The 71,529-nt window shown below is 41.7% G+C and overlaps 4 protein-coding genes across 4 annotated transcripts; 2 read left to right on the top strand and 2 right to left on the bottom strand.

Moving 5' to 3' along the window:
* The first annotated feature begins 7,153 nt into the window (after window positions 1-7,153).
* Window positions 7,154-11,959, top strand: LOC146573551 (uncharacterized). The gene is made up of 2 exons (XM_085275483.1): window positions 7,154-8,105; window positions 11,929-11,959. The coding sequence occupies exons 1-2, from the start codon at window positions 7,204-7,206 to the stop codon at window positions 11,957-11,959; spliced, it is 933 nt and encodes a 310-aa protein (XP_085131609.1). The 5' UTR covers window positions 7,154-7,203.
* An 8,264-nt stretch (window positions 11,960-20,223) lies between these two features.
* On the top strand, window positions 20,224-28,358 carry LOC146573550 (uncharacterized). Its single transcript, XM_085275448.1, has 4 exons — window positions 20,224-20,277; window positions 26,596-26,703; window positions 26,781-26,954; window positions 27,561-28,358. Exons 1-4 carry the CDS (start codon window positions 20,224-20,226, stop codon window positions 28,191-28,193), a joined length of 969 nt encoding a protein of 322 aa, XP_085131574.1. The 3' UTR covers window positions 28,194-28,358.
* Window positions 28,359-41,950: 13,592 nt separating this feature from the next.
* On the bottom strand, window positions 41,951-56,714 carry LOC146573549 (stonustoxin subunit beta-like). The gene is made up of 4 exons (XM_085272778.1): window positions 56,602-56,714; window positions 51,099-51,272; window positions 43,785-43,831; window positions 41,951-43,636 (listed from the first exon to the last, which is right to left on the bottom strand). Exons 2-4 carry the CDS (start codon window positions 51,152-51,154, stop codon window positions 43,098-43,100), a joined length of 642 nt encoding a protein of 213 aa, XP_085128904.1. The 5' UTR covers window positions 51,155-51,272; window positions 56,602-56,714; the 3' UTR covers window positions 41,951-43,097.
* LOC146573548 (protein NLRC3-like) lies at window positions 52,868-66,468 on the bottom strand. Its single transcript, XM_085275447.1, has 8 exons — window positions 66,399-66,468; window positions 65,335-65,451; window positions 65,149-65,250; window positions 62,844-62,922; window positions 60,656-60,857; window positions 58,707-60,504; window positions 57,339-57,512; window positions 52,868-52,907 (listed from the first exon to the last, which is right to left on the bottom strand). The coding sequence occupies exons 2-8, from the start codon at window positions 65,421-65,423 to the stop codon at window positions 52,868-52,870; spliced, it is 2,484 nt and encodes an 827-aa protein (XP_085131573.1). The 5' UTR covers window positions 65,424-65,451; window positions 66,399-66,468.
* Window positions 66,469-71,529: the final 5,061 nt, after the last annotated feature.

Genomic DNA, 71,529 nt, shown 5'->3' with positions numbered 1-71,529 from the left:
ATGAGTCATGAGAGCACCTCCTTCACCAAAATCAAAATCTTCAAAAAAAAAAAACATTTTTGAAAGCAGACAATGACAGAAATAAAAACCCAAAACACACAGTCTGACAAAAAGACATACACCATACAGCAGGTATACCATTGCGCTGACGTCCTCCACGTGACTTTCAGCTGTGGGTGCCACAATGACCCCACACACGTCAGTTGTTACTAGATTGTAATGGAAAATGTCTGAAACAGAACTGAGTCCAGTCGAGCTCGTGTTGGTAGGTACCAGTGAAGCTGTAAGTGATGGTGGTCTTTTAGGCCTGACGTCTACCAAATTTTTACTTTCTGAACCAGCCTCTCTTTGACTTTTTGGAATAGTATCATTTAGAGTAAAGATCACTTTAGATTTTTGTGCTTCAGTTTTCACGAGTGATTTTTTATTATTAGTCTGTTAGGTGATGCATGCAGTATATGGAAGGAACTTGGCAGTTATGGTCATTGTAGGGTCTAAAAGAGATGATACTGGACACAGTTTCAAAGATGAAACTTCCTGAAACCAGTGGGTGACATCATGGTGACGTCCATATATTCCACTAATTTACAACAGTCATCTCAAGATGCTTTATGTTGTAAGGTTAAACCCTGCAACATGAGTAAGAAACTCAAGCAATCACACGGCACCTTGTGAGAAAGCACTTGGTTATAGGAGAATCTCCAAAAGCTGACTGTGTTCATCTGGATGTTTTCAGTGGGAGAAACGTTTCATCATCATCAGGTGACGTCTTCAGTCTCAGCTGACTGCAGGTTTCAATCCTATAAACAGGACATTTGCATAATGACTGAAACCAGGAACAATGGGCTGGGAGGTCAGTTCAACTTTTGGAGATTTACTTACCTGGATGATTGAGCATGCATCAAGATGTGATAGGAGAATATTCCCTTTTAACGGGAAGAAACCTCCAGCAGATCCAGACTCACGGAGGGGCAGCCAGCAGGTGCCAGCGGGGGGTGAGGAGAAGAGACCAAGGGCAAACTATGGGAGAGAGTCACAGACGTTAACAGTTACAGTAGTGACACATATAAACACAAACTGAACAAAGATGAGTGTTGGGTCGGCGCTTCCACAGGCCCCGCTGGTTTAGAGACTTATTCCCGTTAACGAAGCAAGACGAACAGCTCAACCGGATTTTCACATGCTAGCAAGGGGAACCGGACGGCAGCAGTCAGTGTCAAGCAAGTCCAAAGAACCAGCTTTCCCCACAGCCTTTTATTTCTGTGACACACAGGTTACACAAACACGGGGCGATCGTGGCTCAAGAGTTGGGAGTTTGTCTTGTAATCGGAAGGTTGCCGGTTCGAGCCCCGGCTTGGGCAGTCTCGGTCGTTGTGTCCTTGGGCGAGACACTTCACCCGCTGCCTACTGGTGGTGGTCAGAGGGCCCGGTGGCCCCAGTGTCCGGCAGCCTCGCCTCTGTCAGTGCGCCCCAGGGTGGCTGTGGCTACAATGTAGCTGCCATCACCAGTGTGTGAATGTGTGGATGACTGAATGTGTAAAGCGCTTTGGGGTCCTTAGGGACTAGTAAAGCGCTATACAAATACAGGCCATTTTACCCATTGTAACCCCCCCCCCTATGGTGCATCATAAACCCTAAGGCATTGAGTGTGCGTGTATGTGCACACATGTGCACGTGAGTGTGTGTGTTTGTTTTTGGGGGTGTGTTTGTGTGACCTCCTGCTCACCAAAAGGGTCATAAAGACAGGAAGTTTACTAAACAAGAAAACTGAACAGTCACCTGGATGTGTCCCTATAATAAAACACTACTGCCTCCCCCTCCATTCAACAGGCTGGGGAGGGGGTCAGAAACAAAGGAATCTCTTTGATCATACAGTTTGAACCAAGACTTACAAATGTAACTAACACATGACAACATTTAACAATTTCAACCTAACAATGAGTACTGAAGAAACACGTGGTAGACCATGGAAGCCCCACAGCTGCCTATTGCAGCATAAAGGAAAGTTTTAAGCACAATCTCGACCCTGGAGATAGTGTCTGTCTCCTGAATACAAACTGGGAACTGCTTTAATAGTAGAGAGGCCTGAGAGTTGAATGCTCTGCCTCCCATTCTGCTTTTGAAAACAGTCCACAGTCTCTGAATGAAGTGATCTGTTTGGATAACAAGGTACTGTGAGGCCTTTAAAAATGTTAACAGGATGCCAAGTGTTGGGTTTATCTAGGCACAAACCCCGCTGGAACACGAGCCCAACTAACTGCATGACAAAACAAGGCAAGACAGAGCTCTTTGTCTTTGTGGCTCGCGAGGGAAGTCAGCCAAAGCTGAGGATAAGATTCCTTCACCTGAACTCAACCAACTTCAACTGATTCCTTCACTGCAGCTCTTTTTATTGTGAGAAAGCAATCATTCATGAATATGCAATTACAAATACAAGTGACATTCTTAAGCAGGCATCTCTGAACATCAGTGTCTGTATTCTGTCTGTGCGTGTGTGTGTTTCCAGCCTGAATATATATTTCTAAGCATAAATGATTATGTTTCTAAGAACAAATTCTAAATTCTTGTTTAAAACAATTACGAGCATTGTTTCTCCTGATGCTCCTTGTGCACCAGTTCAATCAACCACTGAATGCAATGAGTTTATGAACTATTTCACAGATAAGGTCACTGCCATCAGGTCTAATATCTCCATCATCTTCTCAATATCAAACTTACAACTTGCTCTCCTCTGATGTCTTGTAATGTAACAGGAGTAAAAGAGGACCAAGTATCAGAGGCCTGCTTTGTCATATAAAACAGACTTCAAGCCCCCTTGATGTCCTTCCATCTTCACTTTTCACTAGTGTGTTTGATTCAATTGGCCCCTGTATTGTGGAAATGATAAATACTTCTCTTCACACTGGCTCAGTCCCCAGCTTCTTTAAACAAGCTGTTGTTGAGCCAATATTAAAGAAACCCCAGCTGGATCCATCTCTTCCTAACAGTTATAGGCCAATATCCAAACTGCCTTTTATATCGAAGATTTTAGAAAAAGTAGTACTAGAACAACGTAACTATTTCCTGGATAAAAATGCTGTTATGGACACTTTCCAGTCTGGTTTTCGTAAATTGCATTCCACTGAAACGGCCTTACTTAGAGTATCTAGTGATATCTTGATGGCAGCAGACTCTGGAGAGCACACAGTGCTGGTCCTGATCTCAGCTCTGCTTGTGACACTGTAGATCACAGCATCATGATAAACAGACTCGAGAACTTGTTTGGGATTACTGGTGTTGTTTTAAAATGGTTTATATCATATCTGTCTGAGAGATCTTTTACTGTTTGCATGAATCATGTCACATCAGAATCAACAGTTTTGCCATGTGGGGTACCTCAGGGATCTGTCCTGGGTCCAATTCTCTTTTTACTTTATGTATCTCCCCTAGGCCAAATTATTAGGCGCTATAAATATATCTCCTATCATCTCTATGCTGACGACATCCAACTATACTGTTCCTTCAAAATGTCTGAGTTTTATAAATTGTCTAATTTAAGTAATTGCCTGACAGAAATCAACAAATGGTTATATGACAATTTCCTCCAACTAAACTCTGATAAAACAGAAACCCTAATTATTGCTCCAGACCACATGGTCCCAGAAATCAGGCAGCGTATCAGCTTCTTAGACCCTCCTGTAAAATCGAGCCTCAGAAACCTCGGTGCCATGTTTGACAGCTCGATGTCGCTCGAGCAGCTGGTCCGAAACTGTTTTTATCATTTACTGAATATTTCTAAACTCAGACTAATGGTATCAAAGCTTGAACTTGAGATGATTATTCATGCTTTTATTTCATCTCATTTAGACTATTGTAATGGCCTTTTTACTTGTTTTAACAAATCAGCCTTAAATCGTCTTCAGACTGTGCAGAATGCTGCAGCACGTCTCTTAACAGGCACCAAGAGAAGATCGCATATCACTCCAGTCTTGGCCTCCCTTCACTGGTTGCCTGTAAGTTTTAGGTTTCATTTTAAAATTGTAGTTCTAACCTTTAGGGGCCTGCATGGTCAAGCTCCTCAATATTTATCTGACCTGCTGAAACCACATACATCTTCTTGGGCTTTAAGGTCATTAGATCAGAGACTGCTGCTGGTATCGCGCACTCGTTTTAAAACTCGTGGTGATCGGGCCTTTCAGACGGTGGCACCACGGCTGTGGGATTCTCTCCCACTGTCTCTTCGCTGCACGGACTCCACTGATTCTTTTCAGAAACAGCTGAAGACATTTTTATTTAGAAAAGCATTTTATTAATTTGTTCTTATGCTGTTTTTATTGCTTTAGTGGTTTACATTGTTTTATTTACTGTTACACTGTTTTTATATTTCCATTTCCTGTGTTGTAAAGCACTTTGTGATTTTTATCTGTGAAAAGCGCTATATAAATAAATTTTACTTGCTTACTTACAAATGACAATATAAAAACATCAACATTCCCTCCTCTTTGTCATTTTGCAAAGCCTTTCAGTGTTATATTGCATCAGCATCGCGCCACTTACATTTTAACATTTTTAGCGCATGCATCATTTTAAACACGTTTCGGCCATGCCATCCACATCACCTTGCTGCAACAGAATATAGTTAGTATAGGTGTCAGCAATCATTTTATTTATCATTGAGCGCAAATATGCAACCTGTGAACAAACAGAACAAAATCAGTAGTACAACAACAGGAGTCAAGACTTTCAAGAATGTATGCCACGGTGGTCCAGACATCAACCAGGCTGTCCAGCCTTGTGGGCTGTCTCTTCCTGGTGCGTGTTCTGCCACATATCTCTGCAGAGCGGTTAAGTTCTGCAGTGCTTACACACTTCTTGTGATGCTGTTATCAGGTCCAATGTCAGTCGGTTCTGCAGTACCATTGTCCGTATGGCTTTCTGCTCCTTTGCTAGGGCTGTCCCAAGGGTTTTGGTCAGATTTATGTCTCAGTAGGGCGTATCGGTTGATCTCCACATGATCACGCACCTCTGCGACTCCAACATTTGGGACTAGGCTTTGGAAGAATTTGGAATTCTCGTGGCACTCCAGTATCCACCGTCACCCCGAATGCGTTTGGTGAGGCCATATTTATCTCACATTTATTCTGGTTTCTTGGGTGGTTTTCCAGCCTATCCATGAAGAATATGTGGTCTGACAGTTTAACCAGGGTGCACAGCCCGCCCCATCCTGCTGGGAGTGAGAGAAAAGCTTTGTGTCCGCACAGGAAGTACCAGTCGGCTAGGACTTGTGTTCCCTTCGGGGTCTGGGCCATGGATGAGCATCTGGTTAAGTTTTGTTGGTTGTCCTTAAGTGGGAACTGCCATGAGGTATTCCAAGATTTTCCTATCGTTGTTCAGTAAGAATGGGTACAGTTACATAGTCGTCCTGGTAGCCATCATTCGTTGAACCGTTTCCAGCGAGACAAACGGGCAAGGTTGTGTCTTTGAGGTGATTCAGTAGCACTAGATTGGGTAGTGGCTCCTGGACCTGTGGCCAACCCAACAGGTCATCATTCGAGACCCATTTCTCTGTTGTGCAGTTTTTCCAGCCTTGGATTGTGGAGCCATACGCGACCATGTTTAGTGCGGTCGAGAAGTCAGTGTTCTTCCTGTAAATCCAGGGTGTGTGGCCATTAGTTACTGTTGGAGCTATTTGTTCTTTATTTTTGTTTTTGTTCTTATTTTTGAAATTAGTTAAAGTTTGTTAGTTTACTTATATTTTGGGGTTTATTTGTCGGTTAATATTTTGTTTTAAATGATTTGTTTGTTTGTTGTTATTTTGTTAAATTAGTCAGTAAAAGCTGTAGGGCCATTTTGTTTCTATAAATAAAGAGACTGGTATAGGACCAGCATGCATTGGGGTGGGCCTATGGTTTTTTACCAGAGCAGGAGAAGCAGCAGAAAGGATCTTGTTATTGCTTGCCAAGATGGATAAATAAATCAAATTCAAATTCAAATTTTATTTGTCACGTACACAGTCATACACAGTACGATATGTAGTGAAATGCTTGGACAACTGCTCGTGACCTAAAGAAAACAAAAAAGGAAAAGGCTATGAATAAGAAAGGAAATAAATATGAAAAATTAAAAAGGGTAAATTTAACTAGGAAGGAATAAAATATAAATTAAGGTTAAAAATGAAATAACTGTACAACACAAATTAGAATGAAGGGTAAATTTAACTGGGAAGAATAAGATAAAGATAAATATATAAATTAAAGTTGAAAATAAAATAACTGTACAACAAAATACACAATACACAATATAGAACTATATAAGAATGTATGAAGAAATCTAAATCTAAATAAATATATACACAATAACAGCAGCTGTACAAGTATTAACCGGAAATGAAGAATATAGTGACCAGTGTTGTGCAAAACCAAAGTCCAGAAAGTCCAGTGTGTGTGTAAGAACCATATGTGTGGGTCAGTACTGTGTGGTGGTGTGATTGAGAGACCGTATCGCCTGCGGGAAGAAGCTCCTCCTCAGTCTCTCTGTGTTGGTCTTCAGGGAGCGGAATCGCTTTCCTGACCTCAACAGAGAGAACAGTCTGTTGTTGGGATGGCTGAGGTCCTTCACCATCTTCCTGGCCTTGGTCCAGCACCAAGACCAAAACTCTCAACAAAAATGTTTGGACAATGGACTTCTTTTGCCTGCGTACGAAATATTACCTCAATGCAGCAGTGGCTTGTGGACTTTAAGTTGTGGGACGTTTGATCTTACAAAAGTAAGCCACTACATAAAGTAAAAAACCTTCCCGTGGACAAAGGAATAATCCTTCATTAATGGATATAAGGATTTCAAGGATCACCGTCGAACTCGAATAAAAGTTATTGGATCGTCTGGTGAGTAATCCAGACGGATTTGATGTTGAGGCCTGGATCAACATGTCACTCGTTCATCAAAGCTGGTGAGTGATAATATTGTTTAAACCGTAAAGGAAAACGGTGAAACTATTGGAGTTTAAAGACATAATTTCACTACAAAGACTGATGAACTGAGTTTTGACGTACTAAATTGGTGCAAAATTGGATCGCTAATTGAAACATGCCAACGCCCTCTGTGGAAATGTTTGTCCGCTGCAAAAGGCAGGTAAATGGATGTCATGTTTGTACTTTAGGCTATGGACTCTCAGTGTGCTGTGCATCTTTATAAAGTTTGAAATAATCCAAGAGGACAATAAAAATGTCGGATATTAAGAGTAAACGAGAGGATGACACTGAGATGCAAGCAGAGAAAAGAAGCGTTAAATTTACGCCAAAAGGTTTGGATTTGTATATAAAGACATGCCAAGAAAAGCGCAGTTCAATGTGTAAGCAAGCATCTAAGTACATGGGGAAAATTTCCGCTTTAATGACCTCACATGAGAACGTTAAGGAAGTGTCTTCTGAATTTGGGAAGTTTATTAAATGCTATCAAGATGCAAACGCTTTGCAAGAATCCTTTTTAAGTTTGCCACTGCCAGAAGATGAAGTGAAAAGGCAAAATGCACATTTTCAGTCGAAGGTGACAGCATTCTCTGTTTTTATGGACAAAGTAAAGGTTTGGTTGCAGGAGGCGGGCGAGCCGTATACTGAACAAAGCAATACTGTTCGTAATGATAAAGCTGTTGAAAGTTTGGATGAAATAAAACCTGAAGACAGTGTCTCTAATATCTCAAGTGTAAAGCCACCTTCAAAAACCTTGTCACAGCAAAGTCGAATTTCATCAACATCTTCCGCATGCATTAAAGCTGCGGCTGACAAGGCAGCGCTCATGGAGCGACTCGCTGCATTAAAGAAAAAGCATTCTATCGAAGCGCAAGAGGAAAAACTGAGAAAAGAAAAGGAGACATTATCCTTGGAAACAGAGCTGGCAGCCACTAATGCAAAGCTTCGTGTCTTAAAAATAAATTCAGTTTGTAGCTCTGAGCATTCTGATGGAATGAACTCTTATTTTGAAAGAGGGCACGTACAAGAAGCGCCTAGTTTAAATCCTTGTGCCGATACATTTGTTCCAACATCAAGAGATTACTCTGGTATAAATTCTGCATCTGAATCACAAGTAATCGTACCTAGACAAAGTCAAACCCAACATCAGGTTGATGATTCAGCTCAAGTGACGCAGCAAACACAGCCTCAGTCTCCTACTTTGACTGGGAACTGCACGAAGGAGATTGTAAATATTATGCAAAAACAAAATGACATCACTACTTTGCTTGTAAAACAAAACTTATCTTCTGTCCTCCCCGCCAGAAACATCCCTGTGTTTGATGGAGACCCTTTACAGTACAGATCATTTATGAATGCCTTTGAAAATGGAGTGGAAGCTAAAACTGATAACTGGAGCGACTGTTTGCATTTTTTAGAGCAGTTCACTAGGGGGCAGCCTAGGGATTTGGTGCATAGTTGTCAGCACTTACCTCCTGAGCAGGGCTATTCCACAGCTAAAGATCTTCTTGAAGAACATTTTGGGAACGAAAATAAAATTGCCTCTGCATATATGGAGAGGATTGTGAGTTGGGTACCTATTAAAAGTGAGGATGTGAAAGGTCTACAGTCATTCTCTCTTTTTCTTCAAGGATGTTTGAATCTAACACAGCAAGTTGTTTATATGAAGGAGTTGGATTTGCCCTCAAATATGAGAATGGTTGTTATGAAGCTTCCATACAAATTGAGAGAAAGATGGAGAGTTGTTGCCTATGAACTGCAGGAACAAAATGGTTACAGAGCAGTATTCACTGATCTGGTTGCCTTTATAATAAAACAGGTACAAGTAGCATCAGATCCAGTGTTTGGCAACATCCAAGACTCACAATCTGGAAGCAGCTTTAAAGCTTCAAGTTCTACCAAGCAAAGGAGAAAAGGAAGTAGTTTTGCCACTAATGTCAGTACAGTGCCAGGAATCAAAGCTCAATCAACTGGAAGCAGAACAACTTCCGCCGTTCTGCATAGTTGTTTGTTTTGTTCACACAGCAACCATTTACTAGAGAATTGTAAGCAGTTTAAAGCTAAAACGCATCAGGATAAGTTGACTTTTATCAAGGAAAGGGGAATTTGTTTTGGTTGTTTAAAAGTTGGTCACACAAGCAAAGACTGTAGGAGTCGTTTGGATTGCGACGTGTGTCACCAAAGGCACCCAGGGGTTCTTCATATAGAGCGAAAGGATCCAGGTGCGTCTTCGGAACAAACTCAACAGAGGACAAACTCTAATGTCAACTTTTCAACTGCAACTACTCAGACATGTGGGTATATTGGGGCTGGTCATGAAGTTGATGCAATTTTTTCTATAGTTCCAGTTCAAGTTAAGAGCCAAAAGAGCAATAAAATTGTGCAAACCTATGCGTTTTTGGATCCTGGAAGTTCAGGTACATTCTGTACAGAAACTCTGGCAAAAAGACTGAATGTAAAAGGTAAAAAGACCAATATCTTTTTGAGAACAATGAGTCAAGATAAGATTGTTAGTACACAAGTTCTGTCTGGTTTGGAAGCAAATGATTTCATGCCATTGCCAGATGTTTTGACTCAAAAGACTATGCCAGTTTCTACAGTTAATATTCCCCAGCAAAGCGACATCGATCAGTGGCCTCATCTTAAACCTGTTAAACTGTACAACGTTAATGCAGACGTGGAGCTACTGATAGGCACTGATGGTTCCAATGTTTTGGAGCCATGGAAGGTGATAAACAGTGTGGGAGGTGGACCTTATGCTGTAAAAACAAAAGTTGGCTGGGTCATAAATGGTCCCCTGCGCACTGGAAGTAACAGTGGAAATAAAACCAACTGCACTGCTGTAACAGCCAATAGGATTTCTGTTGAGCGTCTTGAAGAAATGTTGATTAAACAGTACAATCATGATTTTAATGAAAGATCATCAGAGGAGCAGACTGAAATGTCTAGAGAGGATCTGTGTTTCATGGATATTGTTAGTAGTTCAATAAAGCTTATTGGAAATCATTATCACATGGATTTGCCTTTCAGGAGAGAAGGTTCCAGTTTGCCAAATAACCTCTGTGTCGCGGAGCAGCGTCTCCAGAGTCTCAGACGGAGATTCGAAAAGGATGCTCATTATAAGGATGAATACACTGAATGTGTAAACAACATGCTTGAACGAGGATATGCCGAGTTTGTGCCTGTAGATGAGTTGCACAAAGATGATGGAAAGGTGTGGTACCTCCCTCATCATGGAGTGTATCATCCCACAAAGGGCAAATTAAGAGTTGTATTGGACTGTGGAACAACTTATAAAGGAGCATCATTGAACAGTCAGCTTCTACAGGGACCTGATCTCACAAACTCGCTGGTTGGAGTTCTGATCAGATTTAGACAAGAGCCTGTTGCATTAATGGCGGACATTGATTCCATGTTTCACCAAGTGCACGTCTCAGAAAAACATGTCAACTTTCTCCGTTTCCTGTGGTGGCAACATGGCGACACTTCAAGATCTGTACAGGAATGCAGGATGAAAGTGCATTTGTTTGGAGCTGTATCTTCGCCAAGCTGTGCAAATTATGCTCTACAGAGAACTGCAGATGATAATGCACAACAGTTTCCAGCTGAAGTGGTTGATACAGTCAAAAGAAACTTTTATGTGGATGATTGTTTGAAATCTGCTTCAGAAGAGGAGGCAGTGCACATGGTGAAGAGGCTGACAGATATCTGCGCTAAAGGAGGATTTAAGCTTTCAAAATGGATCAGCAACAGTCGCACAGTGCTCATGTCCATCCCAGAGGAAAGAAGAGCAAAGGAAATTAAGGATCTGGATTTGGACACAGATCAACTTCCAGTTGAGAGAGCACTGAGTTTACAGTGGTGCATAGTAACAGACAAGTTCCAGTTCAGAACCTCCCTGCAGGACCGTCCAACAACCAGAAGGGGCATTTTGTCTGTGGTCAGCTCACTGTATGATCCTTTGGGAATCTTGTCTCCCTTCAGTATGCCAGCTAAACTGTTGCTACAAGAGCTTTGCCGACAAAGATTGAAGTGGGATGAAGTTATTCCCCACTCTCTTTCCCAGCGGTGGCGTGATTGGCTGGAGGATCTCCAGCTGATTTCAAAGTTTAAAGTGGAACGTTGCATTAAACCAAATTGCTTTGGAAGACCAGATAGGGCACAACTTCATCATTTTCTGATGCAAGTCAAGATGGGTATGGAACGGTGTCATATTTAAAGTTGGAAAAGAATAACGTCACGCATGTTGCTTTTATCCTGGGAAAGGCTAGAGTTGCTCCTCTCAAGCAAACTACAATTCCCAGGTTGGAATTGACGGCTGCAGTTCTTGCAGTTCGGGTGGACAGGCTTCTGCAAAAGGAGCTGCAAGTCAGGTTGGAAAAATCAGTTTTTTGGACTGATAGTACAACAGTACTGAAATACATCTCCAATGAAACCTGAAGATTCAATACTTTTGTTGCAAACAGAATTGCTGTCATTCAAGAAGCAACAGATGTGAATCAGTGGAGATACGTTTCTTCTAAGGAGAATCCTGCAGATGATGCGTCCAGAGGCATGAGAGCTGGGGATCTCCTCAAATGTAGGAGATGGATAAAAGGGCCAGAATTTCTCTATGAGTCAGAAAAGGAATGGCCTAAACTGGATGTGGAGTACAGTGTAATTTCTGCAGATGACCCAGAGGTCAAAAGGGACCTGACAATGAATGCCATTGTGAGGGAATTACAAAATCCTACCAGCTATTTTATCATCTACTTCTCATCTTGGGCAAAACTTAAAATCTCTGTAGCCTGGCTTTTAAAGATGAAAGAGGTCTTGGTGTTGTTGGCACAGAAGAGGAAAGAGTTGCTTGCTGCAGGTTTGAATAAGAATGATCCGGAAGGTCAGAAAGAAGTGGAGATAAGAATGGAAAGATTTAAGATCACTTTGAAGAAAGGAAATCTGACTCCAGAAGACTTGGCAAAGGCAGAACAAGCTATTCTTCAATATGCACAACAACAGAAATTTACGACTGAAATGGCTTTAATCTGCAATGGCCTTAAAGGAGTCTCCAAGAGAAGTTGTCTCTACAAACTTGATCCAGTGTTGGATGCAGGAATCCTCAGAGTGGGTGGCCGATTGAATAAAGCAGCCATGCCTATGGAATTAAAGCATCCTGTAATTTTGACAAAAGATATGCATGTGTCAACACTGATTTTACGCCATATCCATCAAAGGTTGGGACATGCAGGAAGAGCACACATGCTGTCAAAACTAAGACAAAATTACTGGATACTAAATGCAAATTCTGCTGCCAGAAAAATCATCTCTCGTTGTGTCACATGTAGACGCAACAGAGGAAAGTTTGTTGAACAAAAGATGGCGGATCTGCCTGAAGAGAGAGTCCTGCCAGACATAGCCCCATTCACAAATGTTGGAGTGGACTATTTTGGACCTATAAGTGTTAAAAGAGGACGAAGTCTCCTTAAAAGGTATGGAGTTCTTTTTACTTGTTTCACCAGTCGTGCAGTACATCTGGAGATTGCATGTACACTTGATACAGACTCTTGTATAAATGCTGTGAGGAGGTTCATCTGTAGACGAGGCCCAGTTTCGACCATCAGATCTGATAATGCTACAAATTTTGTTGGGGCGAATCGAGAGTTGAAAGAAAGTTTGACTGAGCTGGACCATGCCAAAATTCAAAAGGCTTTTGTTCAGGATGGCATGAAATGGAACTTCAACATCCCAGCAGCTTCTCACCAGGGTGGTGTGTGGGAGCGTCTCATTCGTTCAATAAAGAATATTTTAGCCTCAGTTCTTAAGGAGCAAGTTCTGGATGATGAAGGACTCCACACAGTCTTCTGTGAGGTTGAAGCTATAATGAACGACAGACCCATTACTAAAGTTTCAGATGACTCAAATGATCTTGAAGCACTGACACCCAATCACTTGTTGTTGCTGAAAAATAAACCAGTTTTTCCACCAGGACTGTTTCATCCAAGTGATCTGCATGTCAGGAAAAGGTGGAAACAGGTACAGTACATGGCAGAGTTGTTCTGGAAGAGATGGCTTTCTGAGTACCTACCTCTGATGCAAGAAAGACAAAAATGGATGAGGACTAAAAGATGTCTTATACCTGGAGATGTTGTTTTAATTGCAGACGCTACAGCTCCAAGAGGATCATGGATGATGGCGAAAGTCTTAAATGTAAACCAGGATGCAAAAGGCTTGGTGCGTTCTGTGAGACTACAAACAAGGACCAGTGTTTTGGAAAGGCCAGTGACAAAACTTATTCTGCTACTGGAAGCCTCATCGTGAAGAAAATCCTCAATGAAAATTAAGGATTTGTTTAAGGGAATAGCTCCTCCTTTTGGGACTTTAAAGTAATTGTGATTGTATGCACAATTAGGGGCCGGAGTGTTGGAGCTATTTGTTCTTTATTTTTGTTTTTGTTCTTATTTTTGAAATTAGTTAAAGTTTGTTAGTTTACTTATATTTTGGGGTTTATTTGTCGGTTAATATTTTGTTTTAAATGATTTGTTTGTTTGTTGTTATTTTGTTAAATTAGTCAGTAAAAGCTGTAGGGCCATTTTGTTTCTATAAATAAAGAGACTGGTATAGGACCAGCATGCATTGGGGTGGGCCTATGGTTTTTTACCAGAGCAGGAGAAGCAGCAGGAAGGATCTTGTTATTGCTTGCCAAGATGGATAAATAAACCAAAACTCTCAACAAAAATGTTTGGACAATGGACTTCTTTTGCCTGCGTACGAAATATTACCTCAATGCAGCAGTGGCTTGTGGACTTTAAGTTGTGGGACATTTGATCTTTCAAAAGTAAAGGAATTGCCACTACAGTTACTTTTTACAACATGATTTATCCCCTGAATAGGTGATAAAGCGATAGATCTTTCAGCCCAATTCTACTTTTTCTGCATAATCCATCATACCAAATGTAATCAAATGGAAAAGTCTCTTTTTAAAACTTGTTTTATTAGTTTTAATCTTTTAACTTTATGCATCAAGCAAACATTTAATTATCTGCAGCATTCTCTGACTGGAAGAAATTTAAATCTATTTTCTGCACATTCCAGCACATAAAATAAAATAGTTTTTTGTGTTTATACTCAGTCTTTCAAATAAATGCAAGTAAAACACAGCAGAAGATAAATAAAGTCAAAGACTCAGCGGTCCTGTTGCTCTATTTTCACCTGTATAGCAGGAGTGGGGCAGGCAAAGGTTTGCCCTGGTGCAGGTGTGTCGTAGCGGTCAGTGGAGGGATACGGCAGCTTCTCTGTGAATGTCACATTCCCGTATTTGGTGCTTGCTCGGACGTTTAGGGGTTTTTTCGCTGTAAAAAGAAGTTTTCTTCCCACGCAGTGAGCAACGGACATTAATGTTTTTGTCACTTTTTATGGAATCAAACTCAAAGTAAGGTCAGTACTTCCACGCTTTAAACGCTGCACGCTCATACTCTCTCCTGCACTCGATATGTGATCCATTGTTGATCTGCACACAGCTGTTGTCACAAACGTCGCACTCGCTTACGTCACTGTCAAGACGCAAAAAAAATCACGGTTTTAGTAACGCAGTAACGCAGCGTGCTTACGTGACAGTAACAGTAATCTAATTAACAAGTAACCCGTTACTGCCCATCTCTGGTTATATGCAACACACAACAGCCCACACAGGCCCCAGATTAAGAGTGTCTACACACACTGACTTGGTGAGCTCAGATAGCACAAACAACATGTTTCTAGCATCCCTCACAGCACCGCCTGTTACTGTAATCACCATTAAAAGCATTACACACAAGTAAACTTTGTAGCTGCTCCCATGCACCGCTGTTTGTCGTACACAGTGAAAGGCAAATACAAATGTACATATACCAATAAGACTGAGCCACTGATGTGGGGGTGTTGGACTGCACACTGCATTATTATTAACGTATTAACACCTACACCCTCATAATGTCGTGAGAGTGACTTTGTGTCAAAAAGTGATTTATGGTGTTGTGTTACTTTACTGCTCCAATGAAACAGGAAGAGCTTATTTTAAAGTACAGATTTTGCTACTCTGTGATCTTGGGATTCGAGCCATTTCTAGGGACAATAATATTTATGTTAGATTCTGTTTTAATTGAAGATTATGTATTGAAATTTCAGGAGCAGGGCCTCCAAACATGCTTCTTCCCGTCGTCATCTCTATAGGTTCCCCCAGTTCTGCAAGCTGTTCATTCTCGTTTACGTGCAAACAGGGTCCATTCTCGGCGAATACCTTTAAACACAGCTTATCTCTCAGGAGTAACATGATTTTACTGTGATGTTTTCCATCCTTCCTTTTGCTAAATGCTCAAGCAAGTTTGCACTGGGACGCCAGGTTATTCAGCAGCAAGCTTCCTACCACTGAACTGTCAGTTTCTCAGTAAAAACCCAAAAAAAATGCACAGAGTTGCCAGTTCTCCTTCCCTCCACAGGAAAACGCAGTGTGCTTCGGCACCGATTTGCCAGGTTCCCAGCCTCTCATCCCTCCTTCGCAAATTCTGCAGCATGCTTCGGGACAGAGTTGCCAGGTTCCCAGGCTCTCATCTCTTCCTGGCTAAACTCTGCAGCAAACGTCGGCACCGGGTTGCCAGGTTGTTTTATCCCTCATTCGCAAAAGCAGAAGCAGCAAGCTTTTCGACCATTGTGTTGCCAGTTTCTCAGCATAGTTTTTTTTTTTTTTTAAAAAGGCACTGAGTTGCCGCTACTCCATCCCTCTGTAGCAAATGCAGCATGCTTCGGCACCGAGTTGCCTGGTTCCCAGCCTCTCATCCCTCCTCTGCAGCATACGTCAGCACCTGGTTGCCAGGTTCTCAGCCACACATTCCGCTTCTGCTAAACTCCACAGCAAATGTTGCACCAAGTTGCCAGGTTCCCAGCCACTCTTCCCTGCTTCGCAAAATTCTGCAGGAAACCTCGGTACAGAGTTGCCAGGTTCCCAGCCTCTCATCCCTCCTCTGCTAAACTCTGCAGCAAACGTTGGCACTGATTTGCCAGTTTCTCAGCATAGAGAAAATAAATAAATAAAGAAGGCACTGGGTTGCCAGGTTTTCCTTCATCCCCCATTTGCAAAGCAGCATCTAGCTTCCATACTACTGAACTGCCAGTTTCTCTGCATCTATCATTGCAAGCAGCGGGAAACCCTTCTAGCACTGGGGTGTCAGGTTCTTGCTATATCTGCCATTTGCAAACTGCAGCGATAAGCTTCTTAGCCCTGAGTTGCCAGTTCCTGTCCATCCATCATTGGAAAGGCAGTGGAGAATCCTTCAAGTTGGTTCCTTCTATAGCCATCATTCGTAATCACAGCAGCAAGCTTCTTCCAACATGTTGCCAGTTTCTGTACATCCATTATTGAAAAGCAGTGGTAAACCTCTTTGGCACCAAGCTACCAGGTTCTCTCTTTATCCCTCATTTGCAAATGCAGCAGCAAGCTTCTATCAACAAGTTGCCAGTCTCTCTACATTTACATCACAAAAGCAGCAGTGATACCTAGCACTGGGACACTAGGCTCCCTGTTTCCGTCATTTGCAATTGCAGCAGCAAGAGTAGTAATATACCTATACTTTTTTTGCCCCTGCCCCCACTTCCTCTTTCCCCCCCCCCCGCGTTCATGTGAGTGCATGTGCGTGTGAACGGACTTTTTGCTCGTGCATGTGGGTTCAGGGGTCATATGAGTTTACATGTGTTTAATAGCGTTTTATTTAACGAAACCATTATGTGTTTTAATTAAACTCTTTTTAAAGGATTGTATAGGTCTCAGAGCTCTGTTATTTAGACATAGATGATTTAATTTAACTAGTTTAGGGGTATTTTAACTAGTTAGGAGCATTTTGCTTTTTCTTTAGTGCTATCCATCCATTTGCTTCCGCTTGTCCTTCTTAGGGTCGCTGGAGCCTATCCCAGCTGTCATAGGGCAAGAGGCGGGGTACACCCTGGACAGGTCGCCAGTCTGTCGCAGGGCCAACACACAGGGACAGACAACCATTCACACTCACATTCAAACCTATGGGCAATTTGGATTAATCAATTAACCTATCCCCACAAGCTGCATGTCTTTGGACGGTGGGAGGAAGCTGGAGTACCCGGAGGGAACACAAACACGGGGAGAACATGCAAACTCCACACAGAAAGACCCCGGCCTGATGGTGGAATTGAACTCAGGACCTTCTTGCTGTGCGGCAACAGTGCTAACCACCGTGCCACCGTGCTGCCTTTAGTGCTATTTAGGAGCAAATAGTTTTCAAACAGAATAGCACAAACAACATGTATCCCTTTAGAAATAAACTGTGATACTTCTAAAAGCACATATTCACACCTAGCCACACTAGCACTGTATCAACCCCAATGCTCCTTTAATGCAACTAGCCATATAATTATCTACTAGGCACAAATACACTGCAACAGTAAGACTTGCTGATTACACATGGATGATTTAACTACTTTAGGAGCATTTTACTTTTTTTCTTTAGCGCTCGAAAAGACACAGAGGCTAATAGTTTTAAATAGATCACCACAAACAACAGCAGGTATTCCTTTAGAAATAAACTTTTCTTGTGTTACTTCTAAAAACTACAGATTCTTAACTCTGCAACAGTTAGACAGAGTGGGTTACAGTTAGGCCCCCAACAGTCAGCAAAACAAGTCATAAAACAATAAAAGAGGCTCTCTTTATCAAGAGCATCCCAGCACACATCCCAACTGTAGTTCCATAGTTTCCACATTTTTAAATTACAAACAGTTTGACATTTCTTTAAATCACCCCGCAGTTCTTCAGCTGAGACACTTGAGTTAGAAAACACAAACACTGCAGTCGTCTTTACTCGCGAGGACAAGTGACAGAGCACTCCTACACGTAAGAGACACTCACGGACTTGTGCTCTGTCACCGTCTGCTTTCTTTATTTATACAACAGGAATTACAGTTTTTTACAGACGCTAGGACACATTTCTCAATACTTAGGCCACTTTTGCAAAACTCTTCACACAATTCTCCTAACTGACCGTCAGCTTGGCAAAGCAGTTCATTTCACATTCAAAATGCACTACAACTACCAAAACACTTCATTCAGGTCTCAAATAAACTCATTCTTCCAGAACACTAGCAAAGGTTGACAGCCGACAAACACACTTTGTCACCCACAAAACAATGACCTAAAAACACTAACAACATGTAGCATTACACAGTGTTTCCTTGTGTAAAACAAGGACACATCTCTGTTTATAATTTCAATATATGTTACTGGAATGAATCAGACATCATGCAGAATTCGTTAATATTTGTTTATGTATTTTTATTTTTTTGCACTAAGTAATCCCAAAATACAAGAATTTGTATACACACCATCCACTGATACACATACAATAGTAATGCTAATCTACTCGGTCTCCTCCATTTGGCCACAGGTTCTCATCCACATCACATCTTATGTCATCTAGGGCAACACACCTAGGAAAGAATCTTCTGGCTGCCAGAACTGAAGGAGTTGAACAATTGAAGGAGTAACACCTGTGTAGATGTTCATCTACAATGAGAATCAGCTGTGGCTGGTTAAACTGCATTTTTAGATTTAAAATATGTTTCAATAAAATATTGCTGTTGGATTTTGCTGTCTTTTCAAGTTTTGCATTGTGTTATTGTTTTGACCATGAGTTTAACATTTTTGAAAACAGTATGTAAGCACATGCAAAATGTCCTGTACGTACAAAGATTTTTGGCAGTTGTTGTGTCTGAGTGAGAAGATAATTCATGAAATTTGAGAGATGTAGTCATTGAATGCATTTTGTGCCAAAACAATGATAACTGATCCTCAGTTTAGCCCACATAGACTTCTGTTGTGCTCACTGTGTGAGGAGTTTTACAAACGTGACCTAAGTATTGGGAAATGTGTCCTAGCGTCTGTAAAAAACTGTAATACATTTGTTCAGTAACATGAGCATGTGTGTGTGTGTGTGTGCGTGTGTGTGTGTGTGTGTGTGTGTGTGTGTGTGTGTGTGTGTGTGCGAGGTCAGAACTGCTTGTTCAGCTTCTTACTATCGCTGTGGAAAGCTTCAGATACAAATATCAGAACACGTTTCATAAAGAACAATCAGTTCTAAACAAGGAAAAGGTCATCATGCAGTATTCTATCATCAATAAACTTATATCACTAAAAGCTTAGACTGACTACTCAGTACAGTTTTCCATTGACACAGTTCCATTATCTTATCTTATCATGTCAGAGGTCAACTGAAACCATGTCCAACTGAACCTCCAAAGGTTTTTCACATCTTCTTATACCCCACACCTTTATCTCTGCAGGCTGACAATTACACCTCCTACTGACTAACCGAACCTCCATAGTTTTTCCACCTTTCTCTTTGCAACCTGCTCTTTATATCTGCATGTCAGAGCCCAACTGAAACCAAGTCCACCTATATAAAAACACCCCATCAGACACACAGTATTTTGCTCAGCACTTCACAACTGCCGCAAGGTATATCGTTGTAACTGTTTATTTTTTCAGATCCCAGACACAGCGGTGTGAGGTAGTTAGCACACAATTTTGCCATGTAGAAAACATCGTTTGTTTGGAACACATCAGCAGAGAGGTAGAATTCATAGCTGTTCATAAGAGTTTAATTCCTGGATGTGCATTGAGCCGACTTTGCTACCTGTACAGAGCGTTTCTGACAGTCGGGCGCTGCTTATACAATAGAGAAAAGCAACAATACAGAGTGTTTCTCTGCTCCAAGAAATCCGAGGGCCTTTCACAAGGTAAGCATGTCTGTTATACCCAGGGCATAAATGTCTGTATGTCAGCGCTGATTATTCAAACCCTGTTTAAAATGTGACACATATGTTGTCCGAAAACATTTCCTCTAGATTTGCAAAGTTACTGATTTAAAAATATATTTTTGAATTTTTAGTTGCATGTCAAACATATGATAGACTCTTGAGCATGTTCATATAGCTAAATTCACAATGGTATAACCGTGCACCAAAGCCCTCTAATGCAAGCCTCTGAACTGTATGTTGATAAGTACATGAAGCGTACCTCTACCTCTACAGCTGAAAACAGTTTGTATCCGCACTCTGAGGGGCTGCTGAATTGTTTTTAATACGCCACTTTTTGACGAACAGCAGATGATGAAATCCTCTTTATTGGAGAAACTGTCCCTGAGCTATTGTTGCTCATACTTACTGAGGTCCCTAGCTACTTCCTTACTATGTCAGTAAACTCTTTGAAAAGGAAAAAAACGTGGTTGTATTTCGCTTCAAGATGGCGCCGGTGTGCATGGCTGACCGTCTGCGACCTCGACTGCGCCTCGGCGTAGTACTCTTTGTTATTTTATCCTTGGTTTTATGTTCTCTAGGCGATTGTACGCTAATAACTTATGATAGAGACACGCTCCTGAATCTCCGGTTCTCCTGTCCTCAACGACTGGACAGTTATGGGACCATGGGTGGTGCCACTCCCCTGCCGCCCGTCTCTTCCACCAAAACGACCTACTTACCTTTTCCCTTTCTGCGTAGGAAACGCTTCAGGAAACGGGGTAGAAGGAGTGGTGCCCGCGTTCGCGTCAAGGCTCATATTAGAGCCATGGCTATGGATTACCCCTCTACAAGTCGTGAGCTGTCACGATTTATCTTCTACTCCAGGAGCCGCTTTGCGGCTAAATTGTTAAGTCATCGTTGGATATGCCCTGTTGGCCCTCAAACCTATCCTACCTGCCCAGTGGCTTATCACTCTGCTTGGTCTTGGATTGGTCTAAACACCCTGCGACGGGCTACCGCTAATGACCTAGCTCCTCGGACTCGGATGGCTTTATTTAATGTTAGGTCTCTTTCAAATAAGGCCTTTCTCTTAAATGACTTTTTCCTCACCACGGGACTGGATGTTCTATTTCTGACGGAGACATGGACTTCTCCGGGTGAGTTTATCCCCTTTTCTGAGCTTCTCCCTCCTGACTGTGCCTTCTTTAGCTCACCAAGGCTCACCGGTAGAGGTGGTGGCCTAGCCTCGGTTTTTAAAAACAAACATGAAGCACGGCTGCTACCCTCCCCAACCTATTCTAGCTTTGAAGCTCAGTTATTGGAATTGACTGGCCCTCGGACTACTCTGTGTGTTGTGGTTTATCGTCCGCCTAAATACCACAAGATGTTTATTTCTGAATTTGCTGACTTCTTGGGATCCATTCTTTTTAAATATGGTTCTGTTATTATTTCTGGTGATTTTAACATTCATGTCTGTTGTATGGATGACCAATTGGCTAACGATTTTCTAGCACTAACTGCTTCTTTTAATCTTACCCAGTGGGTGAATGAGCCTACCCATGTTAAGGGCCACACCCTTGATTTGGTTTTTTCATACGATGTGGATATATGTATTAAGGAAATTAGAAACACTGGACTTTCCGACCATTCTCCGGTTATTTTCGATCTTGACCTTGGCAACACCGGATCACGCTTTGAGGCTCCTCTTTGTCCTACGCGTACTGTGAATGCTGATACTCTGTTGAAATTTTCTAATTCTTTTGTGAACTTTTCATTTACTACGTCAGACTGTCTTACTCCACATACGCTTGAGAATTTCGCCAATACTCTATTAACTACATGTTCCTCTATCCTTGACATTGTAGCACCGATCAGAATGAAACGCCCCAGAACCTACTCACAATGTTGGTTAAATGATTCTGTTCGCGCCTTACGACGTATGTGTCGGCGGGATGAGAGGAGGTGGAGAAAGGATAATCTCCAGTCATCATATGACATTTTATGCATTAGCCGCTCGAAGTTTCAATCAGCTGCCAGAACGGCTAAAGCAGCTTTCCTATCTAAAATTATCACCACCAATGGAAACAACCCTCGAATTTTATTCAAAATTTTCAACTCTGTGGTCAACCCCTGCCCCTCTATGCCTCTGTCGTGCTCCCCGGGCCTTTGTGAAAAATTTTCAAGTTATTTTTTGGATAAAGTCGCATCTCTTAAATCTACCCTTCCTTTGGTGACCGACCGTATGCCCACCCCTGATTGTTCTACTACTTTTTGTCAATTTGAACCTGTTTCTCTCTCTACTCTGAAGCATCTAATTGAAAAACTGAACAATACTAATCTTGTACATGATGTTCTTCCATCCCGTATAGTCAAGGACTGTTTTAGTGCAATTGGACCTTGTCTATTGTCCATATTGAACTCTTCCTTGCTGTCCGGCTATGTACCATCAGCTCTTAAACATGCTATAATCCAACCTGTTCTTAAAAAAAGTAACCTCGATCAAAATGATTATGCCAATTATAGGCCGATTTCCAAACTTCCCTTCGTGGCTAAAATTCTTGAGAAGGTGGTTCTGCTTCAACTTCAGACCTACCTGGATGAGAATAACATTAATGATAAATATCAATCGGCCTTTAAACAACACCACAGCACTGAATCAGCACTGCTCCGAGTTTTTAATGACCTTTTACTAATGGCTGACAATGGACGCCCCTCTGTCCTAGTGCTATTGGATCTTTCATCGGCATTTGACATGGTTGACCATAACATACTATCGGTTCACTTGGCCACCTCCTCCTCCTCCGCTGTACCTGTTTGCTGTGGTGTCCCCCAGGGATCTGTGCTAGGCCCTACCCTGTTCTCACTGTATATGCTTCCTTTAAGTGTCATTTTTGAGAAACACCACATTGCCTTTCACTATTATGCCGATGACATCCAGATCTATTTTGAGCTGAATGATGATCTAGCTATGTCCGTGAGTAACTTTCGAGAGTGCATGTGTGAGGTCAAGCAATGGCTTCTGGCAAATTTTCTTATCCTTAACGATAAGAAAACTGAAATTATGATCTTTGGCAGTGACGCTCTTCGTGCCAAACTTCATGATGCTTTTGGATTGCTTTTGGATTTCTCACTAGTTCTTTCCCTGACACTGTTAGGAATTTGGGTGTGCTACTTGACAGTTCATTTAAACTTGATAAACAAGTGTCTGCTGTCGTCAGATCCAGTTTTTACCAACTTCGCCTTATTTCCAGGGCCAAACACTACATCCCGCACAATGACCTGGAAAAGCTCATCCATGCCTTTGTAACGTCAAGACTAGATTACTGTAATTCACTTTATTATGGTCTCCACTCTACCCTTTTACATAGATTACAGACAGTCCAGAATGCCGCTGCACGCATTCTAACTAAAACTAAGAAGTTTGCTCACATCACTCCCGTCCTTGCTGATCTGCACTGGTTGCCTGTGAAATTTCGTATTCAATTTAAAATTCTGTTGTTTACTTTTAAAATTACTAATAACACAGGGCCAAGTTATCTTAAGGAACTCTTAAAATCATATCTTCCTACGAGGGCCTTAAGATCTTCCTCACAGTCATTGTTGGTTCAGCCCAGATCTCGTTTGAAGTCTAGAGGTGATCGAGCGTTCGCTCTAGCTGCACCTGAGCTGTGGAACAATCTCCCGATTGGCATCCGGGCGTCTGATTCCATTCAATCTTTTAAATCACGGCTTAAAACATATCTGTTTGAACTTGCTTTTTCTACTAGTTAAATTCTCGCCTCGCTTCTTGTGAGTTATTCTATTAATGTGTCTGGTTGTTTTGCGTTGTCCTGCGCTGTCAATGTTTTCTATCACTGTGTATGATGGTACAGCTTTACTCTGCTATAGCTGTGTGCTATAGTTTATTCCTATTAGTGGTTTTTACCTGTGAACATAATCCCACACTTATATGACTCCGATGTTTTAGTGTAAATCATTTTATTGTTTTGTTTTATGTAAAGCACTTTGGCATGCCCCTGGCTTTTAATGTGCTCTATAAATAAAGATTGTTGTTGTTGTTGTTGTTGTTGTTGTTGTTGTTGTTGTTGTTGTTGAAGCTGTTGTAGATTTAAAGAAACATCTTAATTGAAGCAAAGGAAAAAACTGGAATGAATTTTATGTGACTGTTCATATTAAAGCCAACAACAAGTGAAAATCCAAAACCAGCTCCAATCTTTTGTATTAATGATCTCCCCTCTCTCTCTCTCTCTGTGTGTCTGTGTGTCTGTGTCTGTGTGTGTGTGAGTGTGTTTGTCTGTATGTGTGTGTGTGTGTGTGTGTGTGAGTGTGTGAGTGTGTTTGTCTGTATGTGTGAGTGTGAGTGTGTGTGTGTGTGTGTGTGTGTGTGTGTGTGTGTGTGGAGTCAGAGTGTGACCCATAAACGACTTCCCTAAACCTGCTGGTCTGGAAGTCCAGCAGTTCATCTAAACAAAAGGCACTTAGACTAAAACAGACATCCTACCACAGAACAATAAGAAGGTAGCACCTCTCCCATGATCCCAGGACGTGGGTGTGAATGCCAGAACACTCTGGAGTCACACAAAGTCTTTAAAGACTACTATCATTACACAATTGGTTCTACACCTCTGAGCATATATGGTTAGATATTCCCCAATAAAAATGACAATGATAAAATATAAATCCAACAATGGTTTTCAGGGTTTTTATCGTTAACTTCGTTTCCCTGGGTCTTTTCCCGTGTTGTAGTCGTGTGTCTTATTTTGAAAGAAATGTTTACGCGTTACCATAGCGACCAGAGAGCATTAAGGCTGCAGACAGGTGCATCCAACAACATTTTATTTTCCCTTATTTGATTTATGGACCTAACTGTATGAACTGGACTTTGGCTTTAATGCTGCTCCTCTTCATCATTGCTGTGTTGCATTTCCATCATTCTGCTGCTGGATTCACTGCAGGCTTTAACAAACACTCCTTTGGGTCCAGGCCCAGCCACGTGTTTGTAAGCTGCTGTGCTCCTCACAAATAAAGCCTGAAGCAGCTCAGACTGTTAGAAGCAGCACTGAGCCCTGTTACAGTTATAGTGTTAGAGCAGCGGCTGCAGCCTACAGCATTTAAACTAGCTGTGTAATACTTCAGCTTTACATCATGGAGTAGTAGTTTATTAAACCCCCCAAAATATGACTATCCAGAGTTGGGACCAGGAAGCAGAGTTGCAGTCTTACACGCCTCTCTGCAGCTTCTCTCCTCCTGCTACCCCCCCCAAAAACCCATCTCCATAGAGACTGTGTCAGCTTCCAAACAGACAAAAAACAAACTAAAAACCAGCAACAAACAACTTAAACATAAACAGTCACAAAGAAAGAACAATACAGTATCCACATCTGAACCAAAGAGTAAAACAGTGAAATGTGGATTATTAAACATTAGGTCTCTCTCCTCCAAGTCTCTGTTAGTACATGTTAGTAAAAACATTTCTGCATTTTACCCATATTTTATTTTTAACTCAAAATCAAAGATTCCAGATTCTCCTACATGTTGGTTTTGAATCAGATAGGACGACAGATTTCAGGTGGCCCTGTGTCTTTCTCTATTACATTTGCCACTGTGTAACTCAAAGTTATTTAAGGACTAGTTTATTTCAATGGATGAGTTTACTGACTGACGCGCAGAAGAAATAGTTCTTTATGGAGCCTAGATGGTGTGAATGATGAGACCAAAGACTGCAATATCTTGTACCAAAAATATATTGAATAAATGGAGGAAAGGGGAAATGGAACAAAATAATTAACACAACACACAACATAAATGCCCACAATTAAATAATAAATCAATGCTGTGATCTTTCTGTGCAAAAGTCCTTTTTGGTCCTCTTCTTTTTAAAGTTCACTTTTAAGGTATTCCTCCTTAGAGTCCAGCTTCATACAAATGGGGAAATATGTCCGTAATCCAAAGACGGCTAAGTGGGGGAAAGAGGGGAAACAAAGAATGGTCCTACCGGCTCGCCACTTCAATATGAAGAAGATCAATTCAAAGGGAGGGAACAAAACCTGACCTGTAGGTCAGAAAAACGTCCATTAGCACATCAAGTTCGATTCAGTTTACCGGTAAACAAATATATTTTTCTGCAAGCCTATGTAACAATGCAAATCATCATCAACCAATGTACAACAGTTAAATTATTAATTATCTTGGCTACGTAGCTTAATCTATACATTCCAGTAGCGTTCGCTACAAACAATACAAAAACAACAATAAAGAAAAACAGCTGTCTAACAGACAGCATAGCCGAATTCAAGGCAACACATAACAATAATCATTCAATCGCACTTTGTTTCAAAGTAAGCCCATTAAAATGCTCAAGTAAATAAAAGTGTTCAAAAACAGCGGTTTTTGAGCCGGAGTTCTGCTCGCGGTGGGAACGCCGCCGCACAAAGTCATTTTTTAATCGCGACAACGATCGGCTGGTTACTGACAACCAAAAGGTTGTTTTTGGTAGATATTAAAGATCATGGGTGGGCGGGGCAAATGGAGCAGTTTTCTACAGTCGAGTAAAATTCCAGGAAAGAGCTGGGTGTGGCTTTCCTTTAAATCACATGATCAACAGCTTTAAGATGGAGGCAACTCGCTCAGTGTTTCCTGTTTCATTCTTAGACTGTGGCGATGGTAAGTAGCAGCTTTTCACTTGTTACCTGGCATCTTTTCAGCCACCAATGATAGTCATTGTATGTTATCAACATTTCACTAACTATGTTTTCTCTCATGTTTAAAATAGGCCGACCAAGAGCAAAATAGGTATGTCTGCAGACTCTGCTGTAGCCAACGTTATCAGATCTCCTGTGTCTTTAAATCCCTAACTGCTCGATCATTATCATTTTAGAAGACAACAATTTCTCAAAGGAGGTTCAAAACTAATGCCTACAAGATTACCAAGAGGATGGTTCGGGGCTCTTACATGACTCCGGGAAGTCAACACTTGGTGGATGAGGTGTGTTACCTTTGACACTTTTAAGACAGTCCTGTTTATCACTACTAACAATAAGCAAATATGTTTTCACTCAACAGATCCTTCACAGCATGTTGTTTCTGGGCAAAATCAACAACATCCCCTTTTCTCCAGAAGAAATCTTCCCTAATCCTTTTGTTTTGGGTTCTTTAATGAGAAGATATCCCAGGCCTTTTAAGTTGTATTCGACTCAGCTTCCCAGGCGAAGTCCCTTCTCCTGTGTGCTCGACATGGTAAGATAACTCTTCTCACATTGTCAGTCAATCTGACAAACTTCCAGTTTTTAGGAAAGTATAATGCAAAGTGCTTTTTTACTGAGAAATCCAAAGAAAATCCATACTGTACCTTATACTTCAACATATGCTTCTAGCTATACTTCTCCACCAAACACAGAGACTGCAGGAGAGCTGGAGACTTGCTTCAGAATTTGTTAGTTCTAAATAATGTCTAACAGACTCATTATTGGAGATGCTTACAGTCTTCAAGGCGTATATGATGCTGTCACTGTGTAGCTGCTGGATCTGTTAAGTCAGCTCAAAGACTCTAAATTCAGCGTGTTTTGACAGCCCGGCATAGCAAAATAGAAAAAAAAGGTCAATTAGCAAATTTAATTATAAATTAGTGAGAACAAAGATGGATTTTTGCTTATTGATTTAAAATTAAATAGATTTTTGTGACTTGTTTCACCCCCTATCTTAAAATGTCTAAATCAAAAGCATCCAATGGTCCTGCATAGTTAAACAAGTCAAGCAGCGAAACAAACATGTTGATCAACTTTCTATGAAAAACAACTATATAATCAGGTGCAACACTTTGACCAGATCTGTAACTGTTTTCAGATCGTCCTGCAAAATAACTCAGAGAATGAAGAGCAAATAAAGCAGAGTCTGCAAGATCTCCTCACAGACTTGGACTTAGAAGAGAATAATAAAAAAACAGCTTTCGTCTCGTCCACCATCTGCATTTCTCAAAAATCCCAAACCAACAAATCAGAAAGGTACTGCGGAGTCTCCATGTCCACCAAAGGTCCTAACGCTGGGAAAATTATGATTGCTGCCTCCTGTCTTAGCAAATGGCATAAATATGTATCTGGTGCGGTGATGACCTATTATCCAAACACAGTCCAGAAAGATTACTTTGATGGAACAATTGAAGTACCTGGAAATATCAGGTGTGAGGCTTTTTGTCTCCGTGATGGTGCCAGAATGAAGCCTTGCAGATCATGTAAGAATTTGTTTGGCTTGAACACAGAAGACCTCAGAGAGTGGCCATATGGTAACTGTGCTGAAGCTGAGAGCCTGAGCAATTTGCTTGAAAATGAGAGAGAAGTTGAAACACATGTGGATGAATACTCAGCTGAAAAGGATAACAGGCAGAGAGCTGAGGATGAGGTTGGTAGGGTTCTTAGAACCGTGTTGCAAAGGATTCGGTTTAACTGGACAGGTGAATTTTACAACCCAGAACAAGAGTGAGATTTCATGAAATCATTTGCATTCATCATTCTGATAAATCAAAGATTCTCTGCTCTGACAGCATCTGTGTGGATTTTCTGTAATCACAGAGACGTGTATAAGCATGTTTACTTTCCATCTCCATGTAATTGTCACATTTAATAATTAAAACTGGCTTCTATGGGTTTTTGTTTGTTTGCTTACATATCTAGTGTTTAATGCAATGTGAAGCATTATCAGACAGCATTTATTGGGAAGAATCCCATGTTTATACTGGTCTGTACCCAGGGTACACAGAAAATAAAAACACGTTTTCTTATTATGATCCCAACTATAATTTACTTAAACAAAAGCACTACATGTGTAGTTATAATATTTATAGCAGTTACTGTTGAGCTTTAAATTGATCATCTTAAATGTTTATATGCTGATTATATTGCTTTATATAAGAAAGGCCTAACTCTGAGTACACTCTGTGCCAAAAAGTGCTGACAGGAAACTGCATGCTTTTGCAGAAACGTGCTTTTGCAGCTAGAAAGTGAAGCTGATATATATCAGTTTTAATTAGTTTTTACCAACTGCTTGCTAGGGCAATCCCACGAGTTTGGTGTTTTTGTATTGAACATGATTCCAAGTGCTTTCTATAACACATAGCAGAGGTGCCACAACAAAGACTGAGAAGAGGACAGGAAGAGACAGTGAAAGAGATGCACTCCTTCGCCATTCATGTTAAAGCGTTGCATAGCTTTAATTTTAGAGAGTGTTGCATAACTTTAGTCATTTTTCTACCACAGGTGAAGCCAAGAATTGTGAAGCTCTCTTTTGGCCAAATACCAGAATCTGTAAGAAGAAGAAAAAACAAACAATCAAATAGGTCATTATTAAGAGAACAACAATCTCTTGATGATTATCCACAGTGTCTTTGATAACTCTGAGATACAAACTGTCAAGGATATACACATCCCAGCAAACAATAGCTGTGTTTGACTAAAGCGATTAATAACAAGGACAGAGCTACAATCACTACAGTCAAACATAAAGGGCTTAATCCTGAATCCAAGTCTGAGCTGTGATGCCGTTGGTGCTGAAAGCTGCTCAGATCCTGAAGCTGCACGTTTTGTCTCTCTCTAACCAAACCAGCAGCAAAAGAAGACACATTTCGCTTGACATAAACATTGTCATGAATTCCCTCTTACTTTTGCTGGTTTGCTTCCACCACCATTAAAACACACACAGAAAAACAACACAGCACAGCTCTCTGCCTCTCTCAGTGTACTTTAAGAACACCGTTTCCCATCTCAAATCTCTGTTTTTGGCATTATTCGCTTGCTTGTTATGAAGCAGTCTACCGTTGTTTACAGCCATTTTTTTTTAATGACTTCCGACAAGACAGCCTCATTTCTGCTGTTCAATACCAAATTTTATTTATTTTTTTCAAATTAAGTGAAACTGCAAAATGCTCTGCTGTGTCTCTATTAAAACCTCTTATTAAAACCTCTGAATCACTTCAGCAGCATCAGCCAATGTACATTTGTTGAGTCGTGGTTCTCGTCTGCTTTTGTTCTACTGCAGAATAATATTTTTAAGGTTATCTACTGTAAAAAGCTAGGCCAGGAAAATCTGCTTCATGGTTTTGTGTTTTATCCTCAGTTACTTTGACACAAAAGCATCTGCTGTGATGCTCACACCTCTGATGAAGTTTCACAAGTGTCAGTACTGATAAATGATCAGAATTATAATGTTTCTGACTCTCTGAGTAAGAATTAAATGGAATCTAATTGGGACCTTGTGAATTGGAATTGAACAGGTTCTAGAAATCAGTGATGATTACAAGTACTGCGCTGCAGTGGTTTGTATCATATCTATCTAATAGACTCCAATTCGTGCATGTAAATGGAGAGTCCTCTTCACACACTGAGGTTAATTATGGAGTTCCACAGGGTTCAGTGCTAGGACCAATTCTGTTTACATTATACATGCTTCCCTTAGGCAGCATCATTAGAAGACATAGCATACATTTACACTGCTATGCAGATGACACCCAGCTCTATCTGTCCATGAAGCCAGATAACACACACCAATTAGTTAAACTGCAGGAATGTCTTAAAGACATAAAGACCTGGATGGCCGCTAACTTTCTGCTTCTTAATTCAGATAAAACTGAGGTTATTGTACTCGGCCCTGAAAATCTTAGAAATATGGTATCTAATCAGATTCTTACTCTGGATGGCATTACCTTGGCCTCCAGTAACGCGGTGAGGAACCTTGGAGTCATTTTTGACCAGGACATGTCCTTCAACGCACATATTAAACAAATATGTAAGACTGCTTTCTTCCATTTGCGCAACATCTCTAAAATTAGAAATATCCTGTCTCAGAGTGACGCTGAAAAACTAGTTCATGCATTTATTACTTCCAGGCTGGACTACTGTAATTCATTATTATCAGGATGTCCAAAAAACTCACTGAAAAGCCTTCAGCTAATCCAAAATGCTGCAGCAAGAGTCCTGACAGGGACTAGAAAGAGAGAGCATATTTCTCCTGTTTTGGCTTCCCTTCATTGGCTTCCTGTTAAATCCAGAATTGAATTCAAAATCCTGCTCCTCACATACAAGGTCTTAAATAATCAGGCCCCATCTTATCTTAATGACCTTGTAGTACCATATCACCCTATTAGAGCGCTCCGCTCTCGCTCTGCAGGCCTACTTGTTGTTCCTAGAGTATTTAAAAGTAGAATGGGAGGGAGAGCCTTCAGTTTTCAGGCCCCTCTTCTGTGGAACCAGCTTCCAGTTTGGATTCGGGAGACAGACACCATCTCTACTTTTAAGATTAGGCTTAAAACTTTCCTTTTTTCTAAAGCATATAGTTAGGGCTGGACCAGGTGACCCTGAATCCTCCCTTTGTTATGCTGCAATAGATGTAGGCTGCCGGGGGATTCCCATGATGCATTGAGTTTTTCCTTTCCAGTCACCTTTCTCACTCACTATGTATTAATAGACCTCTCTGCATTGAATCATATCTGTTATTAACCTCTGTCTCTCTTCCACAGCATGTCTTTATCCTGTCTTCCTTCTCTCACCCCAACCGGTCGCAGCAGATGGCCGCCCCTCCCTGAGCCTGGTTCTGCCGGAGGTTTCTTCCTGTTAAAAGGGAGTTTTTCCTTCCCACTGTCGCCAAAGTGCTTGCTCATAGGGGGTCATATGATTGTTGGGTTTTTCTCTGTATCTATGAAGCGCCTTGAGGCGACTTTTGTTGTGATTTGGCGCTATATAAATAAAATTGAATTGAATTGAATTGAGCTCCAATACCCACCTATGATATGAGGCTGACGAACGCTGACTGGGTTTCATTTACCAGCTTTTTATGTTCTTCCTGCAGTTTCCTCCCCACATCACTCATCTTAACTTTTTTCCAGTCCTCCTCAGTCTAAACAGAACACACAACAATACAAAGAAAAGCTCAGGTGATTGATCTCTAACACTAGGCATCCCCAGTCTTATTCTTAGCAGTCTAACTTCTCACCATATCTTTGAAGGCCTCTCCATTGTAGTAGCGCTTGGATGCTGGATACTCTATCGTTTTGTCACATAGTTCCAGGAAACTGGAAGCCACCAGATGCAGCTCCTCTCCGTCATAGCCGTACAGCTTTTTGTCCTCACGCGTCATCAGCACAAGCTCGTCACATGGACATGAGGTGCCCTTTACCACACCAATAACCTGCATTTTTACAATCTCGGGAAGGTAGAATTTTCCCCAGGCGTTAACTTCATCATCATCCCCGTTGTATTTGGTGTTCTCAAGCTCTTCTATCCACAGGTCAGCACCACTTGGCTTCTTCAGGTGAACGCACATGCTTTTGTTTTTGGAAACAAAATCTTTCACCCATTTCAGGTACTTTTCACCTGGAAAGAAGCAGACAAGGAAATATGGATGAATGTAGAAGTGTTGGAAAAGACAAATAGCAAGGTTATCCTACAGCAGTTTGTGAAAATGTTGTATCTTGAAATAAGCAGGCAAAATGAGGATCTCACTTATCTCATATGTTCTGACTACCGACTTTCTTCAGTTAAAGGACAAAAAAAGGGCACACTGGAGGCTGACAGAGTGTGCAATGGTGGGAATCATTTTGCAGAACTCACTAAAGTTTGTTTCTCCTGGAACAAGCTTTTTACACTTCGGCAAATGAAAATACTGTGTTAAACTAAAAAAGAGCACCAGACCAAGGTCTACAGTACTAACAGAAAAGCATGCCGTTACCTGTTGCCTGTCGACACAGCTGCTGATCTTCCTCACCAAAAAAATGAGGATCCCTGAAAGGAATAGAAAGGTTATGTTAAAATGAATGACTGTCACGGTGATCATGGGAAGCTCCAAAATATCACAACAATAGCTACGAAATCACAAAATGCAGTGTGATGTCTGTAAGCACCAAACATGACATCTCTGCAAATTCATCTTGAAACATGTAGGTACCTCACACGTACAGCTGCAGCCATCTCAGCCATTTATCACTGTGGCTGCCAAGTGGCTGCCACTTCACAAGCGCATGGCACAACATAGAAGAGCCACCTCCACAGGACAAGACTCAGCAGTCCATCTGCATCTTAAGGATAAAGGACACTCTTTCGAGGATGCCAATGTTCACATTTTGGACAGAGAGGACAGATGGTTTGAAAGAGGAGTGAAAGAAGCCATCTATGTCCACTGTGAGCGACCATCTTTGAACAGAGGCGGGGTTTACGACACCAACTCTCTGCCATCTATAATCCAGTTCTGAGATCCTTCCCAGACGCCTTAACGCCCACTCACATCCTGGGCCATCTGACCTCAGGAATTCGCATGATAAGGTGGGGCCAGGTTTCACAATGAACTCACCCGAAACTCTGGCTGATTGGGACCCACACCCAGTTTCACACCTTGGCTCAGGCGATTAGAGGATCATCAGGGGGTCCTTTTGTCCCTCTGTGGGGGGAAACTCCCACTAGGTTTATATCTGGGACTCTCCACCATTTGACCTTAGAACTGAAGAAGCTTCTCGGATGAGAGGTGAAACGTCTTCAAGTAACTTAAAGAAGTCCAGACGCTTTTCTTTGCAAGCTCCTTTGACTACGATGACCTGGATGACTGAGAACCTTCACAGACATAAGGTGAATGTGACAAACAAAGCGCCTTCTTGTTCTCTGTGATAATGTAAAGTTATTAATGAAAAAACAAACGAGTAAAAAACGGACTGGAAACATGTCTTCAATCAAAACTCGACAAAAACAAAGAAACAGCCTCACTTCTCTGCGACGCTCCCTAAAAATGACGTTACATGTTACGTACCAGAGATTTCTATACAGCCCTTTATCAAGCCGAGAGAAAGTGACGCAAAACCCTCCCAACTAATAACGACTAGCAGAGAGGCTCAGCTGAGTGTAGTTACCTGGTTTGCAGACGCACACAGACGTTTCCTGTCCTCTCGGACGCAGCTGTGATAGAACATGTGGTGCATTACCGCCACCAACTGGCTTGGAGTGAGGACCGGAAATCGCTCATGCCAAATCAAAAAAAAAAAAAAACATAAAGAAAGATTAAGTGAAGAGATAAATGAATACATTAAATCAAGAAGAAAAAAACCCACCACCGGACATATACATCCTCATATCCTTCTGTACAAATGAGTTTGTTTTAGAAACTGAAAAAAGCCACAAAACCTTCACATCTAGAAATCCTTTGCAGTAAAACTTGTTTTTTGGCAGGTTCCACAGGTTTTGAATCAGTTTTCTTCTTTATTCCTGATAATTTTGACAATGAAAAAGAACATGTTCTATAGGGCTTTGGAGTTGACGTCACGCCGCAATGCATTGTGGGAGCGCGGCACCATTTTCGAGGTCTACGAATCAAAACAAACACACTGTGTTGGAATGACGATTACAAGATGCTTAAAAGCAGCTCAAAAGAGAACGGACTGTATAGAGACCGATTGCGTCCAGAGGCGAAGCGGCGGTACTTGCAGAAAATAGCGTGCAGTGGAAATGTGGACCCGTATGAAATACGGCCGTGGCAATGGCGTGTCCAGCGGGGTGGCCTGGGGGGGCACAGGCCACCCCCCAAACCAGACTGGCCACCCCAGGTGCCACCCCAAAGGCAAAACAATAAAATTCAATCAAATATCAAATGTCCGATTATGTTTTCACGGTGACGCTCAGATATCCGAGTGTAAGTGAATGCAGCATCGCTTCTGCGCTATGCGCATCACGTTAGCAAAGGTAGGAGAGCCAAGCGCGAAAGATGGCACTGCAGGAAACAATTTTTCGGTGAAAGAAAATGAGGACAGAATAAATGTCCCGGTAAGTAATATCAAGTTTGTTGAGTTTAGTAAACTTCGGTGAAATTAGAATACCAAGGAAAAAAATAACACTTAAAGAATTATTGCAGCTGTGGAATATTTCAGACAGTATGCTACTGAGGGCAGCTAACATAAGAGTTATGAGTTATAAGATGTAATCTAAGTCGTAACATTGCTGTATGGAGCTGCAGATTTGGTTGCAGGTTAACATAGCTGGACTGGCCATCGGGCATACCGGGCATATCCCCAGTGACTTATTTTTTATTTTTTTTGTAATGGCATGAACAATGAGAGGTGGTGGATTGGCCAGATGCAGGTCGATGTGTAGAAATAACTCCGTTGTTTGGTGGTGGCTATGACGGGGCTTCCACAGAGGCAACAGGTGGATGAGGGAAGGGGAGGCAGGAGGAGAGACCCGAGGCAGCCACCAGTCCGAGTGTCAGGTGAACTGAACTTCAGGTAAGAAGTTATGACCTGCAGTCTATCTGGGTCAGATATAAACCAAGTTTAGGTGGAGTTTATTTTCATGTTGCTGACTTTTTACTGTCAGTTGCAATAACTCATACTGCGTTCTAGCCAGTTTGACGGAGTTTCTATACAGCTGGGTGGGTGCTATGATGTTACTGATAGTGAACTTTATTTTATTCATAAGGTTAGTAGAGTTGCCAACGGCTCCTTAAAAAAATGGAATGGTCCCTCATTCAGAGAAAATATTACACGTTTCGTATTGAGCTGAGAAGAGACGCAGTTTGTCCCGGACTTTAGCTAGAATGGAAAAAAGGCACAAAGCTGGATTTATTCTGTCTTTATGCTGCACAGCTGCCTCTTCTCTCATTCTCTCCCCCTCCCTCTCCTGTTGCTACTTCAGTCATGAAACTGATCAATGATCAGCTGATCGGCTTTTCTCTCTTGTTTATCGCCCACTTTGCGCCAGAAAGAGGAAACCAGCAGATGTTGCGCTAAACAACAGCAGCACGTTTAAGCTTGATCGGCTGTTGTTAGAATTTATTTAATATTAATTTCTAGTATCAGCTGATGTTTGCTGGAGCCACAGCTGTAAAGCTGCTGGTCATGATGTCTGTTTGGATATGTGGTGAGAGGGAAACATGAAGATGAAACCAGGAGATGTCCTTACTGAACCATCAGAGCTGAACAGGTGATGGAGAAACAGGTTTACCTTTTAGGTGACATGAATGAGTTGAAGGGAAGTTATGAACTGTTTCTGAGAGATAAATAACACCAGGATCCTTTTCTAAGCAGCTGACAGCTGGTAACTGTGCAGGGGCGTGTCTAGAAAGTTTTGCCAGGGGGCCAGGTAGGGCATTAACAGGGAAAGGTGGGCACAAAGAAATACTTTTCTTTCTTATTCTCATTTAAAATACCTAGTTTTTATTAAATAATTATCTAAATCTTACAACCAAAGTTTTTATCTGACGTAAAATGTATAGAAATCATACATATACCAACAAGACTGTACATCACTGTCACAACAGGGTTTGTTTTCAGTCAAAGTCTTTATGGCTTTACTACCTGGTGGGTCGGTCTGTAGTAAAAATGCCCAATTTTTTTGTCCCAGTCCAGCCCTGCAGGTTAATACTAGCAGTGTCACCATGCCAGCTGACTGTATTTTATCATCAGCCAGTGTTGTTCTTTATCAATATTACCAAAGTTTACCATAAGGCAGCATAGAAAGTATTTACTTGCTTTCAGGTTTCATTCAAATGTTAGTCTTTTCAGTTGTTTCCCCACTTTTTTCCTGTTTCAAAATCAAACACCAGTTTGTGAGAAGATTATCTTCTTTTTTTAACAGGCAGATAAAGTTTTGCATTGGCTAATTTGTCAATTGTTTGTTACAAATGTTCGTATTTTAATTTTCAAAAATGTTTTTGCCCAAAACATATGTGCACTATATGTCAGTAAAAATACTATGCAAATATTGTTGTCCTTGACTGCTGAGTAAACACTGACAAAGCACTGATTGTATCTCTTGTACTTTATCAACGCAGTATCTAAAAACTTTGCACCGTAGTGGTTAAAATCTCATTCTAATAAGAGTTAAAAGTGCATTTGGTTATTAGGTTTATAGGATTATTGAATTATGGTTAAGGGTTGGTAGAATTTTTTTTTAAAACATTATCTGCCAATTAAATCTGCCACCCTTCTCCAAATCTGTGCCCCTACCTGGCCCCCCCAACAAAAATTTTCTAGACACGCCACTGGGCCGTGGAGTAGAAACCCTGAAGACGTAGCCTGACATATTCTCGTACCTTATCTGTGGAGTCAGCGCGTACAAGTCGTCATTCAAACAAAGGTAAGTCAGCTCGAGTACTGCGTGTGAAATGCGTTTGATTTCCCTGCAAACATTCACATTAGTGCAGCATAAATTCATTCATGAGGGGAAATTACAGTGAGAACATGTAGAGGCTGTTAGAGGGAGAAGATAGTGAGTTCAGTGCAGGGCTGTGCAGAGAGGTTTAAAGGGGCGGGTGCTCAAAGTTAAAAAGGGGCACATTGAACCAGGCTGAATAACAACAACACACATTCATCAAGAATCTAATATGGGAAGGGCAGGGCTGTGTTGGTCTGAGACTGTAGACATTAAAAAGTCCACAGGAGAGATGGTAGCTGATTAAACAAGTGTCATGAGATAATAACAAAATGCAAAGATTGGTGACAGCGCTTGGAACCATAAGGCAACAAAAAACTATGTATGTAAAAAAAAAAATATATATATATATATAAATATATATATATATATATACACACACACACAGTGGGGCAAAAAAGTATTTAGTCAGCCACCGATTGTGCAAGTTCCCCCACTTAAAATGATGACAGAGGTCAGTAATTTGCACCAGAGGTACACTTCAACTGTGAGAGACAGAATGTGAAAAAAAAATCCATGAATTCACATGGTAGGATTTGTAAAGAATTTATCCGTAAATTAGGGTGGAAAATAAGTATTTGGTCACCTCAAACATGGAAAATCTCTGGCTCTCACAGACCTGTAACGTCTTCTGTAAGAAGCTTTTCTGTCCCCCACTCGTTACCTGTATGAATGGCACCTGTTTGAACTCATCATCTGTATAAAAGACACCTGTCCACAGCCTCAAACAGTCAGACTCCAAACTCCGCCATGGCCAAGACCAAAGAGCTTTCGAAGGACACCAGGAAAAGTATTGTAGACCTGCACCAGACTGGGAAGAGTGAATCTATAATAGGCAAGCAGCTTGGTGTGAAAAAATCAACTGTGGGAGCAATCATCAGAAAATGGAAGACATACAAGACCACTGATAATCTCCCTCGATCTGGGGCTCCACGCAAGATCTCATCCCGTGTGGGGCTGCTGGTGGAGCTCACTAGGATGAGCAGGTGACCACGAGGTGGAGAGCAGCTGGCCTGGCTTTGACCCGGGCCACGCCCCCTTTCTCTCTGCTTTGCTGTCACTTATCTTCACTGCTCTGTCCAATAAAGCTGAAAAAGGCCCCGAATCAAAGAAATCTGCTGCAGCCTCTGAAATGTCTTCTGTTTCCTTCCCGACGGCTTTTTCACCGTCAGCCCATCAGACAGTCCAGCAGCATTTATGATGATGTCATGATGTTGAAGAGGCTGCTACGGTGGCCTCCCATGACCCCCAGCCTCATCACAGCTGAGATGCAGACATTTGAAAACATTCAGCAGACAACTGAATAACAGTCCAACACAACAGTCTGTGTGCAGACACACACTGACCTTTCATATAGTCAAACACAGCTGGTTGAGTCATTTCTCTGTGAGTCTAAAGTGAATCTAGTATTTGAAAGTCCACTTCCTGTATTTGTTGTTGAAGACTTCTTCAGCTTCTTCTCAAGGACATCAGCTGCTTGTTTGGCAGCAGAGGCAGTTAAGAAGCTTCCTGAAAAACACTGAACAGTGAGTTCACTGTGGCATATGACAGATTCAGCTTTCTGTGTGCAAACGTGTCTGTGTCGACCTTTCAAATGCTGTTGAATCCAAAACATCAGCGGCTCCTCGGCTGCTCACTTCATGCACTTCTGTCTGTGTGACAGTCCAATGACATCACAGCTGTTTCCAGCCCCAGTGTCTCAGGACTGGACACCTTTAAACATGTCGAGGATCAAACAGCGTCCAGCTAAACACACATGAAACTATCAGAGCTGACAATCATTCCAATAACATCTAATGGTTCATGTATGTAGACACAGGACTACAAGGAAATGGCTCTCAGCATCTGGCTGTGGGAACACATGAGTCCCTGTTTGTGTTCAGATTGTGTGCATGTTTTAGACGTGTGTCACATGTAGAAACACAACAATCCCACAATGACACACAGATGTGTTTGACACAGCTGTGCAGCTGTAAGTTGTTTCTAATGATTCATTGAAGCTCTTCTAACATTCTGGAGACGATCAGTACATGAATCTGTTCAACACGACAACAATTTGACTTCAGTGTGAACGTTTGCATTAAATAACCTTCTTCATCCAGCTGACAGCATCTTCATCCTATGATGTGAACAGTTCCTCCTGTTGATGACAAACCTCTGACAGGATCTGCTTGAGGAGCTTTTTCATGTGCAGCTCTCTGAGCTCAGGGCTGAGCTGCTGTTTCATCTTTAAGAGCTGCTGCCTCCTCGCCGGACTTGTTCTCCTCTTCTTCTCCTAATGACACCATTTCTGCTTCATATAAAATTCAATAAAGATGCTGACATGTATCTGTAGCAACAACATCATTGAATCTAGAACAACTGGAGCCAAACCAGTGGCTCTGCTGGGATCACTGGTGAGCCAACACTTCCTTGTTGATGCAGATTTCAGGGCTTCCTTTTGCTCCTCCGTTATAACTGTTCTCTCTTCTCAACACATGATGACACAAAGGAATCAGCAGTGACAAAGATGATGCTGAAGAGAAGCACACACTTCACACATATAACAGAGCAGTGCAGTTACACACACCTCTGCTCGACATCAGGCCTCAAACAAAGACACAAAACACTAACTTGACTCTAAACAGAAGAAACGAGCAGCTGTTTCTGTTCTGTGCTTATTTATATTTGACACACATGCTTCTCTTTGTGCAAACACACATGGCACTATAAGGGTAACCTCGCACACAATGATTGGACAGCACAGTGATGATGCTGGGAGATCCTATACGCAGCAACACAGAAACACTGAGAACTTTAAACAATGATGGAAAGTGTTATAAATGACTTGTTGGCCTCTGATCTGTCACAAACAGCTGAAACGTGTCTCTCATGAGTCACATGAAGGTTTTTGACAGAAAGGACAAAAAGTAGCTGCAGTCAGTTTGTGTCATTTTTATATTTATTCATCTGGGAGAAAAATCTGAGGGACATTAAAATGTGTTTTCAACAGAGACAAGAACATGAATATAACAGAACAGGTAAATGAACATGTTTCAAGTAAACAGCTGGACTGATCAGGTCCAAACACAGAGTGATAAACTTGTCAAACAGCTGTCATATCTTTATATAGAAGCTCTTTATAAATGCTGCTCACTGCAGTCTGTTTACTAATAATGTCAAAGTGTTAGAAACACAGAAACATCAGAATGGTCTTTGTTCACAGAAACCTGTCTGGGATCCTTTGTTGTTCTTTTGATGCAGAGTTACATTATAAATATAAAGAGTTATTTCAGAGTCTCATCAGTTTTCCTGCATGTCTTTATTTAACACATCAGCAGGGCTGAAGCTCTCATGTTAAACACACACTGATCTATGGACACGTTCATGTGTTTCTAACAGAACCAGGCTGTTATCAGCCTGCACTAACATTATGTCACACACACTGAATGTAACAGTGACAGTTTACATCATCACACAATCAGCTGTGATTGTTTCACTGTCATCAAACGAGTCAACAGGAAGTAGAATCAATAGAAACCAATCATTTACTGACAGCATGTCTGATGGAAATAAGTGCAGATTATGTATGAAGTCTAACTGCACACAGTAACTGTGTTACAATAAGGACTTAACAGCGCCCTCTGCTGGAGTGTTTCAGTACTGCGTTAACTAGAATACACCACCTCCTCCTCACACCACCTGCTACAGCTCTACTCTTCTATGACTACAGTCATCCACAGCACTGATGTGAGGTCACATGGTTCATATGTAAGGAGCACAGCTGACCTCAGGTCAGTTTAATGACTGTGAGCAGCAGCTGTGTTATTGTCACTGTGACAGGGAGACACTCTCAGACACAGCGCTCATGTCAGCTTGTTCTCATGCAGGAGGATCAGGAGCTCCATGTTTGTCTTTCTGTTTGAATCATGATGTGTTTGTGCCATCAGAGTCTGTCATGAGTACTCAGGGTTTCACAGCAGCTCTTCTGGATGCTGACGAGGACTCCAACCTCATGTTTCACCTCTCTGAGCTTCTGATGTCTGTGAACACTCGTGTTTCTTCTCTGGGCTCATCTGGACAAAAACACCTTTCTGTGTTTGGCTGCAGCCTCATTCTGACTGACAGGAAGTGTGTTATCCATGAGCTGCACTTCTGTGAGGAAGTTTCCTGCTGTGTTTCCTGTCTGTGGACAAACACGAGTGTTCCAGCTGAGGACTTGGTTCCTTCCACCTGTCCATACAGGACATCACGCTGTCTGCAGCTCTGTAAATGCAGCTCCAGGTCCTTCCACGTGCTGCTCTGTATTTGTGCAGTTTGTAGTGTGTCCTGGGAAACGTAGCACACATGGTGTTCTTCTGCTGTTTCCTCCTTTCACTGAGTGTGAAACACTGACGCTGTGCTGTTGTTCACAGAGGGGAGCTGATTCTAGCTGCAGCTGGACTCTGTCATCTAACTGAATGTGTTGGTGCTGATCACGGGGCTCTGAGGGGGGAGCAGCAGGAGGACTCTGGATGCTGACGTCAGTGTATCTGTGGAAGCTCCCACAGCGTGTCTGTCATTCAATATTGTGCTGTATATTGTATCTATGCAAAGATGAACAGACTGTGTGTTCACTGGTCTCTGTGCTGCAGCTCTGATGTCATCATCACTCCCTCCTCCACCCTCAGCAGTCCCAGCATGCTGCTGTGGTGCACCCCACCCTCACTCTACACCTGAGCCACAGACCACACCCTCCACCTCAATATACACCACAGTTTTCTCTGCTGTGGAAATGAGATCAGGAGGAAATCATCATTATTATTATTTAATAAACGCTCACATTAATGTGGGCTTATTTGTTTCATATTAGAAACATTAGTTGAGTGTTTTTAGTATAAAATGGTCAAAGTCCCTCTTTTTGCTCCTCCCCTCACCTGTGGATGGGCGGTGCTGTTACCGTGGTGACAGCTTGGATGTGTTTCAGTCCTGCCTGGTTATCACTGCAGGAATCTTTCACATTTATTACAGGTAATAACTCTGATTTTTCTGTGTATTATGAACCAAATGTATCCTGATACACACAGAGATGGATGAGCAGAGGTTTTTTTTGCAGTTTATGTAGTTACTATGGACTTAATGCATACATATTATTAAAATTAGGGCTATAACAGTTGTATTGATGTATAGCAACTTGAAATGCTCCCACAAATGGCTCCACAGCATGTAAAGATATAACAAAAGCTCTGGCGGACTTGGTTCTGTGGTCAGTCTTAAAGGGTGAAGTTAAACTCTGTAATCTTCACTGTGTCACAGAGTTCAGTGAGTCCCGTTATTCACAGTATCAATCAGATCATCAGAGAACAGCTGATCAGCAATCAGTGGTGCCAACAGCGCCTCCTGTGGTGAGAGGATGCAATAATGCAATGTAGCATTTTTCCACTCAACACTTGCAGTCATGGAAACTGTCTGTTGGATCTGTGTGACGTTGCTTTCTTGGTTAGAGTTCCTCACAAATGTCCAGATGATTCTTCTAATGAGGCGTCGACCATGTTTGCAGCTCTTTGGAAGAAAACGTCGCCCTTTGCCATCCTTACTTTTCTTTGACTTCTTCAAATGCAGCTGAACTCCAGCTGGTATTTTCTTGGACTTTGCAGCTGTTTCTGGTCATCAGTTCATTCCTGCAAACCTCTGAAGCTGAACAACAATGATGCTGCATTGCTGGCTGATCCCAAAAGGTTGATTCTGTTCATCTGGACGTTTTCAGAAACGTTTGCTCACTGATCAGGTGACTTCTTCAGTCTCAGCTGACTGCAGCTTTACAAGCTTACAAACAGCACATTTGCACAATGACTGAAAGCAGCAGCACCTGATATATATGATACTAATATAATACATATACATATATAATCCATACTAATGATGAAGGAACTGAGCTCACAGTCCATTGTTCATTCAGTGAACTACTCAGTTTATTTTGGGCCTCAGAAATGCTCACTCTGTTTGTACATCACTGTCAGCAATAGACTCATTCTGCTGTGTGGACAGGAACACATGTGACATCACTTCCTGTTTGTTTGTGACTGAAGAAGTTTACAAGGAATCATTTAGAAGAGTTTCAAACATCAACTGATTGAATCCATGAATCTGAAAACGTGTTTGTGAGTGAAAGAGACAGACATGTACAGACTGAACTATCTGTTCAACAGTCAGAGTGTTTCTGTAACAGGAGACACTCTTTACACTCCACTCAGCACAGGGACACTGAGGAACCAGGAGTCCAGTCTAACCTAAACCCAGGATAAAGAGTTTGAGTGAATGTGGTGTTGAAGGTGTGGAGGTGGATCAGAGTGTCAGAGGAGACTCTGTAGAAGGACAGAGTGCCAGCAGGACAGTCCACATACACTGCTGCTCTGTTAGAGACAGAGGAGGAGGAGGAGGAGGAGGAGATGGATGTTACTCTGTTATTGTGCCAGACATAACCAGGACCATGATCCGAGCAGTACAGACTCCAGGACTGATCATTGAATCCAAACACACAGTCACTGCCTCCTTTCCTTCTGATGCTTCTGTAACTCACTGATATATAAACTCTTCCTCTCCACTCGACCTCCCAGTAACAGCGACCAGTCAGACCATTTCTACACAGCAGCTGTTCATAATAATCAAATCTGTCTGGATGATCAGGATATGACTGAACCTCCTTCACACATGTCACCTTCCTGTTGTTGTCAGACAGTTGGAGCTTTGTGTTCACTGTGTTTGTGTCGATTGTGAGTTGACAGGAATCTGATGGAGAGAACAAACACAATCCAGCTGCAGTTATTGATCCATCATCTGTTCATTGATTGACACTTTGATGATGACTCCTGACATGATGAAGATGGTTGAATGTGTGCTGCTTTGTTTTCATGAATCCCATTAAAAACACACTTACACTTCCTCAGACCTGGTCTCAACCATCGGACTCCAGCAGGCTCCACCCTGAAAGGAGGAGGGGGGTCAGAGCAGCACAGTCAGCATGCACACATGGACATTACATGGCTCTCACACACACACTGTTACACACTGAGCTCAAAGCTCGGCTCCACTGTTTTATTCAAAGAAATCTACATTTATTTATCAGCACATTTAAAAACAGCTTGAGCCAAAGTGCTGCACAGAGTAGAGAGAAAATAGGAAACATACACAGTAATGACTATAAAGACTGGTCAGGATTGAAAGCTACAGAGTACAAATGTGTTTCCAACCGGCTTTTAAAAATGTCCAGTGTTGGTGACGACCTGATGTGAAGGGCGACTGTTCCAGAGTTTGGCTGCAGCCATCGATAAAGCTCACCTCTGTTTTTACGTCTAGTTCTGGTCAGAAGCTGCTTATCTGCAGACCTGAGGGCTCCACTTGGATTCTTTTGTTAAAGAGAGATAAGATGGAGCCAATCCATTCACAGATTTAAAGACAACCAGATCTGGAAGTGGATTCTACCACGTACTGGTAACCAGTGGAAAAAGCTGGTGATGGGTCGTCTAGCACAGACCCACCGCTGGAACCAGACAATTGATGAGGGAGAGAACTGTGACAGCGCCGTTCCTTCACTTGACCTCAGTCGCTCTCGTCTGCTCCCTCGTAACACTGCTCTTTATTGAGCTTACATGAATATGCACAAGTTCATTATGACGTCTTACACAGGTATGAACAAAGAGTACCAGTCTGTGCATAGTGTGTGTGTGTGTGTGTGTGTGTGTGTGTGTGTGTGTGTGTGTGTGTGTGTCTGTGTCTGTGTGTGTGTGTCTGTGTCTGTGTGTGTGTGTCTGTGTGTGTGTCTGTGTGTCTGTGTGTGTGTGTGTGTCTGTGTGTGTGTGTGTGTGTCTGTGTGTGTGTCTGTGTGTGTGTGTGTGTGTTCCAGATGTGACCCTGTGACCCCAAAGCTGGTACTAAGAGTCCAGCGGTCCCCTTAACAAAGGGCTCTTATACTTAACCAGACACAGAGTAGGTGTCCTCCTACACCAGGGGTCTCAAACTCGCGGCCGGTGGGCCAATTGCGGCCCGCAGGACGATAGTTTTTGGCCCCACCTTAATATGAAAATGTAATGTTAGTTTGATAATGTATGACAGTTTACACTCACATAGACACGTGGGAACGTGCACATGTAGGCATTCACGTGCTCGTGCACATAGACACAGTCAGAGTTTGCAGCACACCGTAGGGGGTTTTATGATGGGGTCACTTCTATAAAGCTGGCTGTAACTAACAAAGGGGTGAAGATTTTTGCAGAGGGACACCGGCCTCATCTTCCCTTCTAGAAGTGCATGCTTAAATGAAGATGAATAAAGATGAATAAAGATTTTGTAAAAATGACTACTGAGTCCGGTGCCATCTCTGGATGCTCGAGGAATAAAAAGAACCGGGGTAAAACTGATTTCGTAACAACTGCTACCGGCTTTTTATCTGCCGATCGCCGTGCTACGGTTGCAAGAAAAAGAAGCAGAAATGACGTTCTCTACGCGTTGAGACGTTCCCCGTCCGTCGGCTAAACGCTTGATTGAAACTTCAATGCGACAGTGACACCAAGTAGAATTATAAATGTCACATAGCCCCAAACATGTCTTTTTCAAAGCCTGCGGTGAAGAGAAAGGTTGGTGATGAGCACCGACAATTTCAGGAAAAGTGGGAAATGCAATATTTCTTTGTTGAGCACAGGGGCACCCCGACCTGTCTTATTTGCACAGAGAAAGTTGCGCTGCACAAGGAATACAATTTGAAACGTCATTACACAACTAGACATGCTGAGCTGGATGCAAAATACCAGGGAGACGAGAGAGCGAACCGGGTTGCCAGTCTTAAAACAGATCTACTGAGGCAGCAAGATTTCTCCAAGAAAGCAACCAAAGAGAATAATGCAGCAGTCGGAGCCACGTGGTTAGTGAGATGATTGCTAAAGCAGGGAAGCCATTCACAGAAGGTGCATTTGTCTAAAAGTGCATATTGCAGGCTGCAAATATAGTCTGTCCGGGAAAGAAAGGTCAGTTTAGCAACATCAGCCTTTCTGCCAACACCGCAGCAGATCGCATTTCTGACCTGTCAAGTGACATTTATGACCAACTGTGTGAGAAAGCCAAATGTTTCAGTGTATACTCAGTCGCTCTTGATGAGACCACAGACATCACCGACACTGCCCAGCTCCCAATGTATGTCCGTGGTGTTGATGACAGTTTTGAAGTGATGGAGGAGCTGCTCACAGTAATTCCAATGCATGGCCAGACCACCGCTCAGCAGATATTTACAAGCTGTGTGATGCCATTGAGAATGTTGGTTTGCCATGGAAGAGGTTTGTTGGAATAACAACAGATGGAGCGCCATCAATGACAGGGAGGAAACATGGACTGGTGGCACAAAACAAACTGGAAGAGGAAGGCGTGGAGGAGGCCATTGCTCTGCACTGCATCATCCATCAGCAGGTCCTTTGCAGCAAATGCCTGAAGTTTGACAATGTGATGTCTATTGTTGTGAAATGCATCAACCAAATCAGATCCAGGGGCTTAAAGCACCGAAGGTTCTGTGCTTTTCTAGAGGAAATGGAGTCAGAATATGGGGATGTGCTCGACTTCACTGAGGTACGTTGGCTCAGCAGGGGAAATGTATTAAAGAGACTTTTTGAGTTGAGAGCAGAAGTGAAGCCTTCATGGAGAAGGATGGAGTTAGTGTTCCTGTGCTAACTGATCCCAAATGGCTCATGGACTCAGCTTTTCTTGTTGATATGACACATGAGCTTAATGTACTGAACAAGACGTTACAAGGCCAGGGGCAACTTGTCAGTGCTGCCTATGACAACGTGAGAGCATTCTCCACAAAACTGGCGCTCTGGAAAGCTCAGCTCTCTCAGACAAACCTTTGCCATTTCCCAGCATGCAAGGCACTCGTGGATGCAGGCACACCATTCAGTGCTGACGAGTATGTTGATGTCATTTTGAGGCTACAGGAGGAATTTGATCCCAGATTTGCTGACTTCAAGACACACAGAGCCACCTTTCACATTTTTGCGGACCCCTTCTCCTTTGATGTGCAAGATGCCCCTTCTGTGCTTCAAATGGAGCTCATTGAGCTGCAGTGCAACTCTGAACTCAAAGCAAAGTTCAGGGAGGTGAGTGGAAAAGCAGACAAGCTTGGACAATTTTTGAGAGACTTGAGCCCTAGTTTCCCTCGGCTTTCCCGAATGTTCAAACGGACCATGTGCCTTTTTGGTAGCACATACTTGTGTGAAAAGCTCTTCTCCACTTTGAACTTCAATAAGTCCAAGTACAGGTCCAGACTTACGGATGATCAGCTTCAAGACATACTGAGGGTCGCAACTGCTTCCTCCCTCAGGCCAAATCTGGCTCGGCTATGTGAGAGGAAACGCTGCCAGGTCTCTAGCAGCAAGGAGTAGGCAAGAGAAGCCATGTTCAGAAGAACAGTTCATTTTCTACAGTGTTCCATTCATGTTCAGAAGAAGGTTATAGAACTGTTAATACAGACATTTCAATCTAAACACAGCAGATATAGAAGACTGAAAGATACACACAAGTTCACTGACTAAAAACATCTTATTATTATTTTATTTATGTATTACAGATTGATTTTTTTTCTTATTAATTCTTAATTTGTTTATTCATTTTTCATATTTTGTGTTAAAAAATAAAAATAAAGAGATTTGAGAAGATTGGAATTTTTTAACCATGCCTTTCCTGTGGAAAACCTAATGCGGCCCAGCCTCACCCAGACTCTGCCTGCAGCGGCCCCCAGCTAAATTGAGTTTGAGACCTCTGTCCTACACCATAAATCAGTAAGAGAGGGTACGACCTCTCTCATGGCCCCAAGTGGTGTGTGCATGCCAGAGCACTCTGGAAGGCACACAGAGTCTTTACAGACTACTCAGGATCAAACCTCTATCATTATGCAATCGATTATACAACTCTAAGCATATATGAGTAAATATTTCTAAGCATAAATGACAATCAACAATATAAACCTGGTTTTAATAACAGAATTCATTTGTTTCTCAAACGAGAAAGAGCTATCGAGAAACACTCCTAAATCTTTAGTTCTGAACTTTTCCAGTGGGCCAAGGTCAACATTATCTGCTAATGCTAAATAGGCTGCCGTTATTAACTAATGCTAATTTGACATGAATTAGCATTATGCACTAATGCTAACACTTACTTTTTTTAACAATGTGAGTAGCTAATGCTAACACTATTTCCCTTAACTTTATAACAATGTGAACGGCTAATGCTAACACTCTTTTTCCTAGCATTACAACATCTGAGCTGCTAATGCTAAGTAGGCTGCCATTAGCACCTACGTCTAATTTAAGGCAAATACGCATTAGACCCTAATGCTCATATCGTTTTCCTTTGCTTTATAACAATGTGAGCAGCTACTGCTAAATAGCATTAGCTAATAACAGCAGTCTAATTTAATGCAAGTTAGCCTCATTTGCATTACAACGATGTGAGGAGTTAACGCTAAGTATGCTGTCATTAGTGGCTAATTCTAATTAGGGGTGAATAAATATTACCAGCTAATGCTAATATCGTATTCTCTTCCCTTTTAACAATGTGAGCAGCTAGTGCTAGGTAGGCTGATGCTAGCAGCTAATGCTAAAGCTAATTTAATGTGAATTAGCATCACATTAGTGAGGAGTTAATGCTAAGTAGACTGCCATTAGCAGGTAATGCTAATTTTAGGTGAATAGGAATTGGCAGATAATGCTAATACCATATTTTCTTGCTTTATAACAATGTGACCAGCTAATGCTATGTAGGTTGCCGTTATTAGCTAATACTAATTTGAGGTGAATTAGCATTATCCCCTTATGCTAACAATGTTTTTTCTTACTTTTTAACAATAGCTAATGTGAACACTTTTTTTTTTATTGAATTCTAATTTTTCCCTTGCGATGTGAAGAGTTAATGCTAAATAGGATGCCATTAGTGGCTAATTCTAATTTTAGATGAGAAAGCATTAGAAGCTAATGCTAATACCATATTTTCTTGCTTTATATCAATATTAGTAGGTAATGCTAAGTACGTAGCCATTATTAGCTAATGCTAATTTAGGTGAATTAGCATTATCCACTAATGCTAACACTGTTTTTGCCAACTCTTTTCCCTTGCATTATAACAATATGAGCAGGTAATGCTAAGAAGGCTGCCATTATTAGGTAATGCTAATTATTATGTGTGTTAGCATTATCCGCTGCTGCTAGCAATGTTTTATCTTACCTTTTAACAATATCAGCAGCTAATGCTAACACTACTTTAATTTCAGTTAAACCTACTTAGCATTAATTAACTTCATTTAGCATTAAGAAGTTTTTGCTATAGGCTACCATTAGTGGCTAATGCTAATTTTAGGTGAATAATGTGAGCAGCTACTGCTAAGAACGCTGGTTATTAGGTAATGCTAATTTGATGCGAGTTAGCATTACCCGATAATGCTAACACTTTTCCCTTCCCTTTTAATAATGTGAGCAACTAGTGCTAAGTAGGCTGATGTTAGCAGCTAATGCTAATTTGATGTGAATTAGCATTGTATTAGTGAGGAGGTAATGTTAAGTAGATTGCCATTAGTCGCTAATGCTAATTTTAGGTAAATAGAAATTGGCCGCTAATGCTAATACCATATTTTCTTGCCTTATAACAATGTGACCAGCTAATGCTAAGCAGGTGCCATTATTAGCTAATACTAATTTGAGATGAATTAGCATTATCCGCTTATGCTAACAATGTTTTTTCTTACTTTTTAACAATACGCCATTAGTGGCTAATTCTAATTTTAGATGAAAAAGGATTAACAGCTAATGCTCATACTGTTTGCTTTGTAAGAATGACAGCAGCTAATGATATGAAGTCTACCGTTATTAACTAATGCTAATTTGATGAGAATTAGCATTATCCGATAATGGTAACTCTTTTCCCCTGCATTATAACAATGTCAGGAGTTAATGCTAAGTAGACTGCCATTAGGGGCTAACTCTAATTAGGGGTGAATAATTATTAGCAGCTAATACTAATACCGTTTTCTCTTTTTCCTTATAACAACTTGAGCAGCTAATGCTAATTTGATGCGAATTAGCATTATATTAGTGAGCAGTTAATGCTAAGTAGGCTGCCATTATTAACTAATACTACGTTGACGTGAATTAGCATTATGCGCTACTGCTAATACTGTTTTCTCTTACTTATTAAAAATGATAGTAGCTAATACTAATACTCTTTTCCGTTGGGTAACAACAAAGTGAGGAATTAATGCTAAGTTGGCTGCTTTTAGCGGCTTATTCTAATTAGGGGTGAATAATTATTAGCAGCAAATGCTAATACCGTTTTCTCTTTCCTTATAACAATATGAGCAGTTAATGCTAATTTGATGTAAATTAGCATTATATTAGTGAGGAGTTAATGCTAAGTAGGCTGCCATTAGCAGCTAAAGGTAATTTGAGGTGAATAAGCACTAGTAGCTAATGCCAATACCCTTTTCTCTTGTGTTATAATGATGTGAAACGTTAATATTGTTCTCAAACAACAGAATGAGAATGAAATATTGATTCTAACAGGGCCCATAAACAGCATTAGCTTAGCAGCATTAGCTTATCAGAGTCTCCATCATGGTCACACAAATCCTTAGCGGAGCAAAGTGGCCTACTTAGCAATAGCTGCTGTAGAAAGCAAAGGGAAAACAGTATTAGCATTAGCTGCTAAATGTGCACTTGAGAACAAATCTATTGTGAATTCAGCCGTGAATGTAGTGTTTCCAGTAAGCTTCCATTTCCAAATGTTAGCTGCTCCTGTCTGCCTCTTTGTCACACACACAGACTGAAATGATTCACAGCCTTGTTTCATCCTTCTGTCAGTGTCACTGACTGTCACTGTGACTGTGGACATACAGCATGGGAAACACACACATGGCTGATACTTAGATCTAAAGTTACAAAATGTTGTCTCTGTCCAAATATTACCTAACTGTAAGTCTACTTTTAATGAAACTCTCAACATGACTTATCAGTTATCATTAATGTTCCTGCAAACAGACTCCTTGAAGACCCCCTAAATAAATATCCATGTACTATCCAGCTAGACTAGTGTGTCTGTCCCTGAAAATATTCCTGCATGTGTGATTGTTCATGTCTCATCTGCAGGAAACAAACAGGAAGTGAGTAAAGGACACAGGAAATGTTTCCAGCTCTTCCTCCTATATCAGACATTCTCTCCATACCTGAGAGTGTCCAGTCTCCAGCCTGGATCCTTCAGTCCAGCCGACAGAAGCTTCATTCCTGAGGGACCTGGATGATTGTAGCTCAGGTCCAGCTCTCTCAGATGGGAGGGGTTGGAGGTCAGAGCTGAGGCCAGAGAAGTACAGCCTTCCTCTGTGATCAGACAGCCTGACAGACTGCAGACACACAAAACAACAATCCATCTGTTATCCATCTCTATAGCAGCATAACTAAGTGATGGTTCAGGGTCACCTGATCCAGCTCTAACTATAAGTTTTATCAAAAAGGAAAGTTTGAAGCTGATCGTCAAAGTAGAGAGGGTGTCTGTCTCCTGAACTCAAACTGGGAGCTGCTTCCACACCCAGTCCAACATAGCCAGGCTTTCTTTGCTGCTTTGACAAAACCTCAAATCCCAGTCAGAGATGGTGAGCATCATCACAGTGATGATCATTTCTCTGTTAACCCAGGCTTTCTGCTTCAGGATCTGTGCACGCTCACAGAACAAGGAGACCTTTAAACATCATTTCACTAAATGGATGGACTGAGCTCAGCCTACAGATGAACTGGATAAATAAAGATTTGACCTCAGTGTGCTCAGTGTTCCTGTCTATTCCTAACATATTCCTAACATGATAGCTGCACTTTAGAGCTCTAAAACTGGAACTGACACATATTTAAACTCCACATGTTACTCAGTACATTCAGTTCTGACACTCGCCCACAGTCCAACAAAGGAAACATGGAGATCACATCAGTTTGTCACCAAAGTCTAATTATTCCAGAGGGCAGTGTTGATACAACTAAAGTTATTTTTAAGCAAAGTTGAGTTTTTTATTGTCGCAGTACTTCATGTCTGAAGTATCACTTAAATGCATTACACGCTGTTGATGGCAGCAAACAAACCACCCAAACAAACAGAGGTGGGAGGCTTGGGCAGACTACGTAGGATCAGCTTGTGGGAGGAGTCAGGATAAACCAAAGAAAGACAAGCTAACAGACGCCACAGTGAAGTGAGTAGCTACAAACTGCAGGCCGATTAGTGTTGTTGAAGAAGTCGGTCTGAGGAACGTTCTTAGGATCAACAAATGACGGCATGTATGAGCCTCCCTCAAGACGCACCATCACAAGAAGAACACATGAGCTGTAGAAAAAGGAGAGACTATGAAAGCCACGGCGTTACAACGTGCACCAGCTGTTGGTCTCTCTGGAGACTACTGGGCGTGGCTGGGTAACCATGGTTACTTGGGAGTTACAGTACATGATATTAATGAAGAGTGGGAGCTGCGTTCTATAGCAAACAATTTGTTATGAGGTAATCAGCTGATCTTAGTTTAACCGGAAGCCCTTCACAATAATTGCAAAGCCTTTATTTTGTACAACTACCATCAGTTCGTCTGTACTGATGGTAACTTAAAGTCACACTAATGTCGTTTAGTTTCTATAGTTTATGTAGTGGAAGTATACTACAGTACCCTGATCACTGATAGGACAGATTTATGTAGATATACACCTTTGTGTTTAACATTACTGCATTATAGTGCTGTGATCTTTGACCTTATCAATGGTTATGTTAGCTATACTGATGTACGTACATATAACTGGATATGTATCTTATCTATTCATCTTATTTGTCATGTATTTGTATTGTGTACTTCCTTTTTGTAAGAAACCACACACATGATCACAGCCGCAAGAATCAATCAGTGAAAGAATAAAGTGTCTTAAACCAAACCTTAAGCTCTTTATTCCACATGCTGGGATCATTTGGCCTTCAGTGGTGTTCTGGCTGACACACCGGAGTGACCAGAGTGCTAAAGAGTGAATCGGACACACCAGTGTCATCTCTGATATCTCCACTACATTTAATCGTCCTTCAGCTTGTGGCTGCCGTTAGCTGGTCTGCTAGTTAGCTGATTTGCTATTTAGCCGGTGTGCTAGTTAGCTGGTGTGCTAGTTAGCCAGTGTGCTAGTTAGCCGGTTCGCTAGTCAGCTGGTGTGCTGACCAGCGAACCAGTAGGTTACAAGATGAGCTTGTCTGTCTGATGAGCCAGCTCTCTCTGTCTTGGTCATTTTGTCCTTGGGCAAAACCTAACCTACCACTACAACTGTAGCTTACCTCCACCAGTGTGTGAATGTGAGAGTGAATGAATACAGGGAGTGCAGAATTATTAGGCAAATGAGTATTTTGTCCACATCATCCTCTTCATGCATGTTGTCTTACTCCAAGCTGTATAGGCTCGAAAGCCTACTACCAATTAAGCATATTAGGTGATGTGCATCTCTGTAATGAGAAGGGGTGTGGTCTAATGACATCAACACCCTATATCAGGTGTGCATAATTATTAGGCAACGTCCTTTCCTTTGGCAAAATGGGTCAAAAGAAGGACTTGACAGGCTCAGAAAAGTCAAAAATAGTGAGATATCTTGCAGAGGGATGCAGCAGTCTCAAAATTGCAAAGCTTCTGAAGCGTGATCATCGAACAATCGAGCGTTTCATTCAAAATAGTCAACAGGGTCGCAAGAAGCGTGTGGAAAAACCAAGGCTCAAAATAACTGCCCATGAACTGAGAAAAGTCAAGCGTGCAGCTGCCAAGATGCCACTTGCCACCAGTTTGGCCATATTTTGGAGCTGCAACATCACTGGAGTGCCCAAGAGAACAAGGTGTGCAATACTCAGAGACATGGCCAAGGTAAGAAAGGCTGAAAGACGACCACCACTGAACAAGACACACAAGCTGAAACGTCAAGACTGGGCCAAGAAATATCTCAAGACTGGTTTTTCTAAGGTTTTATGGACTGATGAAATGAGAGTGAGTCTTGATGGGCCAGATGGATGGGCCCGTGGCTGGATTGGTAAAGGGCAGAGAGCTCCAGTCCGACTCAGACGCCAGCAAGGTGGAGGTGGAGTACTGGTTTGGGCTGGTATCATCAAAGATGAGCTTGTGGGGCCTTTTCGGGTTGAGGATGGAGTCAAGCTCAACTCCCAGTCCTACTGCCAGTTTCTGGAAGACACCTTCTTCAAGCAGTGGTACAGGAAGAAGTCTGCATCCTTCAAGAAAAACATGATTTTCATGCAGGACAATGCTCCATCACACGCGTCCAAGTACTCCACAGCGTGGCTGCAAGAAAGGGTATAAAAGAAGAAAAACTAATGACATGGCCTCCTTGTTCACCTGATCTGAACCCCATTGAGAACCTGTGGTCCATCATCAAATGTGAGATTTACAAGGAGGGAAAACAGTACACCTCTCTGAACAGTGTCTGGGAGGCTGTGGTTGCTGCTGCACGCAATGTTGATGGTGAACAGATCAAAACACTGACAGAATCCATGGATGGCAGGCTTTTGAGTGTCCTTGCAAAGAAAGGTGGCTATATTGGTGGCTGATTTGTTTTTGTTTTGTTTTTGAATGTCAGAAATGTATATTTGTGAATGTGGAGATGTTATATTGGTGTCACTGGTAAAAATAAATAATTGAAACGAGTATATATTTGTTTTTTGTTAAGTTGCCTAATAATTATGCACAGTAATAGTCACCTGCACACACAGATATCCCCCTAAAATAGCTAAAACTAAAAACAAACTAAAAACTACTTCCACAAACATTCAGCTTTGATATTAATGAGTTTTTTGGGTTCATTGAGAACATGGTTGAAGTTCAATAATAAAATTATTCCTCAAAAATACAACTTGCCTAATAATTCTGCACTCCCTGTAGTGGGATTGTAAAGGGTCTTTGAGGGTCTCGAAAAGCGCTATATAAATGCAATCCATTATTATTATTAAGAGCATCTTTAGGCCTGACTGTGCTCATCCTTCCTCCAACCTCTCCTTACCAAAGATAACAACTACATCAGTATTAGCTCAATAACAATTTCTGCAATTCAATTGTGGACATTCATTTTTAAACCTTGTGTAAAACGATAAAACCTCAAAGTCTGAGCATTATTCTTTGTGCAAACAGCTCTTGCAGGTTCCCCCGGACTTAGGTTATTTTTATTATTTAATTACTTTCCTTTAAGCAGCTGTTCAGGCTACTAAACTCATCCCAGAAATAACAAGTGACACCATTAATAGTAGAGGTGGGAATCACCATACAACTCGCGATACGATATTATCACAATACTTAACGCACGATACGATATTATTGTGATTTTTTAAAATATTTTGCGATATTTAAATTCTGCACATAAAGGTAAACTTTATCAATATTCATTTTATCTAATATCAAAGTCTCACACTCAGTCTTTCTCTCATTTCAGTCAGTTTTATTGTTGACAAACTGAACGGTTTGTATTACAGTCTAGTCCAACTTAACTGAAAGCAACCATCTGGTACAATTATAGCTATTCTGAACTATGCAATTTATGAAAACTATGCAGCCCCTTCAGCAACTGAAGAATTTGAAAGTAAATTAAAAAAATATATAATTTTACATTAAATAAAAAAGTTTCAAACTTAATTAAAATTAAACATGTCTTAAATTAAAATAAGTAAACTGTCATGTTTATTGCTGCCAAAAAAAAAGTTAAACACATTTGGACAGTGAAGGAATGTCAGGATTGTTGCTCAGAAAAAGGATCAACATGCTCTGAAGTCAACATGCTCTGACTCCAGAGCATGTTGACTTCAGAGAAAAAATTGTTTGTAACAAAATATCGATTTCTGCTGTCCCTGTATCGATACATTATTAGCAAACAAAATATCACGATACTACACAGTATCGATTTTTTCCCCCACCCCTAATTAATAGTGGAGCTAACTTTAACAGGTGAAACTGATTTGACCTATAAGGCTACTGCAGTTACTTCTTATCAGGTTTAGTAGGGAAGACATCTGGATGAGGTAGTTAGTAGTATGTAGTTAGTACCGGGCGAGTCCCCTCCCCCACATCGGCACCAGAACCCTGTATTATCTACAGGGTAAGACTGCCTGTTTTATCAAACTATGGCCATTACTACTGTGATCATTTGCAGCCCAGTGTGCCGCTCTCTCTGCTGGGATGAACCACTGGAGCTCACCCAGTCATCCCTCTCTTTCTCTCAAGAAGAAGTGAAATAAATATATTTATTATGTTACGAGTCTAATATTCTTTAAATCAAACTGTAATGAATAAATCAAGCAAGAAGATTTGGTGGCTCCACGTGTTGTAGAAGAAAAGATAAACATCTCATTTTGAGAAATCAGCCTTTAAAATTAAGTACTGTGAATAAAAAACAAACAGCGAGCCAATCAGCAGTCGCCAATATCCTCCTAATTTCATTCACAAAGAAATCAAATATATATATTATGGGCCCAAAGGAGCCTAAATCTTTAAATTAGGCAGTGCATGAAGTATTTTTTTAAATAAACAGAGACATGACTATAACAACTTTTAGTAATTCAGAGTCCAATTATCCACTCAAATGTGAATAAAAGTTCACTTGACAGCTGTAAAAGTTACCTGTTTATACAATAATATAAATCACATTTCAAATGATCATCTGTGGAAAAGTTTGAATCCTGACCTGAGAGTTTCCACTGCACACTGTGAACTCTTTAGTCCAGCGGACAGAAGCTTCACTCCTGAATCCTGCAGGTCAGAGTTACTCAGGTCCAGCTCTCTCAGACTGGAGGACTGGGAGCTGAGGACTGAGGACAGAGCTTCACAGCTTCTCTCTGACAGGTTACAGCCACTCAGTCTGAAAAATAAAAGACAATCTATAAAACAAGTACTCATGTAGAGTTTGTTAATACATTTCACAACATTAAATGTTGACTTTCTATTTTTAAAGAAAACATAAACATACTAAGATACAACATCATATGTATGAACTTTAATTAATAATTCTAAAAACTAAATGTTTTCTGATCTGACCTCAGAGTATTCAGTTTACAGTTTAAACGTTGTAGTCCAGCAGACAGAAGCTTCACTCCTGAATCCTGCAGCTTTCTGATACTCAGGTCCAGCTCTGTCAGACTAGAGGACTGTGAGCTGAGAACTGAGGACAGAGCTTCACAGTTTTCCTCTGAGAGTTCACAGATGTTAAGTCTGAAGATAAAAACATGAATAAAGATTGTTGTTAAAGTGTAATCAGGGTGCAATAGCTTATTGTCTTGTGCTGAGCAGGTTAGTATAAGTTTACCTTAACTTGGAAATGAATAAAAATGCTATGAAACAAGGATAACTGGATAAAGATATAAACAAAAACAAACATCAAACACATAAACAAACAGAACTAAACATAATACAAATTGATCTGACCTCAGAACATTCAGTTTGGCATGTGGACTCTCCACTGCAGCAGACAGAAGCTTTACTGCTGAAGCCTTCAGGCTGTTGGTACTCAGGTCCAGCTCTCTCAGACTACAGGACTGGGAGCTGACCACTGACAGCAAATTTTCACAGCCTTTCTCTGAGACGTTACAGCTGCTCAGTCTGAGAGAGAAAGGAAAAAAACAAAAACAAAAAAAACCAAACAATATATGTGATCAAATTAAATTTGTTTATATGTTGAACCCTTTTTTTTAAAAAATTTATTTAAACCTATGAGACTATGAGTGCTACCAGTCCAGTGCACATGATTGGTACCTTGATGGTACCTTGCTCAGGGGTACCACAAGGTAACTATTCGGTGGATTCGACCCCTGACCTTATGATCATGGGGCGACCACTCTGCCTACTGAGCTAATAATTCTGTGTACACTGTCATACAATATTAACTAAAACAATTATTTTAGAAAATTTTAGTAATTCAATAATCATGCTCATTACCTGTGTATTGTGAATAACACTGGATTTTAAACACTAGCTGTATAAAACTCTTCCTGTTAAAGGTGTGTATAAAGGAGATGAGCTGAAATGCAGACTTCATGGAGAATGTTTGCTGTCAGGATATATCAAAGACAAAGCAGAGATCCATCCAGTCTCTTCCACTAAGCCCACAGAGGGACAGACAACCACTCTTACTCACACCTGCATGAAGTTTAGATCACCAGGTAACCTAACTGCATGTCTGTGGACAGTGGGAAGAAACTGTAGAGGACCCAGAGTGAACCCACTGTAATTCTGTGATAACACTGGTTATGGAAGCCTTACAGTTACATATGGTTACTGACAAGAAACACGACCTTAGAGGCAATTTCAGTAATGAAGACCGAGTTTCTCCCTCCATACAGGATGAAAACATGACAGCACAGCAGAGATTTATATTTAAAAAGGGAGGGTGTGCACTGAAAGTGAGATACAAACTTTAACTTAAATTACGAACATCAGAAAAAGATGTAGGTGAAGTCTGGCAGGTGAAGTTTGTGCTTTAGAATAAAACAACCAAACTCCTGGAGTTGGAGACAAGTGAACAAGCTGAGGATAATAAACCTGTCAGAGGGGCTGAAGCATCAGAGCTCATGTTCTTATAGGCTGGGTCTGGATTGTCCTTTGATAAGAGTTACAGAACAAAGTGTGTTTTAGAAATGCTGGAGTGAAACATTAAAACTACCATATATTTACCGAGTGACTGATGATCATTTAATTTACTATTTTAAAAAAATGTTACAGTGCTCTTTGAACTCAGCATTTCTGATTTATTTCCCATGATTTTAACAATGAAGCGATGACAACATGTTTACTCACAGAGCTTTGTTGGAGGCTTTGACCACTGGCAGCATTCTCAGAAGAGCCTCCTCTGAAGCAGAGTATTTCTTGAAGTCAAACTCATCCAGATCTTCTTCTGATGACAGTAAGATGAAGGTCAGAGCTGAGCACTGAGCAGGAGACAGTTTACCTGTGGAGAGACTTCCTGAAGTCCTGTATTGTTGGATCTCCTCCACTAGAGAACGATCATTCAGTTCATTCAGACAGTGGATCAGATTGATGCTTTTCTCTGCAGACAGATTCTCACTGAGCTTCTCCTTGATGTACTGGACTGTTTCCTGATTGGTCTGTGAGTTACTTCCTGTCTGTGTCATCAGGGCTCGTAGGAGAGTCTGATTGGTCTGCAGGGAAAGACCCAGGAGGAAGCGGAGGAACAAGTCCAGGTGTCCATTTGGACTCTGTAAGGCCTTGTTCACAGCACTCTGGTAGAAGTGTTTCTTTGCAGATTCTCCTGTTTCAGACTTCTTGGATGTTGTTTGTTGTTGTTCCAGCAGATTGAGTCCAGAGTTGATGAAGGTCAGATGGACATGAAGAGCAGCCAGAAACTCCTGAACACTCAGATGGATGAAGCAGAACACCTTGTCCTGGTACAGTCCTCTCTCCTCTTTAAAGATCTGTGTGAACACTCCTGAGTACACTGAGGCTGCTCTGATATCGATGCCACACTCTGTCAGGTCTGATTCATAGAAGATCAGGTTTCCTTTCTGCAGCTGATCAAAAGCCAGTTTTCCCAGAGACTCCATCATCTTCCTGCTCTCTGGACTCCAGTGTGGATCTGTCTCAGCTCCTCCATCATACTTGACCTTCTTCACTTTGGCCTGAACCACCAGGAAGTGGATGTACATCTCAGTCAGGGTCTTGGGCAGCTGTCCTCCCTCTCTGGTTTCCAGCACATCCTCCAGAACTGTAGCAGTGATCCAGCAGAAGACTGGGATGTGGCACATGATGTGGAGGCTTCGTGATGTCTTGATGTGGGAGATGATCCTGCTGGCCTGCTCCTCATCTCTGAATCTCTTCCTGAAGTACTCCTCCTTCTGTGGGTCAGTGAACCCTCTGACCTCTGTCACCATGCCAACACAGTCAGGAGGGATCTGATTGGCTGCTGCAGGTCGTGTGGTTATCCAGAGGCGAGCAGAGGGAAGCAGTTTCCCCCTGATGAGGTTTATCAGCAGCACATCCACTGAGGTGGACTTTCTAGGGTCAGTTAGGATTGTAGTTTTGTGGAAGTCCAGAGGAAGTCGACACTCATCCAGACCATCAAAGATGAACACAACCTGGAAGTCTTCAAAGCTGCAGATTCCTGCTTCTTTGGTTTCAGTAAAGAAGTGATGAACAAGTCCCACCAAGCTGAACTTTTCCTCTTTCAGCACATTCAGCTCTCTGAAAGTGAATGGAAATATGAACTGGATGTCCTGGTTGGCTTTGTCTTCAGCCCAGTCCAGGCTGTATTTCTGTGTTAAGACTGTTTTCCCAATGCCAGCCACTCCCTTTGTCAGCACTGTTCTGATTGGTTCATCTCTTCCAGGTGAGGCTTTAAAGATGTCTTCTTGTCTGATGGTTGTTTCTGGTCTGTCTGGTTTCCTGGATGCTGTTTCAATCTGTCTGACCTCATGTTCATCATTGACCTCTGCAGTCCCTCCCTCTGTGATGTAGAGCTCTGTGTAGATCTGATTCAGGAGGGTTGGGTTTCCTGCTTTAGCGATGCCCTCAAACACACACTGGAACTTCTTCTTCAGCTTAGACTTAAGGTTACGATGACAAACAGCAGCTGGAAGTTCTGAATAATAATAATAAAAATACAACTTTAACAATCACATTTTACAAAATGCTGATGACAATTTCTGACCCACTGAGAAATGACTGAACACACTGGTGTCACAAGTCTCTCATTTATCCAGCAGCTTAAACCTTTAGATAAATCCTCTTACGTCTCTGCAGACGGTCAGCCAGCTCCTCCTGCTTCATTCTCCTCAGGAAGTCCACTGTGATCTTCACAAATGCCTCTCTGCTGCTCCTCTGCTCATCATCCTCCCTCTGAAACTCCAAGCACTGGGGCTTATTTGGATTCAGAGCCTTCTGGATCTTCTTCAGCTCGTTCTTCACAAAAGTGATGATGTTGTCCTCCAGCAGCTGGAACAGAATATTTATGAAAGACCCACCACTCTGAACTTTAGTCCACACAACATCCACTTCTTTACCATCAAGGGGCATATCATCCACGAACTCTTTACCAATTATAGGTTTGACTTTATCTGATTAACTGAGACTTTGTCCACAACTCCATGATCCCAAAACGCTGATTCTGTTCATATGAATGCAGCGATTTCAGTGGGAGAAACATTTCACTGGTGTTCAGAGCTGAACTACCAACAGGTTGATGATCAAAGCCAGAAACTTGGAGATGTTTCAGGTGACTGAGTTGATCGTACAGACAACTGGTCTTAAAGGTTCACTCTGTTTACGCATACAGATCAGTATTTAAGGTTTGACTCTCATCATCCACTGGAGCACAAACTGGGCGTCATCAGGACGCTACAACACAGAACAAACACCATCCCCACAGACACAGCAGCCAGCGAAGCAGAAGAACTTCACATCAAGAAGGTCCTGAGTAAATGTGAACGCTGGTTTGAGGGCGGAGTCAAGGAGGCCATTTATGTGAAAAGGAAAGACCATCTCTGAATGGAGGAGGGGCCTAAGGGTACAACTGTCACCATCTTACATGCTGTGATTGCAGCCATTCCCCAGCTCTCTGTGAACTGGACTCATGACCATTGATCAACAACCATTGATCAATGGTCCTGACAATATGCGTACCAATGATCAATGAACTGACCTCCCAGCCCATTGTTCCTTCAGTGGGCTGGTTTCAGTCATACAAATGTCCTGTTTATAAGATTGAAACCTGCAGTCAGCTGAGACTGAAGAAGTCACCTGATGATGATGAAACGTTTCTCCCACTGAAAACATCCAGATGAACAGAATCAAGCTTTTTGGGATTTACGTACCTGGATGATTGAGCATCAAGACACAACTCTGTGACTTTTCTCAGATGAATCAATCCTCTCCTCCAGCTTTGTTTACATCTACCAGCCCTGTGGCGCTGCCCAGGGAAATAATCTATGTGAGAGGTGGAAAGTCATACAGGTGTCTGCTCCTGCCTTCAGTTATTTTATCTACTGTGTGTCAACTGGCTGAACCTCCTCCAACTGTCTACTGTCTCCCTAAACTCAACAATGACTTCGTGATCTATCCATTCTCTGACCAAAGACATCCTGCTGCAGGAGGTTAACATAGCAGCCAATGATGATCCCACTCACTGTGAACAACACATTTGGACCTGATTTGCTGCTCTGGTTTACACGTGAACTTCCACTGCTGCTGTCACCAACTTGAGAGGCTCTACAGAAAAACTGGACTTGTCCATAAAAATCATAAACTACATTATAAGGACAGCATTGCTCAATCAACTCTAATTACTACTGACATGTTATCTCTTCTAACTAAGGTACAGACACTCAAACTTGCTGCTTTCAGTGAGAAGTCAAATGTCTGAATATGAGCTGGAAGCCGCTGAGAGTCGTCCTCCTTCCCGTGGGGTTTACTTTCTCTACTACTTTCAATATAAACACGCCCCTTTCATGCACCTGCAGAGGGCCACCAGCAGATGGAGCTGTCTTAAACAAATCCACTTGGATAGTTAGCTGTAGATAATTTTCTCAGTATGATTGTAGGACTTTGAGTTATTCTTTAGATTTATTTAAACTCTTATATTGTGCACAAGTGTTGAGCGACCCATAATTTCTCTGTACTTTTCATAAGAGCAGCCAGACTTTCAGCTGGTTTTTGTTTTTTTAAGAGCTCAAAGTTATTGAAGAAACAGTTATTCAGCTTCATTCCCACTGATCTCGACTACAAACTGTTTCACTTTGGTTTCTGTTTAAAGCCTCGATGTTTAAAACGTTTCCCTGTGATCACATTTGCACCGTCTGATTTCAAAGTTTGTTTTCTTTTGGTCATTTAGTCCACAGAGTCCTTGGTGTTCTGAAAGGGACCTATAAATAAATGCATTATTATTAATATTAATAATAAAGTAGTTGTTGTACATGTACAGACCATAAATATGGAGTCCAGCTGTGTTTGATGCTGCTGGGCAGACTGACCACTGGGAACCTCTGAGCTCTGCTGCTCCACTCTGTGGAGGAACCATGAAGGATTAGATCAACACAGGATAACGATCCAGGAGTTTCTGCTCAAATAACTTCATCTGAATCAAGTCTGTCAAGCTTTAAACTCTCAGATTCTGAAGATATATTTTCTGTTTTCTATGAACTTTCTTTCATCAGTGATGGAAGTGATGATGCTGCAGAAGCTCAGAGGAAACTTTGAGAAAACTGTGATGAACCATCAACTAATGCTCTCAGGAGGCCAAAGGTCCCTGAATGTAACTGTGCAGTAGATTCAACGAGTGTTTGAAACCTGACCACTTCCATATGTTTTCATTCTAACACAAGAAGTCCTTTTCTCATTGCTTTGAGTTTTCATTTGAGTTTTCTGAGTCTCGTATTTGGAGTCGAGTCTAATCAATGATCTGACAGAAGAACATTAAAAAGGAGTTACCAGTGCTGTCAAAATTAACATGTAGGGTTAGGGGTTCATCTGTTATCATGATTAACATGATAAAAACCTTTAACACGACACATCTGGAGAGCAGAACGACTCAAAATCCCTGAAATGTTTCTATCAACGCACTTCGGGCAGTTTGTCCGAGTAGAGTTACCTTTGCACACGTGCAGATGTGCAGCACATCTGTTAGTGACGGCAGCTGAACCAATCAGCTCAATATGGAAGATGACAAACACACACTGACCTCCCGATGAAAAGTTTGAGCATTAAAAAAATAACAAGACGGACCAGCCGACCAACATGAAGGATTCTGTACATCGTGACAGAAGGAATTTTCTTTTCACTGAAGCACTTCCAGCTTAAAATATCACAACAATGCAAAGCACTGATGACACAACTGCCAAGTGGACAAACTGCAGACCTGTTAGTGTTGTTAATAACATAGTTTTGGTTCCTCGTGTCAAAGACTTGAAGAAGAGTGACAGAGAGTGTTAGACTGCTGCAGGATCAGTGCCACCTCCACAGACCTGTGAAGAAAATGATTGTTTGACAGATGGGCTCAGATTCAGGATCAGCTCAGGAGTTTGTGGCTGACAGAATCCTGCAGGTACAGAGCAGAGCCCATCATTAGCATGCAGGACTGTCCCTGGGGGGGTCGGCTCATTCAGGAGGTTAATCAATGTTTACATGTTCAATAAACATGTTAAGTGTGTAAATTTGCCCTTTTCTCTCGAGTCTGTTTGCTCATGAAATGAAATTTGATTCGTTTACATTAAAAATGATGTTTAATGGTGATTAATCCAAATGAATCCACAGTAACCCTGTGATGAGTCTGATTAAACATTTTCATTAACAGCAGTAATATAGATTATATATTATTATATATTAGTGCACACTTAGCTTTTAGTATATATGTTTGTTACAAAGTTGTATTTACAGCAGAGAAGCTGAGTTAAAGACTGAAAACTATTCAAAGTCTCTTTGAATTGAAGCGTTTAACATTCTTTGTGTTTATTCTGCATTGACTTCATTATATGGTGTAAACGTCTGTTACAGGCTTAAATATAAAGTTGGAAAAATGTAACTGCAGCTATTGATCAAGTAATTGTGATTAATCAGGATTAATGACAGAAGATTGTGTCATTAATTAGTCATTTTTAATCTACTGACAGCACTAGTGTTCACTCTGGTGCCTCCAACTGTTTTACGCCCTTTCAACACCTTCGTGGTCAAAAGTGTACACGCACAAAATCTACAATAAAACCCTCACGCAGCAATAGGACAGACACACAATCCATTTATCTCTGTGTCTCAAACACACACACGTGTATTCAAAGCCTCGATTTGTTCATATTTCATCTGTTGTGTTTTTATCTTCAGCGTTTTCAGTGTTGCTGCATTTACACCAAAAATGTTTCCATTGATGAATCAGATTGATTTGAATGCGTTTCATCCATACAAATCCCTCCCTGGTGGTCACATGACTCTATAACATAACAGGAGTCATGTGACAAGAGTTTCATGCTGTAAAATGTCAAAATGGTTGAATGTGGTGGAGTAAAAATGTGAGATGTCAGCTACTTTTCTTCAATATGAAATGTTTGCAGGGCCTGACAGGAAGTGGACGGACGCTCTGATCACTTCCTGTTTGCTGAAGTGGGTTTTCAGTTGTTTAGAAACCAAAGGCTTGTTTTAAAAGACAGTTTAAATGGGACTGAGGGAACGACGTGTTTGTAGTTTATATCCAACAACATCAAGCAGTTTAATCAAAGAGTTCATGTTACTAACAGCTCACCTCTCTGCAGCAGACACAGGCTGGACTTTAAAATGAATGGGAAGAACTTTAGACCCGTCACTCTGTAAGGACACACAGCTGGGTGGAGGTCCAGGCTGGTTCCTGTGAATAATGATGCAGCAGTGATGTGAGTGCTGAGCTGTGACATGGAGAAGAGTCATGGACAGTTAGAGATGGTCATCTCACCTCTGAGCTTTGGTCTGGCTCTCATGTTCCCCACACAGAGTGCTTTTAGAGGGAGGGACTCCCTCCTCTCTGTCCTCACACTGATCCATGCTGCTCAATTCAGCTCACACACACTTTCTACCTGCAGAGGAAACACAAATCATTCATGTGCACATCAGCTGAAATCCTCCTTTCATCATGTGTGCTGTCCAAATATCAGCTGCTTCTTTCCTGCTTCATCTCAGTGTCAGCTGGATGCAGTCAGACAGCAGTGTGAGGCAGAGGAAGCTGCCATCAGCTGCTCTGCTATCAGACCACTAGATGGAGCCTGAAGCACACACGATGCATTCACTGACACACACTGATTCACTGTGACTGGAAGCTTCAGTCAGTCCAACACATGTGAACAACATTTTAAACCTTTCAGCTGATCCAGGATTCAAAGAGGATCAGCAGAGTTAAAGCTTCACACTAATTCTTGCTGCTGAGTTTGCAGAGAACTGCACACACACTGATTCACTGCTAATGAGAAGCTTCTTCCATCCAGTAATTCATCATCCATCAGCTCTGCTGCTGCTCTCAGTCCTGGACTCTGATCACACACTAAAAGCAGCTTTTTAACTCGTGTCTGTAAGAACGCTTAGCGTTAGCTTAGCGTTAGCTTAGCGTTAGCATGCTGTGTGGCTAGCTTAGCGTCAGAGCTCTGCAGGTGTCTCGTGTGTAAATATTAATCACAGTGACAGTAAAGGAGGTAAAGGGCTGTGACGTCATCACGTACGCTGCGTCATCTGTGGGCTCTGAGTGAACTCAAAGTACAAACTACAAGTACACAAACACGAACGTAGCTCAGAGTGGCGGACACACTCGGCCTCGTTGGTCCAGCTGTGAGTCCGTTACCGTGAACTATGGAGCGGCAGATTTGTGCTGAACTAAGCTGCACACAGCTGATGTTAGCCAGGAAACATTACACACTGACTTTAATACAAACACACACAGTTTGTTGTGTGAAGAAATCAAACACGAGCTGAACAAACAGTAAAGTTCCTAAAGACAAACTGTTAAAGGAGGAAACAAAGCAGACTTACAGTTTCTTCACACACCAACAACAAGCTCCACTCCACACCTGGACACTAAACACGGACACACAGGTGAGCTGCTTCCTGGAAGGAGGCGGGGCTCCACCTGAAACTCAGCACAGGTGGGAGGGGCTCAGCTCTGTGTGTGCTGATGTGTTAACTTTAAAAATATGCCGTCTGACTGCTCAGACTGAGTCAGAGTAAAGTTCACATGCTGACGTGTGGAGACATGAAACCTTGTTGTAGCTGCAGGTGTGAACACACTGATCCCAGATCAGCTCTGCTGTATTTGTAACATGAACATTTCTGCTGCAAAGCTTCAAATGTTCAGCATGTTTCTCTGTTTCCAGTCTATAGATCCAGTCACACTTTCTACCTTCACCTGTGCAGTAAAGACTGAGAGCAGAGCTGAAAGCAAGCGTCCAATCAGTGAGCAGCATCAACACCTGAGCTTCATTCAGACTCTGTTATTGAAGATGTTGTTGGTACAAAGTTCATCTGCTGCTCACATGAATCCATGAAAGATTTATTTCACTGAATGTTTCTTCAAAGCTCGTTTCAACCTGTTGAAGTCATGAATGAAAGTGCAGACTGAGAGTGGATCACATGATGTTTGAGGTGTGTCCTGTGACATGTTCAGTATTGTCACACATGTCTAGATTGTCCCTGATATCATAACTGCTCAAACACTGATGATTATATTTGAAGAATTATTCCTGATGGCAGCAAAGTTTGAATGGAGCTCTCTGTCTGTGCTGATTTGTCGCCCTCTGGAGGTCAAAGCACAAACTGCATGATGTCACTGTAACCACCACAGAGACAGGAAGTGTTTTTATGACTGAAACACTGAAATGATGCTAACGGCTGTCGTTAGGCTCACTGACAGCAGTGCTGATGTGTTCATGTCAAACACTGGCTCAGGTCAGACTCCTTCATCCTTCTCCAGCGTGAGGCCGCCCTCAGACCCACAGGAGCTCTGACCTTTGACCTCCTGACCCTAACCATTTTAGTCTTGTTGCATCTGCAAATCCATCCAAACTGTAGCCGAGCAAAAGAAGCTGGAAGTTGTTCTATGAATGATGTTGTTGAAGGAGCTTGGAAAGAAAAGCGTCTGGACTTCTTTAAGTTGCTTGAAGAGGGACATGGACGTCTTAACGCCCACTTACATCCTGGGACATTTGATCACAGGAAATCACATGATAGCGTGGGGCTAGATCTCACAATGGGTTCACCCAAAACCTTGGCTGATTGAGACCCACACCCGTTCTCACACCGTGGCTCGTGTGATTAGGTAGAGGATCAACAGGGGCTCCGTGTCCCTGAATTTAAACTGAATCTAAACACACCGTGCACAATGCCAAGTTAGATAATGGTTAAAAGAACAAGATAAGAATAAATAAAAAGATAAAATAAGGATAAGAAATAACTTAAAAAAATAAAATAAAAAGATAAATAACTGCAAATAAGTACAAATAAGTAACTGAAGACACGTGTGGTCTGCAGATGTCGATGTACATGGATGTACATGGAGTTTAATGTGCAAAATGAACTTAGTGTGCAAAGTGACCTGATGTGCAAACTGCAGTTTGAGGTCGGTCAGCTGTTCAGGAGTCTGATAGCAGTGGGGAAGATGGAGTTGTTGAGTCTGGATGTTCTACATTTCACACTTCTGAACCTTCGTCTCGAGGGCAGAGGTGTGTCTCTCCTCTGGACTCTGTGATGGTAGCTGCTCTGCAGAGAGGGCAGCGGGGTCCTGATGATCTTCTCCACAGTTGTTATCACTCTCTGCAGGCGTTTGCGGTTTGCAGTAGTGCTGCCGTACCATGCAGTGATGCAGCTGTCAGGCTGCTCTCCACAGTGCAGCTGTAGAACCTGCTGAGGATCTTGGCCAACATACCAAATTTCCTCAGCCTCCTCAGGAAATACAGCAGCTGCTGAGCCTTCTTGACCAGCTGTGTGAGTTTGAGTCCCTCACTGACTCAAACTCCTTCAGTGACACTTGCAGCCTTGCAGATTAGTTTGCTGATCCTGATGCATCTCTGGAGCTGATGCTGTCCCCCAGCAGACAACAACAACATAGATGCTCTCACTAGTCCACTTTACCCTCTAATCACATCTCTGACATCTGCAGGTTGCTCCATAGAGACTCTTGTGCAATGCCAGGTGTTTGTGTTTGTGTTTGTCTGTAGGTACACATTAGATATGACCATAGACGCACACACACAAGTGAACACAGCAGCACAGATGGTTTCCACCTGCTTCCCTCTTTCTTCACACAACTGTGAGGATGATGAAGAGGTTTCAGGACGAGGTGGTCAGCAAGCACAGGATAAAGCAGGGCCATGAAACTCTCTGGTGCAGCAGATGTTTAATCAGACTCAGCTTTAGGCTTCTTTTCCCACCTGGCAGCAAAGTAACAGCTTCACTAATGTGAACAGTCACAATGTTAAACGTTTCTATATCTTCATATATTTTTATCTGTTGATGCTGCAGAATAAAGTCTGTTAACAGAGTGCAGGATGTGTAGAGCAGGTCCAGCTCTCCCTTTACTGTGTCCACTTTCATCAGCCCCTGTGAAGTGACACAGAGTGCATGTGTGTCTGTCAGCTGTTGTTTGTTGTGAAGGATGGAACAAATGAACACACACTTTTAGAGAAATCTGAAAAAGCAACACGTGCTTGGGCTCCTTCTGTGCTCGTCTTCATTAATGCTGATCTTTCTTTCCTGTTTGTTCTTTGGCACAAGCTTCAGTCTTTTCTCCCAGGGCTCCTTCACACTTAGAAACACACCTACATTCATTTATACACAAACATCATGAAACAAAGGCTTTGTAAAAGAGGACATGAGATCCTCTCTGAACAGCACATTCATATCAAACACAGGACTGAACAGGATATACTGAGTCTGTGCTGTTTTCATTGTTACTTGCTGAGTATTTTTCCAGTGTTTGAAATGTGACTCAAGTCTGATTCTTCTACTGTGTGTGAACTCTAAGCAGCTGCATTAAACAGCTGCTTTTCAAACCAGGCTCAATCCTATGACTCTGTGAATGTAAACTTTTGTCACCTGCATGAATAACAATCCTTGATCTAGTCAGGACTGCAGTGCTCCTGTGATCCCAGCTTATAGATGGAGGCTAGCATGAGAGGCTCAGCAGCTAAAGCAGCACACCTGGGTCTCCCAGCCTATTAAAAGCAGCCCTTTGCTTCACCTGCTTCACTAAACATTATTATTATTATTTAAGCAGAGTGGTGTGATTCATGTAGGCATTGCTGTGTGACAGGAGGACTTTTCTTGAAACAGCTCGTGTGACGTGAGCTGACGTAAAAACAGTGATGTTAGCTTGATTCTCTTGGCTAAAACTATTTTAAAAAGAGGGTCAATCATGCAAATCTGCCAATAGAAGCCAAAGTTACAGCCCCTCAGAGTTTAAAGAGAAAAGGCCCGTTTCCAACACTCGGTTGTGCAAAGGGAAACAGGCCCACAGTGCCTGAGTGTGTGGGTAATTCTTCAAATAATATTCAAAAGCAAACATTTTTAAGCATGTAAATAAAATTCAATCATTTCTGCTCTTCAATACCTAAGAAATGAAAACTGGCAGATGATACCAAAATGTGAAACGCCTGGCTATCTGTGCATTTAGTGCTGCAAGTTTTCACTGTTTACCTTCAGAAGCATAAATCTCTGCACAGATAATGTTCATATGTGGATTCCTGGTTTTCTGCAGTTAATTGTGACCCAAAGCGTATTTTTAAAGTGGTTCCAGGCAATAAAGTCTAAAAATAAATACATCTACTTCCTTTTTCTGTGTTCCAGCCTCAGTGACTCTGACACAGTGCTGTAATATTTACACCTCTGATGAAAACAGAGTTTGTAGTTGCAGAGAAATACTCGACTCATTTTGGGCATTTACGAGCAGGAACCTCAGAAAGCCCCTCGCTGCTTCACTGGTTAAGAAGCAAAGCAAACATTAGTTCACAGTGATGTTAATTAAGGCCCAAAGTTTAGGAACGAACGTCAGCACTTCACTAATGAATGTAATGCTGATTCATGTGCTTGTTTTGTAATGTGCATGTTGTGCGTTGCTATTTCCCATATTCTTTGGCACTGATAGATGAAGAGTCTCAGGCAGGACCGAGGCTGCCAGCTGCTGACAGTGAGCAGGGAGAGAGCAGCAGAAGCTGGGCAAGAGCAGGGCACCTTCAGCCCCCTTCATCAGTCAGAAATCATTTGGGTGTCTGTGTGAAATGTCTGATTTTTAAAATCTTTTTGTAGACATATTTATTAAATGTTTAACAATTATATAGAAGAAAGACAATGTAAAGAACAAAACATGACAAAACCAAAATGAGTTGAAGTTATGAACTGTTTCTGAGAGACAAATAACACCAGGATCCTTTTTGTGTAGCTGACAGCTGGTAACTGTGCAGGGGCGGGTCTAGCAAAGTGTTGCCAGGGGGGCAGGTAGGGCATTAACAGGGAGAGGGGGGCACAAAGACATACTTTTCTTTCTTGTTCTCATTTAAAATGTCTCGCTTTTAATAAATAATTATCTGAATCTTACAACAAACGTTTCCATCTGAGTTTCAGTCAGGTTTCAGAGCTCAGCACAGCACAGAAACAGCTTTAGTGAAGGTTACAAATGATCTTCTTATGGCCTCTGACAGTGGACTCATCTCTGTGCTTGTCCTGCTAGACCTCAGTGCAGCGTTCGATACTGTTGATCATAATATCCTATTAGAGCGATTAGAACATGCTGTAGGTATTACAGGTACTGCGCTGCAGTGGTTTGTATCATATCTATCTAATAGACTCCAATTCGTGCATGTAAATGGAGAGTCCTCTTCACACACTGAGGTTAATTATGGAGTTCCACAGGGTTCAGTGCTAGGACCAATTCTGTTTACATTATACATGCTTCCCTTAGGCAGCATCATTAGAAGACATAGCATACATTTACACTGCTATGCAGATGACACCCAGCTCTATCTGTCCATGAAGCCAGATAACACACACCAATTAGTTAAACTGCAGGAATGTCTTAAAGACATAAAGACCTGGATGGCCGCTAACTTTCTGCTTCTTAATTCAGATAAAACTGAGGTTATTGTACTCGGCCCTGAAAATCTTAGAAATATGG

The sequence above is a fragment of the Mchenga conophoros genome, linkage group LG5, assembly GCF_057382185.1.
Source record: "Mchenga conophoros isolate Kocher_MC1m ecotype Shallow Benthic linkage group LG5, M_conophoros_male_GT1.1, whole genome shotgun sequence".
In the NCBI taxonomy this organism is placed as follows: domain Eukaryota; kingdom Metazoa; phylum Chordata; class Actinopteri; order Cichliformes; family Cichlidae; genus Mchenga; species Mchenga conophoros.
This window is presented reverse-complemented; position numbering and strand designations above follow the sequence as displayed.

Coding starts and splice junctions, on each gene's coding strand:
- LOC146573549 (XM_085272778.1), bottom strand. CDS start 51,154: ATGAAGCTTCTGTCGGCTGGACTGAAGGATCCAGGCTGGAGACTGGAC. Junction 43,832..51,098: donor TGGAGACTGGACACTCTCAG/GTATGGAGAGAA, acceptor TCCTCCTTTCAG/GGTGGAGCCTGCTGGAGTCC. Junction 43,637..43,784: donor GAGACCAGGTCTGAGGAAGT/GTAAGTGTGTTT, acceptor TCTCTCCATCAG/ATTCCTGTCAACTCACAATC.
- LOC146573551 (XM_085275483.1), top strand. CDS start 7,204: ATGTCGGATATTAAGAGTAAACGAGAGGATGACACTGAGATGCAAGCA. Junction 8,106..11,928: donor ACCCAACATCAGGTTGATGA/TTCAGCTCAAGT, acceptor AAGCTATTCTTC/AATATGCACAACAACAGAAA.
- LOC146573550 (XM_085275448.1), top strand. CDS start 20,224: ATGGCGCCGGTGTGCATGGCTGACCGTCTGCGACCTCGACTGCGCCTC. Junction 26,704..26,780: donor GTCAACACTTGGTGGATGAG/GTGTGTTACCTT, acceptor TTCACTCAACAG/ATCCTTCACAGCATGTTGTT. Junction 26,955..27,560: donor TCTCCTGTGTGCTCGACATG/GTAAGATAACTC, acceptor AACTGTTTTCAG/ATCGTCCTGCAAAATAACTC.
- LOC146573548 (XM_085275447.1), bottom strand. CDS start 65,423: ATGGATCAGTGTGAGGACAGAGAGGAGGGAGTCCCTCCCTCTAAAAGC. Junction 65,251..65,334: donor AGCCAGACCAAAGCTCAGAG/GTGAGATGACCA, acceptor CATTATTCACAG/GAACCAGCCTGGACCTCCAC. Junction 60,505..60,655: donor GGCTGACCGTCTGCAGAGAC/GTAAGAGGATTT, acceptor ATTATTATTCAG/AACTTCCAGCTGCTGTTTGT.